Genomic DNA, 72089 nt, shown 5'->3' on the forward strand with positions numbered 1-72089 from the left:
TAGATCTAAAAAGATGATTGGACTTAGTCAAAGCACTTATATCAATAAGGTGCTTGATAGGTTCAAGATGGCGGACTCCAAGCGAGGCTACCTACCCATGTCTCATGGAATGACTCTAAGCAAGACTCAGTGCCCAAAAACACTTGATGAGCGTAGACGAATGAATGGGATTCCATATGCGTCATTGATTGGTTCAATAATGTATGCTATGATATGTACACGCCCGGATGTTGCGTACGCACTCAGTGCTACGAGCAGATACCAGTCAGACCCAGGAGAGGCGCATTGGACTGCTGCCAAGAATATTCTGAAGTACCTGAAAAGGCACAAAGATGACTTCCTGGTCTATGGTGGAGATGATGAATTAATTATTAAAGGCTATACAGACGCAAGTTTCCAAACCGACAAAGATGATTTTAGATCACAGTCTGGGTTTGTCTTCTGCCTCAACGGAGGAGCAGTAAGCTGGAAAAGTGCTAAGCAAAGCACCATTGCGGATTCTACAACTGAAGCGGAGTACATTGCTGCACATGAAGCAGCAAAGGAAGCTATATGGCTAAGGAAGTTCATAGGTGAACTCGGTGTAGTCCCCTCCATTAAAGGACCAATAGCCCTGTATTGTGATAATAACGGAGCTATTGCACAGGCAAAGGAGCCTAGACACCACCAGAGAGTCAAGCATGTACTTCGTAGATTTCACCTTCTACGAGAGTTCGTTGAAAGAAAAGAAGTCGAGATAAGCAAAATTGGAACTGATGACAACATATCAGATCCATTGACTAAACCTCTGCCGCAAGCGAAGCACAACTCGCACACTGCAGCTATGGGAATCAAGCATATTGGAGAATGGCTTTGATGTCTCTGTTTAATGTTTTAAAGTTTTAGAGTTTAAATCTTTGTAAAACATTATTGGTTAATCATTCACAATAAATGAAAAGAATTCATTTTTCCATTTAATTTGTGGTTTATTAAATGATGAGTCCCTTCAATTTGACGATATATTCAAGATAGACTGTCAGGACCAGTCCTGTGACTAAGAAATGTCTATCAAGTGAACTTGAATGTCAAAGGTTGAAAATGGTCCCTGGTCGGAGTTTTCTATAAAATTGGACGCATAGAAAACGTTAGACGATTAGAATGCAAGATGACTAGTAGTTCTGTTTCTTGAACTATGTGGACATGGCAATGTCATAATCATTTGCATAGATACTTACTTTGGGAAGACTAGTATCGGACAAGACCTATGAAACTTTACTGTAAGAGATGAAAATCTGTCATAAGTAAATTTCATTAAAATTATTAGACACTAAATCCTCAATACCTGAGTGATTTGAATTACTTGTTTGAGAACTGGTTGCTTTGACGTTGACCAACCGTCGCACCGTAAAAGGAGGCTATAAAGGCAACGCTCAGGTAATCACCTATCAAACGAAGTCTAATCTCAAGATCACAAGATTGGGATTGTCCTCCCATAAATCGGGATGAGATGCTTAAAAGTTGTACAAGGCCACTCGGAGAGCTAGAAACTGTGAAATGCATGGCCGTGCTCGGATGAATCATAGGCTATGATTATCTGTTTATTTGATCAGTTGAACTCTGAAACCGAGAAACACCTCTGGACATAATAAGGATGACAACTCTTACCTTATGTTCAAGAGCAAGCATCGAGCGACAAAGGAATTAGGAAATGCACACTTGTCCCTAAGGACAAGTGGGAGACTGAAGGAAATAATGCCCTTGGTCCAAGTATGCATTCTATGTTAAGTCTAATAAATGCGGTTCAGTATTAATTAACAAGTTAATAATTCAGTGAGATCAAGTGAGCTGAATGCCTAGCTAGAGGCCGCTTCAGTTCAAGAGGAATTAATGATATTAATCCACAGCTTACTCTTGACTGAACCCGTAGGGTCACAAAAATAGTACGTAAACGGATCAAGTATTTAATGGCATTAAATACTCCATCTATGGATATTCGGAATCGACGGATCTTGGTTTCAGTGGGAGCTGAGATCGTCACAGGCAAGAAATGAATACTCCGGAAACGATGATATTGCCGGAAACGGAAATATGGATCGTATCGGAAATATAAATAGTATCCAAGTCGTAGATGTTGCCGGAAACGGAAACATAGTACGTATCGGAAAATATTATCGGAAATGGAAATATTGCCAGAATCAGAAATATTGTCGGAAACGGAAATATTGTCAGAATCGGAAATATTATCGGAATCGGAAAATAATTCCGGAAACGGAAATATTAAATATTTGTTCGAAACGGAAATTGATTCCGGAATCGGAAGTATTAAATATTGTTCGTATCGGAAATGAATTCCGAAATCGGGAATTTAATCGGAAGCGTATCGTACGAATTAGCATCGGACGAGGCCCGCTAGACGAAGGCCCAGCACGAATCCAGGCCGTCGCCCAGCGAGCCAACGCGCACCAGCGCACGCCAAGCCTCGACCAGGCCCAGCGCAAGGCCAGGCCCAACCAAGGCCTTGGGCGCGCGCGCGCGGAAGCACATCAGTGGGCCGAGCGCTGTGCGCCTAGCGTGGGCCGCAAGGCTTGCGCGGGTGTACGGTGCTCGTGCAATGCTTGTGCGGGAATCCTGAAGCAATCGGGATTCGAAGTGTGATTAAATCCTAAAACTATTAGATAATGATTATTTAATTAGAGTCCTAGTAGGGTTATAATTAAATAAATTAGTATCCTAATAGGATTCCAAAACCCTTTCCATAACTCTATAAATAGGTGCCTAGGGTCACATATTTTCATAGATTTTCAAGTATTCAAAGTGAGTTTTTGAGAGAAAATTCAGACACATTTCTTGACTATAAGTGCCGAAAATCTTTAGTACCTTAAGGGCGATTCTAGTTGGTCAATCTTAAGGCGGATCCGGACGTGCTGTGGACTATCTACGGAGGGACGACACTTGGAGTCCTAAAGACTTGTTCTTGTTCGGTTCGGGCGCAGCTAGGGAGGGCACGCAACAAAGAGTATGCATCTAAACTATGCTATATGATTATGTGTAAATAATATGTATTCCTGGCTAAATGGTTTTTCCGCATGATTTATGAATTGTCATATGTATCATAACCTAACAATAATCTAGTGTTCCCAACCAACATGTTTGCATCAATCAACCATACTAACATGTTATAATTCTCATAACGAAATATATGTTCAACATGTTCATCCAATAATATTAAACATGTAAATTTCAACATAACCAAGTTCATCGACAATTCAACATGGTTTCAATAATAACACACATCTCCAAGCACACAGGTATGTACGTACCTTGTGTAAGCAAACTGATAGGCCACTTTAACACTTTCAAAAGTCGCCTAAAGAGAATTCTCCGCCTAAAACAACCAACAAATAATCCCAATGAATTTCTAATCATTCGCAACCACAATAAAGCATTCTAAATGCATCCTAAACATATTTAGAATTTCCCCCAATATCAAATCTTGAATATTTGATTTCCTAGCATCATAATTATTGAATTAGTGATTGAAATTCGTTGAAAACTCTTCGCAAATATCATACTTTAATTTCCAGCATTATAACTCGTTTAAAAACTTTGCCAAGACCAAATTAACATGCTTAGAATATTGAAACCATAAATTTAATAATCCCCAATCATCCTACCATGATTTCAAAACTATTAAAACCTTGAAAATTCATGTTTTAATAATTAAAATTCTTATTTCAATCAAATTATATAATCTGGAAATTAATAATTTAATTATGAAAAACATATAAATCTGAAATTCATAATTAAATCATAATAATCATAAATTTAATTCAAGAAACATAAATTAAATTAATAAAACATAATTAAAACATTAATTAGTTTAAGGGTTTGAGAATTAACCAAAGAGAGAAAGAAGGAAGGCTGGCCAGAGGTGGTGCAGCGGCGCGGCGGCAATGGGAGAGCAAGTCGACGGTGGCGGCGGCCGGCTGGTGGCGCGGCTGACTTGCGTTAGAAACAAGAAGCAGAGAAGAGGGGGGAAGGTCTTTGCGTGCGTGGAGGAGAAAGGAGGAAGGGCGACTGGCCAGGGCAACAACAATGGTGTAGGTGGTGCGGCGCGGGGTCGCGCGTGGTGGTGCTGGTTCAACGGCCAAGCAGAAACAAGGTGAGGAGGAGAGAAAACAAAGAAAGAAAAAATAAAAACGAAAAAGAAGAACGAAAGAGAGAAGGAAGGAGGAGTATTACCGGCGACTGGCGACAGACGAAGGTGGTCCGGCGTGATTGGCTGGACGCCGACGACAAGGAGAGGACAGGGTTTGTGCGTGTTCCCGTGGATGTTGAAGCAAGAAGAAGGAGGTGTTTGAAGCTGTTTTACGTGAAGTGAAGGAGAGGGTTGAGATGTGTTTCACTTTAAGTTGAAACAAGGGTAGGGAATTATGGGCTTACTTATTTTGGGCTTTATCAATTTGGGCTAGGATTAGGATTAAGGTTGTTTGAATCCAAAATGGTTAGGATTGTTTTCTAAATTCAATCGATCGTGTTTTCGTAATTTGAATTCTTTTCAACATAAAATTCTAAAATTATTTTGTTTTCGTAAATCGGTAAAAATATTCAAAATGTAATAAATAAATATACGTTAATTATATATTTATTTCTAAAATTCGTAAATTCTTATTTAAATATAATTAACTATACGTTAAAATATATAAATAATGTTTCTAAATTTACGGGGGATTACAGCCATACATCAACTCCCCCTTGACCGGCGTGCGCAAATCAGCAGCCACAAATCCCAACACCTTCAGTATCCTACCCTTGCGTGGAATAGTAGCCACACGACCACGCCCGCACAGATCCTCACATAGCAACTCGTGCGCGGAAGAGAAGCCACGAGTTGTCATCGAGAGATTTAGTCTGGCGAGTGATTTGTGTTGGCGAGCAATTTAACTTGGCTTTGTAGGTCTGAATTCTTATTTACGGATCACCAACCAACCGCCAAAAAATTACTACTAAGAATATGCCACCTAGGATTTTCACTCAAAAATGAAATCAAGCCATTGCAACTTGCATGCTCAAGAATTATACTCACCTATTTTATCAACCCCGAGAATATGGGGCCACCTTGGATTCCCACTCTCGAAGGAAAAGTTACATAAAACATCAGCCACATGGATTTATCTTCCATAATACTCGAATGTGTCACCCATTATGCGCACCTTGTCCATCTCACGTGCGTGCATTGGCATCCCAACAAGCAAGCTCCCATTCTGTGCGAATCTACATACTAGTATTAGAAGCCGAAGATCGTGACTTGATCAAAAAAAAGTTATGTACAAAATCCGAAGCCCAAGTCATTCCACCAAACTACCAAAATCACAATTTTGGCTTTGGGTTAATACCCCTCCTAGGGAAAATTACTCAAATACTCTCAAATGCAAACTCTCTGATGGGTTCAGATCAGAATCTCGGGGCCCAAATATCAGCCTCCAACAGGCCCATTATTTCATACCCCTACAATTTCTCATATTCACTAATAATGCCCTCCAACATTACTATAAATATGACCCACCTAATCATTAATCAGGTACACAACTATTCCTAAACTGGATCTCTCTCTACAAGAAATGATTTGAGCGTCGGAGAGGGTTTTCTCAGGACCCCCCGAGCCAGTTTATGCTTGTCCTTTGTAGGAAAAAAACAACAACCCGATTGAAGAAAATGGTTCGCCTGGTTGATGGAGCTTCCCCTATTTTATATTTAGCATGTTCTTCGCAGAAATATTTCATAATGTTCCGGTGTTGTAAAGATGGAAACAATGGGCTTCGAATGAAGGCCCTTTCGTATGTGTTGAAGATCTTGCTTGTTTGAATGAGTAGAGTCCGAATTCACCTGCACAAGAGCAAAGTCACTAGCCTCGGGGGTGTTTCCGAGGAAAGCCCCTCCGATGCCTAAGTAAGAACGATGCTCGGATTCTAGAGAGAAGTTCTCTAGAAGAGTAGTCTTAAGGCGATAAATTGGACGTACCTTGAGGTGTGAGCCTTGGCGGCCTATTTATAGTGTTTGCATAATAAATGCCCATAGGTCATTTATTGCTTTTGGGCCTTGGGCCTTGATGGATGGCTGACTAGCCATTGGTAGGTTTGATGCTGTTTGTTTAGAGCCATTGGGCTTTGGACTTAGTGGCCCAATTGAGAATCAATTGGGAGCCCAAACAACATGCCCCCCAGACCCGGTCCATTTAGAATTAAATGGGTGGGTTTCCAGCTGTCAGAAGTCCGAAAGTTCCCTCTCTTTTTTGAAAAGGGATGATTTGCATTGATGACAAGTGTTGGGAGTTGTATTGTGTCGTGGAGATCGTGGGTTGAGGAAGTTGATGCGCCCCCTTTCTTTTCTATAAATACTGGGTGCTTTGCTCCTTTCGAACTTTTTACTCTTTCTTTCAAACCCATTCTCTCTCTAAATTCCGGCGATCGTAGTTTTTAAGTTTCTTCAGATCTACGAAATTCGGTCAACTTTAGACTTCGGGAACTTGTGTTGTTCGTTTTATCGGCGAATTCCGCTTCGGAAAAAGGTAATTTGTTTCTGAATTCTCCTTTCTTCTTCGTTCTTCCTTCTACCCCTCAATCTAAACCCTAGACCGAGATTTCGCGACCATGGCAAAGAATAGGGGCAAAAGCAAGTTCGTCGTTGGCTCCTCTAGTGAGAGGGAGAACGTGCCTTCGGGGAGGTTACCGAAAACTTCGAGGGGTCGGCCTTCGGCGAGGCCGGTGGAGAAGCGTTCGATTGGTTGGGATGCTTCCGAAGATGATGTAATTGGTGGGTCTAGCGTGTCTGAACGCGCAACTTCTGGTGAGAGAGCTGGTTCTTTGGGTGCTCGTCGTCGTTACCCCGAGTTTCCAGTTCATTGGACGGAAGCTGATCCGAGAGGCAGGTATGCCTCAATTTTGCACGAGACCACCAAGATCGACGGTCCGTTGGAGAAATCGGTCAGTGGTGACTGGTTGGTGGAAGAGAAGTTGGGGAATTATCATCGGAAGGCCGAGGAGCTATACGGAATTCAGCATGCCTTGGGGTATTGGTGCGAGCTTCCTGAACAAGAGCGTCCTCGGGTGACTCATCCACCGAGGGGGTTCATTTCCGTGTACACTCATCATTTGGAGAATGGTCTCCGCTTTCCTTTGGATTCGTTCGTATCCGAGCTTTTGGTGTCGTACAACATTAGTTTGGCCCAGCTCACACCCAAATCTATGAGGCACATAATCGGATTTAGATGGGTGTGTGACTTTGTCAATTTCCCTTGCTCTGTCGCTATTTTTCGGGATCTTCAGGATCTGGTTCTCAACCATGCTTCCAAGGGTGATGGGTATGGTTGGTGGACCATCGTCAACAAAAAGTCCCGAAAGAGGGGGGAGCCGAACTACATTACGGCGTACCCTTACCTTAGCTCTGACCACAATTGGAAGACGGAGTGGTTGCTCGTTCGTGTGCCGACGGATCCGAAGCATCCCAATTTTTATCGTCCTCCGAAGTGGTTCGTGGCTCCTGATCCTGATATGAGGGGTGTGGCAGCTCCGGATCGGAATCATCGCCACTATGTGGACCTCCTCCAGTGGTTCTTGGCTCAAGAGGATAACTATCGACTGCCGTCTAGCTGGCTCCCGAACCTTAATTACATTTTGCGGGAGGACATTCTTGCTGTTGCCGGTCTCAGCAGGATTTTTGACAGGGGTAGGTGTCTTTCGGCTGAGACCGTTTTTTCAGTGAGTTTGTCCTTCTCTTTCCTGTTTCGTTTTGCTGACATATTTTGTGCTTTGTTTTTGCAGAGTACGGCTTTAGCTGCATTGATCCTAAGAAGTTGGGCATTTCTTTGGATTTGAAGACTATTCACGATCCGGCTCCCGAGTACAAGTTCGGAAAAGATAATCCTCGTAATCCTCGCCTGAAGGATTACGTGTTGTCTCCCTCGGGGGTTGCTCGGATATCCGAAGTTCGAGCTGATCCGTGGGATTCCGCCTCCTCTATTGAAGCTGTTCCTGTGAAGGTTGTGCTTCCTGTGTTGAAGACAACTTCGGATCCAGTGAGTGTTCGTTTATAGGCTCGGTTTTCTGTTTGTCTTTTTCTTTTCGGTTGGCCGTCGGCTAACGTCTTGGTCCTGGACCATGTTTTTAGGGTCCTGGGACTGACGCTGTGCCGCGTGCCATTCCTTCGGTTTCATCTCCGGCTCGGATAGATATCTCTTTATCTAGGAACTGGGTACTTCATGCTTTTTTCTTTATTTCTTCCTTTTTCTTCTTTTACATTTGTTGACCCTTAGTCTCTCCTTTTTAGGATCAACGCAAAAGGAAGGGTAGCACTCTTTTAAGGCCTTCCGCGCATCCGAAGAAAGCAAAGGCTTCTCAGTCCTCGGAAAAGGTATTTGTTCTGACTTGGAGCTTTTTGTAGTCCGTTCTCTCTTTTTCCGAAACTGACCTTTGAGCGTTTGCCCTGTAGGAAGCGGTTTCGGAAGTCATGCCTCCTCCTAAGAGCCTTCTTCACTTCATGCCCTTGCCAGGGCAGAAGTTAAAGAGTGTGGTGGTTGCTGAATCGCCGCCCGTGGACCAGCCGCTGATCGAGGAAGATGTTATCCCCTCTCCCTTGAAGCCATCCGCTGCTTTGGGGGTCGAAATCCAGGATATCACCGAGGTGGTGGAGGCGATTGAAGCCGATTTTGCTCCTGCCTCGGATGTCCCTGAGGTAGCTGAGGAGAAGAAGGAGTCTGCTGATCTTCCCTTCGAAAGAGAGAAGAGTCCAGACAAGGAGATGGTAGATCTCTCGGGCCCCGAAGCTGCGGTTCCCGAGGTTCAGAAAGAGGTTCCCTCTGCTGGAGAGGAGGAGCAGCCCGAGCAAGGTCTGACAAGGAAGAGGCGCCACTCGACTTTGGGTTCTACTTCCACCTCAGCCTTGGATAGGCTGATCCATGCTGATCCCTGTTCGGATGTTCCGCTGAAACGGATCCCCGAAGAAGTAAGGGAGGCGATGGCTCGGTATGCCAGGGCTCCGATTTTGGGAGAGGACCCCTTGGCTCACGTGGGATCCTTGGTGGGCCCCGAAGCTGCTCGGGAGAATCTGCTTCGTGCTAACCCGCAGTGGAGGGTTCCTGGGGCTGAAGAGAGGAATCCGGCTATGATGGCCCAGTACTATCTGAACGAGGTAATTGCTGGATTTTTCTCTTTGAGTTGTGTTTTTGTTTTATGCTTTTCCTATTTTTGCTCATCTTTCCCTCGTTCCCAGGCTGTTTTCTGGTCCTCGTTCGCTTCCGAGTGCAGCTCGGTTGAGGAGAAACAATTGAGGAAATATCGTGAGGCTTATGCTCGTGATATTCCCATTTTGGACCAGAAGGCTGGGCAACTCCTCTCCGAGCTTACGGAAGTCAAGCAGCTATACCTTCAGTATAGTCGCGAGGCTAGAGAGTCTGCTGAGAAGATCGGGGCCGAGGTTGGCCAGCTCATCTTCCGAGTTGAAGAGGATGCTGAGAAGATCGCTTCCTTTGCTGAGGAAAAGAAGGATATGGCCGCTAAGTTCGCTAGCGAACTTGAAGAAAAAGATAGACTCTTCCAGGAGATGAAGTCTAAATTTGAAGCGGCCGATAAGGAGGGTAAAGAGGCAGAGTTGAGGCTTTGCCATTTTGTCCAGCATCGGGAGCTGATCCAGCAGCAAGCTGATAAGGTGCCTGTTCTTCGGATGAAGCTCCGGGAAAAGGACGACTATATTCGGAAGTTGGAGCAAAAGCGAGTCGACCTCTACACTGCTGATCAGTGTAGAGAGCAGTACTGGAATGGCATCCTGGGTGCTCGGCGCATGTTTGCGAAGCACATGCCTCACTTCCCTTGGAACGAGAAAGTTCCCCTCTGGATGCAGGCCGAGGACCACTTGGTGGAATGCCAAGCTGATCGAGATGAAGCTGAAGCTGAACGCCAAGCTGCTCTTGCAGAGGCTCGGGCCCAGAAGGCGACTTCCGAGGGTGATACTACTGCTGGGGGTTCTTCGAAGGATGCTCCCCTAGGGGCTGCTCCTGAGACTCCCAAGAGTTAGGGATTCGGGCAGTCGTCTTCTTCAGAGTCGGTCGGTTCCAGATGAGGACTTCCGAATATGTGCTTGCTTTTCCCCCTTTTGCCTCGGCGCTGCGTTGTACTCATTTCTTTTTGCTTTCTTAGTACTTCGGTAGGCCGGTATTGTCTGTTGATGGCTGCCGATTTTAACTGTTTCATTTTGTTTTCAATTTTTGAGGTTTTCAATGTATTTGTACTTCCCCCAAATATTGAATGAAAAATGAATGTTTGTTACTTGGCTGCTTCTTTTTAATTTTGTACTTTCGCAATTTTAAGTCTTTGAATCCGTAGACTTTCGAGCTTTTCTTTCTGTAGACTTGCTGAAAACCTTTTGATCTTGCGAGCTCTTTAAATCCGTAGATCTGTTAAGAGACTTTTTATCTTTGCGAGTTCTTCAAATCCGTAGATCTGCTAAGAGACTCTTTAACTTTGCGAGTTCTTCAAATCCGTAGATCTGCTAAGAGACTCTTTAGTTTTGCGAGTTCTTCAAATCCGTAGATCTGCTAAGAGACTCTTTGGTTTTGCGAGTTCTTCAAATCCATAGATCTGCTAAGAGACTCTTTAGTTTTGCGAGTTCTTCAAATCCGTAGATCTGCTAAGAGACTCTTTAGTTTCCAGACTCTTCAAATCCGTCGATCTGCTCAGAGGTCTGGATTGTTCTTCCGATCTCTTGTGGTTCGGAAACCTGGGCAAGAGATCGCTAGTCTGCCTCTTAGTTATGTCTTTGGCGGTCCGTGGATCTGAGCCGAAGTTTTATAACTTGATTCGAGCGACTGTTTGTTGCGAACAAATTTTATCTAGGTATCGCGAATCCGAGGATTCTGGACGATTCCCTGTATGATTTGGTCATTTCTTGCATTTTATCAAGGAATGGGCAAAGTCAACCTGTTTTTAGTCTCGGATTGATCAGATCCGAGGCTGCATGTATATATAAAGGGACAATAAATATAGAGATAAGTTTAATGAAACTCATGGTGCCAATGGCTTTCCTCTTCTCATTAAACAACTTACTTGGTTTACAGACAGAGATCATACAAAATATTTCTTGAGAACATCGGTATTCCAATGGTTCTTCAAAATTGTTCCATCTAACTGTTTCAGCATAAACGTGCCTGGCCTTTTTTCGGAATGGATGATGTATGGTCCTTCCCAAGTGGCTGAGAGTTTGCCATGGATCCGTCCTTTCTGAACCGAGGCGGCGTTTCTGAGTACTAGATCACCGACTTTTAGGGGTCTGGCGTTGACTCTTTGCCCTGTCGTCGGGGTGCATGAACACTTGGTGGTAGCCTGAAAAGGCATCCATGAAGCTGAGCAGTGCATGGCCGCTGGTGGAGTCAACCAATTGATCTATCCTTGGCAGGGGATAGCAGTCTTTGGGGCAGGCTCGGTTCAGATCTGTGAAATCCACGCACATTCGCCATGAGCCGTTCGCTTTTTTGACCATCACCACGTTGGCCAGCCACTTCGGATACATGCATGGTTCGATGAATCCGGCCTCTTGCAACTTTTTCACCTCCTCGGCGATGGCTTTGTTTTTCTCCGAGGAGTAATTTCTCTTTTTTTGCTTGATTGGCCGAGCTTCAGCGTTGACGTCCAGCTTGTGACAAATCAGCTTCGGATTTATCCCTGGCATATCTGCTGCTGACCATGCAAAGATGTCTTTGTGATCCCTGAGTAGTCGGATCAAATCGATTCGGAGCCCCGAGCTTAGGCCCTTGCCTATTCGGACGCTCCTGTCTGAATCTTCTTCGAGGAAGATATCCTCCATTTCTTGATCTGGTTCGGGAGATAGGGTTTCGGGGCGGGCATCAACTTCTGCGGGAGATAAGCTGCTCGTGCTTGCTCTTCTCCTTTTTGCCTCGCTTTCCTCTCCCGTAGCTCCTTTTTCTTCCTCGGGGCCGTCCCCTAGTTTGGGCTTTCGGACAGCAGTGTGGCAGGTTCTTCTCGCCACTTCTTGATCACCTCTGATTCGTTCGGCGAATCCTGCATCCGAGACGTATATCATCAGCTGATGGTATGTGGAGGGGACTGCTTGCATCTTGTGAATCATGGTTCTTCCCATGATTACGTTGTATACAGAGTCGCAGTCCATCACCAGAAATTCGTCCCGAAGGGTTTTTGCTGCCTGGCCTTCACCCACTGTGACTGGCAGGGTGATCTTTCCTCGAGGGATAGATGCGGATCCGTTGAATCCGATCAGAGGATAACTGAATTTCGTCAGTGCTTCCTCTGATTCTTCGAGGATCAGCTGCTCGAAGCAGTTTCTGAAGATGATATTGACGGCACTTCCTCCGTCGACTAACACTCGATGTACGTTGTGGTTATTGAGGTCCATGGAAATGACTAGAGGATCGTCATGTTTGTACTGGACTCCGAAGCAATCATCAGCAGTGAAGGTCATGTTCGGGGGATGTGGCTGGTTGTCTCCCACCGTGCTGAAGTTGACCCGATGGGAGAGGGCTCTTAGGTGTTTCTTGCTGGCCTGGCCAGACTTCTGCCCCCCGAACACCACTAGGATGTCGTTTTTCTTGTGTCCTGTTGCTTCGTAGACCCTCTTCTGGGGTTGCTCATGTTGTTTGCCACTGGCGGCCTTTTCTTTTTCCTCTCTTCGGTCTAACAAGTATTGTTTCAGGTAACCTCGACGGACGAGGTCCTCGATGTTGTCTTTCAGCGAGTTACATTCTTCGGTGTGGTGACCGAAGTCGTCATGAAAGTCGCACCATTTGTTCTTGTTTCTCCGAGCTGGGTTGGACTTGAGCTTCCCCGGTAGTTTCCACTAGAGCTGGCAATGGGTTGGGTTGGGTCGAAATCAGGTTGACCCATTTATAAACGGGTTGAGATTTTCCCAACCCAACCCGACCTGTTTAATTAAACGGGTTGAGATTTTCAACCCAACCCAACCCAACTATAAACGGGTTGACCTGAAGTTGACCCGTTTAATTTTTTTTCCCACTTTTAATTATAAATTGATTTGATTATAGAATTGCGAGGTGATTTTGTTATGGCATATCTCATTGCAAAAAGTAATTTTTCAATATGTATTTGACATGAATCAAAACGTCAAATAATTATTCAATGTTGAAGGGAAAATGAGAAATAAAATCTTTCAAATCACATTATACATATATATATTACATACTTGTTTGCACTTAAACGGGTTAGACGGGTTGTTTTCGGGTTGAAAATTTCAACCTGACCCAACCCATTTAATTAAACGGGTTGGGTTGGGTTGACCCATTTAATTAAACGGGTTGAAAATCTTGACCCAACCCTTTATTATTGGGTTGGGTTCGGGTTGGGTTGGTGGGTTGGGTCAATTTTTGCCAGCTCTAGTTTCCACTTTTCATCATTTCTGTTGAGGCTAAAGATCTCTTTTCGGGGCAGAGCTAGTGGAGTGTAGTTAGTGTATTTGGGTTGAAGTTCACCCCTTCTCCCGTCTTTCTTCGGGCTCATTTCTCTAGCTCCTACTTTCTCCTTCCCTTTCCTTGAGCCGCCCTCGGGCTTGCTCTGGGTATTCTTTGTGTCTCTCGGATCCGACGATCCTTTCAATCTTGCAGCGGCCTTGTTGAACTCTTCGGTTCTGATGAACGCATCGGCCATTTGGAGCATGTCAGCTATTCTGGAGGGGTTCTTCATTGAGAGCTCGTCACGGAATTTCCCTTCCTGGAGCGCGTGCTTCAAGGCGAAGATGGCCACGTCTGGCTGCAAGTTTGGTATGTTTGTTGATTCCTTCATGAATCTGGCCATGAATTCTCTTAGACTTTCGTCTCTTTCTTGTTGGATTGAGGTCAGTTCTGCTGTGGTTCGCTCAGGGCGATTATTGCTCACGAACTGTGTGCAGAATCTCTTTTTCAGCTTTTTCCAGCTCTTGATCGATCCCTTCGGCAGCGACCTGAACCACTCTCCCGCCACTCCGGTTAGCGTGGTTGGGAAATATTTACACCAACATGCTTCGGAGTAGGGACTCAAGAACATTTGCTGCTCGTAGGAGATGACATGATCCCTCGGATCTGTGATCCCGCTATAGGTTAGGTGTGCTGGCAGTCTTACCTTCGGTATTTCTTCCATGATCAGCTCGTCCGAGAAAGGGGATGACGTGGGAGTCATGATTCTTTTCCCGAGTCTAGCCCTGATGCCTTCGTTTGCCGAGGTTCTGTGATTAGAACGTTCGGGCGTACGATGGGGGCTAGGGGTTCGATCATGCCTCCTGTCTCTTCTTCTTTCTCGGCTACTGACCTCGGGTCGTTCGCCAGATTTGCTTGGTTCGCCTACCCCGAGTCTCGTGTGGATCGAAGGTCTTAACCTTGAGTGGACCGAGGGCCTCAACCTGCTGAGCACCGAGCTTCGGATCCGAGTGTTACGAGTAGTCGATTCGCTTTGGAGAGCTGTTGGAGTAGGCGATGGTCTTGCAAACCAATCTGGTTGTTGTTGTGCCCTTTTTTGGGTGTCCCACGTGCTTTCCATCCATCTCGACGTCAGGTGTGTTCCTGTCAAGGGGAGGAGCTCTCTTTCGGGTCTGGACACTTCTACACTGGGCTGTTCGTTCAGCCTTCGCCTGGTCCTCCTCTCCTCTCTGCGGTCTTTAGCCAATCCTTGCTGCTTCTCATTGAAGAGGAAGTTTTGCATGATGGTCATGGCCGCAGTGAGCTCTTCCCTAGTTGGGATCGGAGGTCCTGCGTTTGTGGCGGTCGTAGCTCTGCTTGGCTGTGACCTCGCCATCGATTGAGGGTGCTCCTCTTGGTCGGATTCTGAATCTGACCGCACCATCATATCGTCATCATTGTTGTTAATAACCTCATTAACCATTTTCGCGGAAAGAGGTGATTGATGTCTTTCAAAGGCTTTGAAGTGTTCTTCCCCACAGACGGCGCCAGATTGTTCCGGTGTTGTAAAGATGGAAACAATGGGCTTCGAATGAAGGCCCTTTCGTATGTGTTGAAGATCTTGCTTGTTTGAATGAGTAGAGTCCGAATTCACCTGCACAAGAGCAAAGTCACTAGCCTCGGGGGTGTTTCCGAGGAAAGCCCCTCCGATGCCTAAGTAAGAACGATGCTCGGATTCTAGAGAGAAGTTCTCTAGAAGAGTAGTCTTAAGGCGATAAATTGGACGTACCTTGAGGTGTGAGCCTTGGCGGCCTATTTATAGTGTTTGCATAATAAATGCCCATAGGTCATTTATTGCTTTTGGGCCTTGGGCCTTGATGGATGGCTGACTAGCCATTGGTAGGTTTGATGCTGTTTGTTTAGAGCCATTGGGCTTTGGACTTAGTGGCCCAATTAATAATCAATTGGGAGCCCAAACACATAATATCATTTATAAAGGTCTAACATCTTAAACCCGAAATCACCTATCATTATAATATAAAATTCAGGGCATAGATAACAAGTAACAAAGGTGAAAATTGTTAATCCGAGTATGTTTTAATGTGAAAACCAATGTCTTTGTCTTCTATTATTATTAAGAAGAGAGCATGTTTTGATAATTAATGTATACACGCATTTAACTAATGCAAGATATGCGAAAAGGTAATTTTGTTTTAATGTTAGAAAACTAAGCTAGTAATTTGGAGACATTATAGCATTCTTATTTTGAATGATGATCATATTGAAATAAGTAATGGCCCTGTTGGGTTGCAACCGTTGTGAACACAAATTAGAGGATTGAGCAAAACTAGAGGGTTTCACCATACAAACCTCTAATCTAACTGTTTGGTTAATAGCGGATTCAACCCAAACTGTTAAATTTGGAAACGCTGCTAACACCAACTTTTTTCATTTAGAGGTTTCAAAGTTTACTGCAAATTACTTATGTGCCCACCATCAACAATCACAAAATCTCAATTGCAAATTGCAATTGCACTTAATTTTTTTCCGGAGAGAAATTACAATTGTAGTTGAATAAATATAAACCATAATTAATCTCATAAATAAAGCCAAGCTCTTCAACAAATCAGTAAAAACCCAAATTCATAATACTTGATAAAATGATAAAATTCAGTAAAAAAATATCATAATTATATTACATTGACAAAAATGATAAACTGTGGAAAAGGAAAGAAGCGTGAATTGCCAAATTGTTTCACCTACCTTAGACTTTTGTTGCATGTTCAATCCATTGATCCCAAAGAAGGAAATGTTGGTGATTAGCTATTAATTTATCAAGAGAGAAATTTTAATGGGAGAAAATGAGCAACAATGAACTTTTTTAAAGAAATGATAGGATGAGGAAGGAGAAGAGTAAAAAAAGGGAAACATTAAAAATAATGAGAAGTATTCAAATATGAAGGGGCTGGAGCCAAGAGGTTGTGGGTTTTCTTTTTATTTTGCATTAGTACTAAATTTATTAGTAATTATAGATTTTAGTTATATTTGGGTTTTTACTTTTTACTGATTTTCTGAAGAGCTACATTTTAAAATTTTAAAATATCTGCTATATTCGTGTAACCGTTGTTTCGATTAATTCCTAATAAAATCTTCATATAATAATAGCATTGATGTACTTTTTAGTCATTTTACACAATCAAACAGCTAAAAGCTATTGGTTGTTTACCAAACACTTTTATACTTCCAGCTAATGTAAAAAGCTAGTCAAATCAGCTAATCCAAACTGCTAGTCAAATCCGCTAAAACAAACCGCTACAACTAATAGCTAACCTCTAATTGCCAAACAAGATATTTCTAAAGGAATATATTTAAAGTCTAACCCTAACTTAAAACTCTATTATCTTGTCTAATACAATTGCATAAAAAAAAGAGGTGGATCATATAGGTGTAAAATAGTAATATTATTCCAAGGCAAGTGCAATTATATTTGAAAATTTACACATCATTGTCCAAAAAGAAAGACGACCTAATAACTAAGAAAATCCTTAATTATTCACATAATAAGTAAAAAGTTAAATTCTAAACCGTAAACATCACTCTAAAATTATTGGACACTTATAACATGTATTACTCTATTAAAAGGTGGATTTTGAATGAGTAAGTATAAACACTAACATATTTCGGTATTTTCCAAATACATTACATTGCAAAAATTTAGACATAATTGAACTGTCAAAAAAACAAATCGACCTATTAATTAATTAAGAAAATTCCTAATTATCCACATAACAAATACTCCGTAAATGTTTATAAAATGAAGCTTCAACACAGAGAAGAATAGGGTCGTTCATTTTTCCAAACACAGAAAGAGACATATATAGGGTTTGTCTCCCTCATCTCTTCCTGCAAACCAAAATTCACAAATCCAGAAAAATAATTCAATCGATCAACAATCTTCTCTCTCGCACTCTCTCACTTTCTCGCTTCGACTGCTCGGTAGAAGCGAACAACAATGGCAGCGGAAGCTTCTAGATCTGCTACTGGTTCCGCAGATTCATACCTCGGCAGTTTGATTAGCTTAACTTCCAAGTCTGAAATCCGGTACGAAGGCGTTCTATTCAATATCAACACCGATGAAGCTAGCATCGGTCTTCGCAATGGTATTGATTGATTCTTAATGTTATTTACTTTTTTTGCGTAATTGTTTCGATTTTTTAAGGCTTTTGGCGTTGATTCTTTTTCTTTTTTCTGTTGAATTGATTGATTGTTAGTTGGCTAGGGTTTATTTATCTGATGTTAGGATAAAGGATTAGCAAATTTGCAGAATTTTAGTTTGTGTTAATGTTGGATTAGTAAGTTGCGTGGTTGGATGTGATGAAATGTTATATGAACTGTAGATTTTGATGTTGTTACAGTGTTTTGGATTGACATTTCTTTCTTGAAGAGACTTAATTTGTGATGAGAAATCTTGTTCTGATTTTCTTGGATGCATGATTGTTTGGAGTAGTTGTTTGATGGATGATTATTTCAGAGTTTTTCCGCCTTGATGTTTGATATGGCATCCGCTTTACTAGTGGCTTAGGTGGAACCTTGACACAGCTTATTAGCTTGTTTGTTTTTTATGATGATAGAAAGGAAAGGACTTAGTAGAGACGAGAGTTGTTTTTATTGTGGTGGTTGGTCGGAATTGAAAGGAAACAAAGACAGAGAAAACTAAAGGGAAGTAGCGCTGCTGTTTGGTTTAATTGGTCGACATTAAATGGATTAGACGGAATGAAGGGAGTTTTAGTTATTAACATTGTTTCTATAAAAAATTCCAATTGGGGAGAATTTGATGCTTTGAAAAGAATTCTGGCCACTTCCTTTTCTTTTCAAAGAATTTTGCACAGCTGATGTAACCAACACCTAGAAAGTAATTTCCTTTTCCTGCCTTTCTTTTCCATCCATTTACTCACTACCAAACAAGTCTGAGAAGTCTGAGAATACAGTGAGCATTGACTATTGTTTAGAGACTACCCTTTTATTCACGATCTTTCAATTAATCACTTTCATTATATTCCATGTAAATGTTCTGATGATGTCTTGATCAATCTGGGATGGATCTTTCTGCAAATACTGTTTCTGCACTGTGGTTAATTTGAATCATGAGTTGTCAGTGAAATTTCGATGGATAATTATTTGACAACAGAAATGTGAATGGAGTTTTTCACTGCTTTCCTGCGTTTTCAGGTGTCTCGGCTGTTTGTATCTTTGATTTGATAGAGTAGTTAGTTACATCTGTATCATTTAACGGTCCAAATTGCTAGCTCCCGTTCATAAATTTTCTGAATTTATATTCCGTTGCCTTTCTGTCTTCTCATTTTCTTTATTTCCATTTAAACCACCTACTGGTCCTGTGGGAAATTTACCTTGTACAGTCGTACAGACCTATTGTTGGTTAAACTTTGCAATAGATTGTAGTTTATGTGGAAGCTTTTTAGGTACTTTATGACTAAGTTTTTTTTTCCCTTTGTCGTTGAATTGAAAAGTTAAACCTGAAGTTCTCCACTTAGCATGCTTCCAAGTTTTTACCAAAAGGCAATGTCTAGTGATTTTAGATTCGAGTGATTTATTTAAGCGGATGCCTTTTGGAATTAGTAGATGCAAGAAAGTTGCTCTGCAAAAGATGTCAAGCAAAAGAGTGATGTGAGTCTGTGACTGTCTATTTACTTGTTGGTCCTGTATCTTTTTCTTGGGGATTTTGAAAAACTAGTGTCATGTTGTCGAAGAAAATGCATGCTTCACTATGATTTTTTTGGCTACAGAGTGAAAAATAACGCAATAAAATAGGCTGAAGAAAGAGTGGGATCTTTTAGTTACAAATATCTTTGGCGACTTGTTGATAAAATTACCCCAAAATTTTGTCAATTTACTTTGTATTTAGTCATGGCTGTAGTCCTGTACGTTGCAACATGGTAAAATGAGAAAAGCTTCTTGATGATATATCTGAGATAGCTTCGATATATATAAGAAGATTTCTGAACAAAATGAGCGGGATCCTGGTATGATATCCTCATAATTTGGTATGATATCTTTACAAAAAATTGAAGTTGGACTTCAATATTGAACAACACAATAGGCTTGCATTGAATAGTATTTATTTCTTGTTCTTCTCTCAGCTGTGACGAGTAGTTCTTAGTTTTAAACTATAGCTTGAAAGCTTAGGATTCTAATGATGATTCGTTTTGCAGTTCGATCTTTTGGAACAGAAGGTCGTAGAAAGGATGGTCAACAAATTCCTGCAAATGACAAAGTTTACGAATATATAGTATTTAGAGGAAGTGATATCAAGGTAAACCTAATTGACCTTCGATACTGTACGCATTTTCTAGAAGAATTAATTATTGGCACTTAATTTTCCCTTTAGTTATATCATTTATATATCTTGCACTGGCCTTTCTAATATTGGTTAGAATACTGGATAAGTGATGTAGATATTATTGTAAAGATGAGCACATTTTCAATGTTTTTCGTTTATACAGGATTTGCAAGTCAAATCTTCCCCGCCCGTGCAGACAGCTCCGCCTGTCCCCAATGATCCAGCTATCATACAGGTAATTGTTCAGTTTAACCTAGTAGAAATTCTTGCGCAAACAATTTAAGTTGGTCAATTTTTGATAAAGGAGAAACCATGCTAGTATCCCTTGTATAAGCTTCAGTTGAGGACTGTGTTTAAGAATAAGAGTAGGAGTGTATTGGGTTAGTGATCCATTTGTTTGAGAATTTTCTTGTCCCCTTGTACCTAGTGAATGTGCTACTTTTTTTATCTCAATTTTTTCCAAGTATATATTGCTCCTATGTAAATATTTGTATTATTCGACAATGTTGTGTGTTTCCTGTGGGCAATGTCTCCTTAAGAGATTTGATTAAAGGTCTTCCTTGGCATCAAAGTTTTTTTTGGATGTTCTTGATATCTGTTCATCACTTCATCATCTATCAGTTATCTCAATTGAGTTGTTTGTGATGTTGAGAGATTCATGTTAATATGAGAACAAAACATTTGAAGGACCTAGCAATTTGCATCATGTATTACTGTTTTCCAAATTTTCTTGGCTATTAAGTGATGGTCCTACGTTACCGGACCTGGACATTGACCTAAAACAAATTGATAGGATATAATTAATTAATGTGATTCAATTGAAAATTAGATATTGATTTATTTTCCTTATATTGAGCTTTGAGCATACCACATGCGTTTAAATGTCACTCACTACCCATAATACTTTCATAATTTTCTTCCTTGGGGTCAGTCTCACTATGCCGCTCCAACTGCGTCTTCAACTGTGCCTACTGCTTCTGTTCCCGCTGCTGCTGGATTGTTGTCAGATTTTAATAACCAAATGTCACAGCCTGGTGTTCCTATAACTACTTATCAGAACAGCGTCCCCATGTATCAACCTGGAGGGAATTTGTCTCCATGGAATCCTTCAACTCCACCCACATCAAATGTCAGTGGTGTTTCTGTACCGACGTATTGGCAAGGATACTATGGCCCTTCAGGTTCCCAACAGATGCAGCAACAGTCATTGCTTCGACCTGTTCAAGGTTTGTCAATGCCACCTTCAGTGCAGCCTCCATCAGCTCAACAACCACTTCAGTATCCAACCATGAATTCATCTCTACCCACTGGAGCTTCCAACATCTCAGCTTCACAATCCATGGAGTTCCCCCCTCCGTTGCTTCAGCCCATTGTTAGCAGCACTTTGTCTATGCAATACAACGTGCATCCTGATCAGTCTCCTGTGCTATCTGCGGAATCCTCAACTAATAGGATGCCTTCTATGGTTCCTGCTCAAGTTGCACCAGTTGTACCCCAGAGTACTAAGTCGCCCTTGTTGCCACCTGTGTTATCTAATGTATTGGATAAAAGCACTGTTGGACCTTTGATCCCTAACCAGGCGAAACCGATTTCTACTACTTCTATGCCCTTCAACAGCTTTTCTGAATCCCTGTCTGCTGCTGGGAGAAAGTCCACTTCACCTGCACTGGTGACTCCAGGTCAATTTTTACAGCCTGGACCCACCGTTTCCCAAACTGCACAAACAGAGCAGAAAGACGTTGAAGTGGTTCAGGTTTCTCCATTAGTGTCCCCGCCGCAACCATCGACAACTTCAGCAACAACTGCAGCGATTGTTCCAGGATCAGCAGAAGCGCAGGCACCGCTTTTGCCGCTTCCCTCACCTTCAAATTCGAAGGTATTATACTTCCTATTTCTTGTCGTATTTTTTAATATTTAGTCCATGTTAGCTTCATAATTTTCTTTTGCTTGCTTTGTTCATATCACTAGTTCAGAGTAGTCTGTAAATCGCTTTAAGAGGGCATATGGTTTGTATGTGAACTTGCTAATTCTTTAGCTTCTCCATGTCTCTTTCTCTATAGATAAACGAGTTTCCTTCTCAAACTCGTTATGTCAATGTCAATCGGGGTGGCCGTGGAGGAAGAAGAGGAGGAAATGAGGTACTGCTTAGTTCCTGATTGCAGTTTGTTTTTGAATCAACTAAGCAAATTAGCCTGGGAATAGGGATTCTTAAGTTTTTTTAACTTGACTGACTTTCTATGCCTGCTCTTGCAGTTTTCTCGTCCTGTGGCCAACTTCACCGAAGACTTTGATTTTGAGGCAATGAATGAGAAATTCAAGAAAGATGAGGTATGGGGGCATCTGGGTAAGAATAAAGCCAAGGCTGACGATGGGTTAGAATATCAAGATGAATATGATGATGATGTGTCAGAAATTGATTCTAAGGTAAATGCTCTAATTTCTGACATTGTTTTGATGTTTTGTTTTTGTCCATGACTTCTATCCAATTCTGATGCCTTGAGTGATTTTTGTTATGTAGCCTGTTTATAAAAAGGACGATTTCTTTGATACCTTGTCTTGCAATGCACTTGACCGTGAATCTCGCAATGGAAGAACTCGGTTTTCTGAACAAATGAGGCTAGATACAGAGGTATTGAACATTTTCCTCTTTATTTCTAGTTGAATAATGATTTTAATGCAGAACCATTAATCTAAACTTCCTTTAAACCTTGCTTTTGGCAAGATTCATAGTTGGGCAGTAGTTATCGGATGCTCACTTCACAGCTTAGTAGATTGCATGAGGTTAATTCATAGTTTGTGTTATTCCGCCGGATGATTTAGTTTTCTTGTTTTCCGTTGGACGATTTAGCTTCCTTGTTTTCCTTCCTTCCTTGAAGTGTTCTACTTCTGACTACAATCTTTTTGTTAATTAATGCAGACATTTGGCAATTTCCCAAGAAACAGGGGATTTCGAGGTGGTAGAGGACCTGGGGGTGGACGGTCACGAGGTGGTTATTACGGGAGGGGTTATGGCTATGGCTATGTTGGAAGGGGGCGGGGGCATAATAACGTGTACCGTGCCATATAGTTGGCACACTGGCAATACCCTAGCAATATAAAGCTAGGTTTGCTGGCCTCCTTTCTAGCCTTGGTGGTTTGGCTTGTTTATAGAGAAGACCCCAAGACCAAGATTTAGAGGTCTGGCGGTAGGTAGTAACTAGGTAAAGCCTTAATATCCTTTTCTGGCAGATTGGAGAGTCTTGCCCAGATCAGTTTGCTGTGAGCTTGACATTCCCCTCACATTGGAAGCACAACATCATTATCTCTTGCATCTTTAGTGTAATGAGCTGAGTAATTAGTGGGTACATATCGCTCACACCCTTCTGTATTCGCTTAGGTTGAGGTAAGATTCTGTTTAGCTACTGGCATATGTTGGCGGTGGCTTCAGCAGCAGATGATATTAGTATCTGCAACATTAGAATAAAGCTAAGTTTTATGGGTTTATGCTGGCAATGAATTATGTTCCTTTGCAATTATTAGTCGTCTTTGACATGTACTTGGGAGTAAATGTGTTTATTGAACTAGATCTGGAGGACGATAGTCCAGGAGCAATTTGACGACCATTGCTTTGGTATTATTTTTACTGTGTTTTGTTTTATTTGGCATTCTAGTGTTTTTGTACGGAGTATGAGGTTCCATTCTATCAGTTTTGAGGGTGGTCAGTTAAGTGAATTGACCAATCCAAGAGACTTTTTTAACAATTTCAAACTAAATGGTTGGTTTGGCAAATAGAGGTTGATGAGCTTTTAGTGTTTTTCAAGCCAATAATTGGTTTGGTAAAATGGATGTTTTTTTTGACGAGGTTAACATCAAATATCCATTAAGAATTTACGTATTCCATGTGTGTAAAGTCGTTTGGTTTTTGGGTGAGTTTTCCTCCCAGTCCGTGTGTGTAAAATAGACAACTTGTTTTTTCCCTGTTTTTGATTAGTTCTCCTTACGTTTATACATTAATTTTCAAACTTGTGTATGAGAAATTGTGAAAAGCAAAACTACTGCAAAAGTCGATGCAATGCAAAATAGAGGACGTAGAAGTTGGAGTTCAAGAGGATCATGAAAGATGCAATTTTTCTTTAATAGTTTTACAACGTGGACATGTTTACGCAACTTTTTAGCACATCGAGCCATAAGAATGACTAGTTAAGTTCAACTTAAATATAATATTGACCTCCCTCCACACAACTGAAAAGATATTGTACGAAGTATAATATTGACACTGAATTAAGTGCCACACAATCGAAATTTGGTACAAATTGATTGCAATGAGTGATAAGAGTATGAAAATTAAAAATTGTGTTATTTTATCTTACCTTACTATCTCCATTTCATAAAGATGATCAAAATAGAAAAATTGGTAGAATATAATAAAATATGAATAAAGTAAGAGAAATGTGTAAAAATGTAAGTGAGTATAAGAAAAAAAAAATGAATAAAGTAAGAGAAAATGAGTCAAAACTTGTAAATATTGTAGGGTAAGAAAGGTAAGATAGTAAATTTTCACATCCAAAAATATAATAAAGCAAAGTGTAAAGAATATTATGTAACAGATTAAAACGGAAAGTGTAAAAATCATTTTGAAACGGAGGTAGTATGAGATAACTTGTTCAAAAGGTCTATACAGAAGACATCATCTCTGTCAAATACAGTACATCTAAAATTCTAAATAGATACTTATGGGCTTATGGCTTTACATAAATTTTACGGATTAGTAACAAAGTAAAGAAATCAAACACAATATTTTTTGCTTGTTTATTTTGATCACAATTAACCACAAGCACTCAATCGCTCAATTGATTTGCAGCATGTAATTGATATTATATGAATGTTCTTGATTAAATTTTTCAATCCGTTAAAGGCATTATCATGTTTTGAAACTTTTTTTCCAAAACTCGAGTGCGTCCATTACGTGTATCCGGCAAATTGTAGTTTTGCGTATTTAGATTTCTTTTTTATTAATCATTTTCTGGAAATAGTTCACTGAGATGATTTTTTTGACGGTACTAACTTTAATTGAGAGATTGTATAATAAAGATTATTGAGAGATTGCATAATACTTCGTATTTAGAGAGATTGTTGATCATCATGTGATCGCTTCTCAAAATTGTTGTAAAAATAATTGTTTGACTTTTTTGTCACCAATTATTTATTGTTTGACTAATTAATCAAAATTAGTTTTTTTTCTTTTGTTATTTAATGCTACTTGATTAATTCAATTGTTATTGAGGCTATTATACATCTACTTTGTAGGGGCTTTAAAAAGTTATTAATGTTAATAACCTCGAAAGTTCCCTTATAAAAGAGGGAGGATTATAGAGAAAAGTAGAGAGATAGTTGATTCATAATGTGATCGCTTCTCAATGTAGCTGCAAGTGAAAAACATTTTGACTTTTATGTCAGCAATGGTTTATTGAATTTTTGTTATTACTTTATTGCTTTAATGTTATTTGATTAATCATCCCAAATTTGTTTTCCTTATTTTATTTAATGCTATTTGACTTATTCATTTTTCAATGAGGGTTTTATAGTCTATTCTACTACTCCCTCCATTTCTTTTTTATGTATCCATTTGGAATCTGGTGTGGTATTTAAGAAAATTGGAATATAGATTTGTATGGGTATAAGTGTAATGATTGGGGGTAAGAGAAATGATTGGGTGTAAGAGATTATAATAAATAAAGGAGTGAGAAAATAATAAAGAAATAAGGTAAGAGAGAGGAGTGATAATGATGGGTGATAAAGGAGGTGAGAGAGTGGGTATATGGGGAAGGGAAAAGAATTAAATATTATGGGTGGGGAAAATTAGGTGGGAATATGGGTAGAATCTTTAGGTATTTTGGTAATTAGATAGAAATATAAGGGTATTTTAGGATAAAATGTATGTCCAAAAATAGAATAGATTCTAAATGGATACAACAATATGAAACGCTTAAAATAGAAACGGATACAACAAAAAGAAATGGAGGGAGTAGTATTCTATACACGCAATGCGTGTAGATATTTTTAAAAATCTGATTTGATAGATATGCAATTATGTTCTAACGTTTTATAAATTTTTTAACAATTTTTATAAGTGTATTATCGATATCTTATGTGGACGCATAAGTGCTAATTTATTAAACTAAAGTTTGATCATAATGAACTAAAATTATTGACTTTCTTCTCTAATTTGTTAATTAGGGTATAATTAAGAGTAAGACTAGCTAAGTTTGATTTTGTAATAAAAAAAAAGAGTAAGATTGAAGGGATGAATTTCAATTTTTTTAATTGCCTCAATAATTGCTTTCATGTTTGTTATAGGAATTAAATTAAATTGTTGCTGACTTTTGGTTGTCACGTGCATTGAAATTTCATTTTTTACAATATAAAATACAATTATCCGTTTTTAAAATTATTATAATTAAATTAAATTAAAACTTATTAAGGTATAATAGTTTATCCATACGAAGACACCAAAAGGTCATTTACTAAAATGACCTCATGAATTCCCTTATAAAATAGAGATATATATCTTATATGCACGGATGCATGCGAAATTATTAAAAACTTAAAATTGTATTTTTACTTAATATTGATGTATGGGCGTAAGCAAAGATCTTGTACATACTACGTGCAACTATACTCTTATGGTCTTTTCTACATAACATATTTTACCATTCTTATGGAAAATAAATGCCAAAATAGTTTCCTAATTTTATAGAAAGTCAAAGATCTCCAAATATTAGACCATTAAATTTTACACTTATGGGAATAGCCCATAATGCTGGCACCAAAAACTTTCATAATTTGTTATTGATTTTCAGTTAAATCAATAAATAATCAGATTTTTAAATCAATAAATAATTAGCTTTTTAATTGAATTTAATTGCGAAAATTTAGAGGGTAATTTAGTATTATCCTAGGGGGGCACCAAAAATAGTGTTACCGAAATACCCCTTTTCACTTATATAATAGAGATATAATGTTGAAGAAAGCCTTCCCAAAGAACACATGTGAGTGTCCCACATTGAGAAGAGATGAGAGAGTTAATCACTTAATAAGGATAAGGGGCTACTCCCCTTATTGCCATATGGTTTTAAGGTGGAACCTCCTACGGTCTTGTTAAGTGGACTCTCTCTCTTGGTGACGGGTGCGGCCCAGACCCGTATTTAACATATAATGATCTCAGAAGTTTCCTTATAGAATAGACATAATTTGATGCAGAAAGTGGTAATGAAAGTTGTAATAGTCTGTTGGATCCTCACGATTCTATAACAATATTTGAGATTCAATTTCTAGACATAGGAACCATTTTTTAACATTTAAAAATGACTCATTGTTTAGTTCAGAACTCGATCAGTCAATCTACTTTTGGGTGGATTACTAAAATACCCTCCACACTAATAGAATAGAGAATACAATGACAACCTACCCAATAGGGAAAGCCCAAAGAAGCATTTTAATCAATCTAGCCCTTTAAATAAATTCTTATCATTTTAATCAATTTATTTATATGCGTTCGACTCTATCTAACTTATATGTTTCTTATATTTGCACGCTATCGCATTTATATTATATTTTTTTACATGTTATTTCAGGTTTAAATGTAATAACACAAATCCGTTTCTTATATTTGCACGCATCGCGTGCATATAAGACTAGTATCTATTTTTTTCACTCCATCATTTGATTTTTTTTTTCCATACTTCCTCAGTTATTTTTAGTTGACGTAGTTTGACTTTTGACACTATTTATATAATCTAATTTGAATATTAATTGTAATTTTTACTTACAAAAAAATATAGACATGTATCATGTAGGTTCAATGGTGATTGAGGCTGAACTTGGTAAGGCGGACCGTGTGTTCGATCCCCCGCAAAAATAATTGGGAGATGACTGAAATTTATCCAACCATAACTTACCCCGAATCCAAATTAGTTCTAAAGGTGAACCGGGTGATAAAACAAAAAATAATAATATAAACATGAGTATCCCATTAATAATTAAAATATTAACCTAATAACTAAGGCATAATTTCACTAGCACAAAAGTTGGCATTCATCGTCCCTCTTTTCTCTCTCTTTTTAGGGTTTACAAAAATTAGGGTTTTCTATGGCGGAAATAACCAATTCGACAACTTTTGTGTAAGACCGCCTTACCGGAAAGACCACTTTGGTTGCTTAACTAATTGATTTAATTTCTTAGCTAATTGGTTACATTACTTAAATAATTGATTCAATTACTTAACTAATTAATTTCTTTGCTTAACTAATTGGTTTCAGTGCTTAACTAATTAGTTCAAGTGCTTAACTAATTGGTTTCATTGCTTAACTTATATGATACCAATGTGTTCTTTTGTGTAAGACCGCCTTATAGAAAAGTTTGTATAACCAATTTTCTTCGGAAATTTGGTTATTTTCGCCCATTTTCTTCAATTCTGTCTTGTTTTTTTGCGTTAGATCTCAATAAAACTAAATAGTTTCAGTTTCAGTGTAGTAAGTACCCATATGGTGGGTTTGATTCTAGTTAAGTTTTGTGTGTTTAGTTTAGTTCAGGTTGTTTCTTTGGTAAAGATTTATGCGAGATCGAAGAGGAGGTCAATCTTTCGACTACAATCAGACGAATCAAACGAAAATCATATTTGTCACGGCTACAACAAATCTATAGATCCCCTTGTCGATGAAAGCTGTAATTCACAGCGATATAAAAGAGGGTATACAGAATGTTTGATATACTACGATCGTAGCTATGGTGAAAGGAAGTTTTTATTTGATTCAATGGTTATGTATTTGTTAAATTTAAATCTTTATGTAGATGTCGTATGAATTTTTATCGTGAATTAATTTGATTATATAAAAAAAATTAAAATATTATATTTTTTTGTTTTATTTTTATTACAAAAATGCCACCCCATGGTTTTTTTTTTTGGCTAATCGGTTCGGGGGAAGAGCCGAAGAGTTATACTTCCCCTGTTCCCCACACCTCCCTCTTTGACCAATCTGTGTTCAGTGCACTCTCTCAAAATCTCCCTCCTCTAAGAAATAATGGCGAGGAAATGGATGGCATAAACCCAGAAACTTGCACTTTCAAATACCTGCATCTTTTCATTTCTGTAAACTCTCGTATTATTCCCTCAGATCGAATCTCACTCTTTTAATTACTTCAACTCAAATCAATAATAACCCTTTACACCCAAGTTTGAATCTTTCTTCTCTAATTGATTCCTCAAAATACTCTTGTTTGTTCTTTAGTTTCTCTTGAAACTGATTCTGGGTTTCTGGGGTGAAGCTTTTAGGATTAAAAAAATGGCGGTTCCAGTTGTAACATTTCCAATTTACACGGTGATTAGATTGATTGGAATCACAGTGGCTGCACTTGTTTTCATTTGGACTCTTCATTATAGAGGTGGCCTTGCTCTCATCTCTGAAAATAAAGCTCTCATCTTTAATGTAATCTCTCCCTTTTTATCTCTCAATTATATATAATATGCATTTTAATTTCAATTGGAGCTTGATGTTATTGCATTATGTTGGATTTCTAATTAACTTGTTTGAAATGTCAAATTTGATTGTGGTCAACCTTGAAGTTCGGGAATGATTGATAGAATGATGAGTAAAAGTATTTCTGGGTATATTTCACATGATATTGGTTTAGAATTTGTAGGTTTTAATGGAACGAATTGTTAATATTGCAGCTCGGCATTGTAAAGTTCCTGGTGCTACAAGATTTTGTCTTTTGGGTAAATTTCGAGTTTTATGTTTTGAGAAGAATCTCCGTACTTAAGCTAATATGAAAGTTAGTTCCCTGGTTTAGGTCTTATTAAGGTATAATCTGTTTCTAGATTTCTACATTATACAGTGTGATTATACTGTCAATAGAGGAATGCCGAGGAATTGATATCGTACATCGTTTATGTTATGATGATGTTAGAGCAACTATCTCATATTCTCATGTCCATCAGTTAGTTTAATTGATTCCTATTGATAACCCTGTTCTCTCTTTAAGGTTCCGTTTGGTAGGGCGTAAAATGTTTTCATTGTAAAATGATTTTCCATGGAAAACATTTTTCAATGAAAACACAATTCCAAACTAGTTTTCCTTTGTTTGGTACCTTAAAGGAAAATGGGAGAAGATGGTGAAGATTGAGGGGAAGAAATGAGAAGGAGGTAAGGAGGGAAGAAGGAAAAGTGGTTTCCCTCCCTTTCAAATAGAAAAGGGCTTTCCACCTTTGAGGGAGTCATGAAAAATTGTTTTTAATCCCTTACCCAACCAAACAACGTAAAATGATTGAAAAGGAGAAAATCGTTTTCCATGATAACTTTTTACGCCCTACCAAACGGAGCCAAAGTGACTCGAGTCTTAGGATTTTTGTAGATATAGTACCGGGACAGGCTTACAAAGATTGGCTAGTTTCATAGTTTGTTCATGATATAATTACTTCGTAGAGGGAACTTGAGCAACCTTCTGATAATATTTCTATCTCATGAAGTTCAATTCATAATACCCTGTGCTATGTATCATGTCATGCTTGTTCAGACGTGAGTGGGTATGATGCTCTTAATACGTCTAAGGAAGTCACTTGAGCAGTTGAGTGGACTGTCTTGGTCTTGTGAAAAATGAATACAATGTTTTGAAGATGAAAGAACTAACCATGGCGACCTATATATTTTCTTGAAAGTTGATTCCTTGGAATTTTTCAGGGTGAATATTTTTGTCTGACGGTATAAATGTATGATTCAGTCATTGTGAAGGATTAGAAGAAGGATTAGAAGAAGGATCTGAGGAGTTTGTTATGCAAGGCTACTGGACAAATAAGATGCTTTTCTGCTTGTGCAAACAATCATAATTTTTGAAAAGTGTTGACAATTGGTATTCAAACTAGGCACTTGATAGCTGATACATTCAGCCTTAAAGAAAATCCTGTCATATGTCAATATTAGCCTGGTTCATTATAGCTGATCATATATTTTCTTTCAAGTAGAGATATGGAAACAATCATTTAAGTGGAACTTCTTCTGTGGATAATTGTTTTTTTTCTTCTATCTTGCAGGTTCATCCTGTTTTGATGGTCATTAGCCTTGTATTGCTAAATGGAGAAGGTAATAGTGCTTAGTTCCTTGTTTATGTAATAACCAACAATAATATACTACGCAACATACTAAGTTTCACTTGATTCGCACCAGAACGCTTGGCCAGTTAACCTTAATTATGTTCTAATTTCAACTACAATTCTATACACCCGTCCGAGTTGTAGCCTTTTCCTGCCTAAAAATTGAGTTCATACTGTTGGGTGTTTCAGAGCTATAGTGAAAAGTATATGCTCACATTCCGGGCGAATGTCACAATGTGCAGATTTATTGTTTTTGCTACTTCACATTAAACTTGTTTTTCATAGCTGTTTTTTGTTTATACCTTCACACAATTCGTTCTTTGTCATTTCCTCTGGAAGCAATGTCATTGATTTTGACCTCTGACAGAGTGTCTCTGAAGAGGGACTAAATGTTTTTATTTTTATTTTTGGTAAGCCTGTCCCTGTACAATCTCTACAAAAATCCATTCTGCGTACGCCATGAACTGCAGGACGAGATGGACCAGCTTTGTAAGAGCATGAAGGGTTACCTTTTTTCTAAGCTTCATAAGAAACTAACCGTGTGTGTAGTTTTTATTTCTTATTGGATGGTACTTCCTAATTTGGATACCAGAAATAGACTACTTTTGCAGTTTGCTTGTGTATAGTTTAGGACTTTCGGATTCAGAACAACATAATGCTTGAACTGTTGTACTCCATGTCATATCTGTGTGGCCTTATTTGGAAACCATTTGCTTCTTAGCCTGCTTTATGTTAAAGATGCAATAAAAAGGTATTCAAAAAACACCTCGCGTTTAATTTATGTGCTGTGAGAAGTTATCCGAAATGATATTTGCTTTAATTATATATTCTCTATTACTATCAATCTAGTATGAGTACAGAATTCAATTCACTTGCTGACATTTGAACTGTGATTCATTAATGTAGCCATGCTGGCATACAAAACGGTTCCAGGAACAAAAGCCTTCAAAAAGCTGGTCCATCTCGTCTTGCAGTTCCTCGCTTTCCTCTTAGCTATTATTGGTGTTTGGGCTGCTTGGAAGTTCCACATTGATAAGGGCATTGACAACTTCTACAGTCTCCATTCATGGCTTGGTCTTCTCTGTCTTTTCCTGTTTACTCTCCAGGTACCTGCTAAAACTTCAATACCTCCTTTTGCTTTTGTCTTGTGACTAGAGGTAGAAAACGGGTTGTCCGAATTGATTTCAGTTAGGGGTTCTATTCGAGTACTGAATCATTTGATTTGATTTTGAAGCGTCCAATCGGGTCATATCTGGGTCTAATTTCAATTATTTTATCATGATATACAAAGTATAATTTATCAATAGTTGTCCAAATTATTTACAAGTTCGGTTGGGGGTCAATATCGAGTTTGGGTTGGTTAACCGGGTATACGTCAGTTTTGTCAGGTTTAATAATCAAGGCTCCTTTTTTTTTCTTTTCCCAGTGGGCTGCTGGATTTACAACATTCTGGTACCCTGGTGGCTCAAGGAACAGCAGAGCTTTCGTGCTTCCGTGGCATGCTTTCCTCGGCGTCTATATCTACGCGCTTGCAATAGTTACAACTGTGACTGGTATCTTAGAGAAAGCTACGTTCCTGCAAACTAGCCATATTATATCTCGATATTCCACTGAAGCTTTGCTGGTTAACTCTTTGGGTATCTTGATAGTGATCCTCGGAGGTTTCGTTATTCTGGCTCTTATTGCACCCTTGAATGGCAAAGGTGAAATTCCCCGAACTGCAGAGTGACTTTAACATTTGCAAACTAGGGCTGCATCTTCTGATCACTTCAACATATAACATTTACATATTCATGGGAATTTCATTTGAACATTGTTAACCCTTGATTTGAATATGAGATAAATGATTATAATTCTTGAGAATTTATAGTAACCAATTCAGTTATAGAATTTGAGCTGATTGCTAGACATTGATACAATAATTGTATGTTGTTGCTGCTCTAATAGGTTTTTTGACAAAAATCCGTAAACTAGAACAAGGCCTGACTTGAACATGTAATTCGACTTGGCAAATTAGGGCAACTTCAACAATGTCCTCAGTAAATAAAAGCCTCATTATGATCAATAAGGAAATTTTGTTCACGAAATAACCAAGAATGGTTTCTTGGCAAATCTCGACATTGAACTAATATTTATGAAAGAGGAATAGAAAAACCCATTTCTCAGGGTGAGGCAAATGATGCCCTGTTATAGAGATTAAAAGTCTTGCAATAAAGAAACTTCAGTAACCCATTACATGGTATAGTAGAATATAGATAAAGCCTGAACAACATGAAAATATACATAATCGATTACTTTGAAAATTCAGCTAAGATCTCTCCGCTTCTAACTAACTCCCAAGTACATTTTGAACCCCATAAGGGGAGAGGGGAAAAATGGATTCACTACAAACATGGGCCAGTAATTTCATCACTATAACTGCCCGGAGAGGCGACAATTCGCACTCTACACAGAGTCAGGTTGAGACCAAAAAAAATATCTAAACATGGGTAAAATTGGATACAAAAAAACATTATTCCAAAATTAAGAACATGGTGTGAAGAGACTAGAATATTCAAGCTTTATTGCCATGTTTCTTTCATTTGACAACCACAATCTTCACCGGTTGAGACAAAATTGTGATGTGGTTATTACTGTCCTCTTGCCTAGCTCCACAAGTGTTCTCTCCGAAATTCCCGCACAATGACTGGCACGCTTGTCGGTGGAATCTGCAATGTAAAGAACAAACTCATAAATTCATCATATGCCCAATAATTTAAGACATCTTGAGAAGGGCAAGCAAGTGTGTGTTTATGTGCATGGAGCCCTGCATGTTTCAAGCAATCATTGCATCAGACTTGGCGTAGTCTGATGCAATAGTTACATACAGCTTCGGGGGCTAGCAGATTGCACCAACGTTAAGAATAGTTGCACGTAGAAATTTCAAGAGAATATAAAAGGCTACCAGTATTTTTATATTTACAAAAACTAACTCAACAGAATTCCATTAACTGAACGTTGAAAAGAAATGTATTTAGAAACACGGAGGACATGAAAAGAATCATAAACAGATCAGATCTATCATGAGTATCATCTAGACAACTAAGGCGTCTTAGAGACGAAAAAAGAAGTTTCCTTTCCCTAGCAAGAACAAAAGGTATACAAGAATCTACATGTTCTATCAACTATGTAAAAAAAAAAAGCATAATTCACAATTTCAACTATCTAGCCAAAATGAATATTTTTTTATATATTGAGGTCTATTTTAACTAGCAGCATGACTTCCCTAATTTATCACGTAAACATCAAGTTCACTATCAACATTCAAAAGAAATCCCCTATTTTATTTATTAACTTGACAAAGGTGGTGATTACCGATTTAAAATATGGGAGTTTGTTAAAACTAATACTTCCAACATCTCCTTCCTTTTTTCTTCCCACTTCAAGCCTCAAGGCCAAACCAAGATAAAAAATAAATTCCCTTATTTTTGCTTGGTCTACTGAGAATTATAGCTTCATCCAAGGGTATTCTAATTTTCTAATCTAAGATTTACATGTTCACCTAAAATTCAAATTAAAAAAACAGCAGTGAAACTATCATTGCAAGTTATGATTGTTAGACAGTTGAGATTCTTGAGAAATAACCAATTCTCCGTACTACAGAAGTAAAGATCATAGGGTTCAAGTGATTTGTAGTGAAAATAAAGGATGACCTTATTTCTAACCAGTTTCTGGCTAACCAACTATATGGCATAAGAAAAAAGATTTATATTTCATATGATGAACAGATGTCCACTTTACTTGTGAAAGCAAAGTATCCTTAGACGCAACCGGCGCTGATTCTGGGCAGAAAACTAGAGATACCCTAAAAAACCAAGTAGTATAATACAGCAATGTAAATCAGAAAGTAATCAGGTCCTTCTAGAAACCAAGATTGTAACAGTTTTAGGATCAATTGTCCAATAGGTCCACTACAACTGGAAGAAAACTCACCATGCCATAGTCTGTAATAATCATAGAAATATAATCTGAAGGAGTTGTATCGTACCTGTTGAAAGACGAGAAGAGTTTTGAGAGTTATGACATCAACCAAAAAAAATTTATACGGAAGCATATTTATTGAACAATCAGTCTAGAAACTCACATCAAATTCAAAAGTTGCAGATTCTCACTATTTGTCCAATCATTCAAGTAATTGATTTCCCTTCTACCAGGAACTTTTAAAATTGCATCAGGGTCACCTGGAGGAAAAGTAAAGGCATAATAACTCAAGCATGTAGAGATTGATATATAGATTAACAGAAACATATTAAGATAATATTCAGTGGGCAAACTTTGTACCAAGTTCATTGAAACATATTGAATCGAGTTGAACCCTTTCATGAAACTTATATGCCTCACAACAAACCAATACCGGAACATGGAAGGCATGAGCCACCATAGCTACACAAGCAGTCCCAACCCTTGAGTAAACAGTTCCATTAGACAAAACTGAAGCAGCCCCCAAGAAAACTCGAGTGACTTCATGCATAGTATACGATACAGCATTTATATGTGTGTATGTACAGTTCAGACCCCTAGCTACCAATCTGCGAAGCAAAAGTTGACCCTCGAGCTTTGGACGGGAATCCACTATGACTACGCGAAATTGTTTCCCCATCTCATGCGCATGTAGCAGTATCAATTCCACAGCGGAGGATGATCCATAAGTGAGGAGGACATCCCCATCTCTAATTTTGGTAACAGCATGTTTGACTATCACTTTGTCAGCAATCAGTATCTTCTCACTAATAAATTGATTAATATCTGATTGCAGAGAGGCTTTTGCTTCGGACTCCGACAAATTCAAAGGCAACTTGGCGATTCGGTTCTTTAAGAATCTAATAGCATTTCCCATACTTATTGAAAGAGGCCTGCACTCTATCAGAAATGAAACATAACTACCAATTCTTGCAGTAAGGTCTCTAATCAGAGCTTTCTCAAGTGGCGTCTTGTAGTCATTTATTGCCTCTTGAAATGCTTGAAGCATTGCAATGCAACGGGCATTTCCACCAGAAACATCTCCTGTTAAATATCGCAGTCCAACCTGAAATTCAACCATTACAATGAACCTTCTGATTGAAATCAGCAGAATGTGATACTTAAACAATCCAAAAAGAATAGCTTAGGCAACAGAATACATATTAACACATACAAGTACGCATACTGGTTAAAAAGTTTGTGTAAAACCTAGCTAAAAACAGCAAACAAAACATTCCCACTATTTAACTATATACCATTGTCACAATAATGTCGATGAAGTAGTTCAGGGGTATATAGTAGAGGAAACAGATGGAGGTGTGTGGACACTGGACATACAGAGAAAAGCAGGGAGAGGTGGAGAAAAGAAGCAACAAGAGATCAAGGAGATAGGTAATGAGCAACGCCAAGAGAACTATATACTTCTATCACCAAATATTAGCACATAGAAAGAGAAAAGCCCATAAATTTAAGTCCTACTAAGGAAACCATCCAGAAAACTGAAATTGTGAGCAACATAAATATGAATCTTAATCCATTTCCAACACTGAAAAACCTACAATTCCACAGAAACAAAATAAACAGAAGGGATATTGAAGTCTTAAGTCTGCAGTATTGAACTCATAAATAAACGGCCTCTCTACTTTAAGCAAAACATTCACATAATACCTTGTAAACGGCTGGATGCATTGGTTCTAGTTGGAAAAACTTCGACTCCAGATCAGGAAGCTGTGTTCCATGCTCATATTGAGGCAGGTGCCTAAAAAGTTCTACCCTGTTTTTGGCTTCAATTTGCGTCACAACTGCTCGCTTTTTCGCTTTCTCCACCCGTGTCTTATCATCAAACTGCATGCGCGGATGAGGGACATCTTTCTTTCTCTCCTTCTCTAACTGACGGTCACCACCTTTCTTCTCAGATGCCGCAACAGAAGCATTGTCTTTATTCTGAACAGACCCCTTAACAGCTTTCACCTGCTTAGAACTCCCAGAAGTCCCTGCTCCAGAAGCTGCACAATGTAGACAGTCAATACAAAATGTAGAATGAGATGCCGGTCTGGACAACTATTAATAAAATAAAAAGTACAAATATATTAGGTTCGTATGCTACTCATTAGAACTATTCACAACAAAAGAGAGGCAAAATAAACAAAAACATCAGTTGCAAATAGAGGTTCCAAACAACATCAGACGCATGGTTAGGTCGGCATTATGGATTTATGGAGAAATAAATAATCTTAAACATTGTAATTAATGACTATACTTCTTCCATATTAACAATCAACATAACCGGTTCAGAGTTGCAGGAGCATGATCAAAGACACAGATTGGGAGGTTTATTTCTTTCATGTGTATCGGGAAGGGAACAAAGCAGCTGATTGGTTAGCAAAAATTGGAGTCACACAAGCAACGAAGATACAAATAATTCAAGTTCCACCGTTGGAGCTTGGGAAGATACTTCATGACGATCTAGTTGGAGTGGCTTGGCCACGTTTAATTTCTAGTACTTAGTTTTTTGTTTTGTTGGGGCCTGCCCCTCATTTGCATCAAAAAAAAAAAAAACATAACCGGTTCCATATTTCAACTTTTCAAGCAAGAATAATTTAGGTAACGTACATATTTAAAAGAACATCAGCAAAGAACCTAGAAAATTTTCATAGGCATATGCATCAACTTTATGAAAAATGAAGACAGATAAACAATGAGGCAATACATACCTTTCGCAGCAGCTTTTGCAGCCCTTTGAGCTTCTTGAAGTGCACGTCTTTCTGCTTTTGACATTTTTTCCTTTGATGTCTTCAAATTTCCATGTTCACTTTGAGCATCTGCTGATGCATCTCCAACTTTTTCTATGGAAAATCTTCATTTTTTAATTATGCTACAACACCTCAGATAATATAATTTGAAGCATAAAACAAAGAAAATCAACATGGATGTGCACTTGTGCTAAAAAAAACTCAAATCTAGAAAGGAGGGGGAAAGAGAGAGGGGGGGGGGGGGGGGGTCATTTCCTCTCTATAAAGCAACTTCCTAACTTTACAACTTCATATTATTATTTCACTAAACATGCACAATCCTACTCCTATTGCTTACCACATGTGTACAAGAGTTACTTTGATAAATACAAGGTTATGCCAACTACATCTTCATACCAAGGAAATCATATAAACCATACTACTGGTTGAAGCTGTAAGAAGGATATTCTCACAATATTCTCAAATTAAAAATTTATTCCGCGTTGAACAGCTCAGTAGGGGAAAAGGGTTATTTTGCAATGTAACCAAGGTATCCCCTCATCAACTTCAACCCATTTTCTACTATATACAATATACTTCAAAAAGATTTGGGTGGGAAGGTATTTACTAACAGGCGATACCGAATGAGTAAACAATAGAGTATTTGGGACTTGCACGAACATAGAGATCTGACAAAGTATACATCAAGTTTAGGCAAAACATCATGAGACATAAATACTCGTTGCTTGCAAATGCACTTAATTCACATAGATAAAATCACAAGAAAAATAAGGCTTTAAAAATAAAAACCAAGTAAAAAACAAATGAAACCAATGCAAATCTTAAAATTCAAATCAAACCGAACAAGAGATTCACAATTAATTCCTATCAAATGAATTTGTACTCAGTAATAGACTAGAAAATCAGAAAATAAGATCAAGAAGAAAATTAAGGAAGAACAGTAGTCAATTGCATTCGCTTCGAAGCAGAAATTTGTGCAGGAGTTTATATTGTAGGTAATAGATTGGTGGCTTTCAACTTGAGACAAAGTGGTGAATTTTCTTAGATTTTCCATGAAAACGGACATCACAAACATTTAATCATCAATGCTCAATTAAACCCAACCAGCTAAAGGACCAAACTAGAATGTAGCTTGATTTGACCACCTAAGATCCTAGCTACTAAATCAACAGGCCAACATATACACTTTCTTCTTGACACCCCTAGTCCACTAAGAAATTTTTGCAAGGACCGACAACAATGCTCTCACCTCTTACAACATTTGGTAGCTACTTAACCGAATCAAACTAGAAACCAGTAAGTTGTGAGAGGTGGGAAAATGGATCCAAAACCATGCAATAATTTTTCCTGAACAACTCCCACAAAGAATAACGTCTTCTCTCACTTTCAAGAAAGACTTCAACAAGAAAAACTTCAACAACCCAACTATATAAGCAATGAGAACACATACTAAAAAGACACAATAGCACCATATGGGAGTTTGCTCAAATAAGGATGAAGAATTATCCAGAGGGGGCTCTATGTTTGGGAAAAAAGAAAACTATTTCCTGCTCAAATGCAGAGCTCGGCGATAATTTTAAGTGGGAAGGACTGTATGAGAAATTGAATTCAAGTAACTGCAAGAGAAAGTCAATGGACTACAAATGAAGTAAATTCAATTCCTACAGTAAGTAGGAAAATGAGCATTAACAATTCCACGGTCATAGTCAGGTCTCTTTCCGGTTAACTTGTAGGCAGTGGATTTAGTTTTCTTAACCGGTCTAATTCACAACAAACGCAACAATTATTCGATTCAGAAGTTTTAAACAAATAATACTTCAAGCTTGTCCCTAGCTAAGGTTTTCAGCAGGTTTGTTAGTGAAAATTGTGATTCTAGTTACTAATTGTCATCATAAGTATACAGTTGTCCTTCCAATTCCCAACCTACTACTCTCCAAGTCAAAGTAACTATTACATACTTCACACCCTCTCACATAACCTTATCAAAAAAATAAATGTCTCAACCTCACAAGAAACACGGTGCTATTTTACCAATTTTAAACCTTAACCTCACAACCTGTTCGAAGTTGAGGAGCTTGGTCTGATTTTTGTAAATTTCGGGATCTTACCTATTCTGAATGAAACAAAGATCAATACTTCCCATTTCCACCCTCCTCTCCCACTCGGGGAAAATATTCAAATACTTAAATCTCTCGACTCAAAACTGATCAAAACCTTAATTCCACACAGCTTAAAATACCAACTATACACAGACGAAAGCAAAAGTAGCTCCTAAAACCACACTATAAGGATGTGTTCTCTTCACCTAGCCTGGTCCGATTTTTCTAATTTCTGGTATGGTCTGAATATTCTGTGAGTGCTTTTTGCTATTTCAAGTCTGGTCTTTCTGGTTTTATCTAATACTTCGTAAGTAACGGGAATAAGGTGAAGAGAATAAAGCCTTGTCATGAAATCACTCATGCATTTCAAACTTGAGAAACTAGTCATACTATACAATATCAAAATGCCAGCTTAATTCAGTTACTCTTTGAAAATAGGAGTTTTCACAAGAATCACAACAAAGTCCAGACATAGTTCATCAATATGCTTGAATCAAATCAACATAAGACAGAAAAATCGCATCAACAGTAGCTACAAAGCCCTATCTCCTAATACAAAACACTAATCAGTCTTAAATTCTCAGTGCATTACACACATGCAAGTTAGGCAAACATACAATGGTTTCTAACATCAAATTCAAAACACAATAAAACTATTAAAAACCGAAAATTCACAACAAAAGCCAACAAAAAATCAACAATGTACCTGAATGCGCAGATACCAAATTAACCACTGCCGCTGATATCAAGCTACCACTATTCACTCCAACTCCCCCATTTCTCCCCACCTTACCAGCCATCAAATCAAACCCACCACCACCGCCACTCGGCATCGAAGAAGCAAACTTACTGCCACTCTTCCTGCCCTTACCGCCACCCGACGGAGAAACCATCACATCTTCCGAATTCTCCGACTCCGAAGGAAAAACATCCGATGGATTATAACTCCCAACAACAAGATGAGAAGTACCAACCTCAGTGGAAGGACGACGAAGCGGCGAAGACGGCACCGGAGGATAATGGGGCCCCACAGGACGAGAAGAAGAGAGAAGAATATGCGTGTCGGAAGAATGTCGAGGTGGCGGAATCATCACAGGAGAGAGAGAGTTGCCAGCAGGTGAAATTTCTCCGACCGGAGAAGAAGACGACGAAGAAGAGAACGAATCCGACCGGCTTCTGTCGGGTGCGAAGAACCCGACTTGCCGGACTTTTGGGTCGATCACAGCGCGGGCGCCGCGGCGTGGGGGAGGAGGATCCATGGATTATAATGGGAGGATAGAGAGAAAAAATTAGGGTTAGGGTTAGGTCTACTATGAATTGCGGGGTTTGGGGGAAGAAGATGAAGGACGAAGAAGATAAGATTGTTGAAAGAAAATTATTGATAAAAATGGCATTTCGATATTATTATTGGGTAAATTTAGTGTGATTTTTGGAGGTTTATTTTCATTTTAATGGAGGAACTTTTGGGGGGTTTTTAATTTTTTTTATTTAATTTTTACAGGGAATATTTGGGGGTAGGCCAGGGTTTAAGAAGGAAGGAAAAGGGGAGGTTACGGCATCAAACTCATCGATCATATTTTTTTACACCAAAAAAAAAAAATCAAACTCATCGATCATGTTACAGATCTTGATCGAGGGTAATAATGTAGTTTCTTATTTGATTTTTGTAAATTATTCGATGATTTGATGTATCACACGTGGGACCCATGTACTCAAAATTTTAATACTGTACATGGTTGGTCATTAGAAAACAAATTAAAAAAAAATTATTTAAATAATCTAATATTTCGACTATTTTGCATTAAGATCATCAGCACTGAAATAAGGTAAGAATCTGCTAATAATTAGGGAAATTTGCTAATTACTACCTAGGTCATTGGTGACTTTGCACATTACTACCTAGATTGTTAAAAGTTGCTAATTACTACTGATGAATCATATTTGTATAGGGTATTTTGGTGCATTTAGGTTGCATTTCTAGGCATTCGTCTCATTTTAGTTGCATCTAGAGTCGCATTTGCATAAGTTGTCGTCATTGTACTCTATTACGCCATGTTCGTGTTTTCTTTAATATTTTAGGTGATTTTACGGTCATTTGGATGCTTTCGGAGTGTGCAAAGTTGATTTGGATGATGAACGATGAGATGTTGACTCGAGGATCGTTATATGTCTCTCGGGATAACTTTTGAGTCAACAACGAAGCTAAAGCGTTCACTCTTTTGATGATATCTCAAGTTCTACAGTTCGGAATGAGACGATTTTGATTGGGCTAGAAAGTAGGCTTAAAGAGCTTTCCAACGATAGGTCACACGTCCCTAGGGGCATTGTAGAACAAGAGTTATGACATTAACAAAGGTGACTCGACTATCCGATGCATCGCCCACCATGCTTCGTCGTGCAACAATCCCAGCGCGGGATCACTCGCCTCCAGCGAGGGATCTCACGCTGCCCTTCATCGCGCACCAGCAGCATCCCAGCGAGGGATCACTCGCGGCCAGCGAGGGATCTCGCGCTAACCATGATGTTTGTCGCGCAATAGTCTAACGAGGGAGCGCTCAATGCTAGCGAGCGATTCCTCGCTATGCACCAAGCCTCGCAATGCAAGCAAGCCTGCAACAATTTTGTCGACCTCGGCCAGCGAGCGATCACTCACCGCCAACGAGGGATGCCTCGGCCAACGAGCGATCACTCGTGGCCCAACGAGGGATCTCGTGTTCAGCCCTGCTATACTTCTCACACATACGCCCTTGTACGTTGTTCGGGTGACTTGGTCATTCTCGGGTTTCATTGCCACGTCATCGTCTATCGACCAATCGTTGACAACTTATACTTTTATTTTCTTATTTAGTTTATTTTAGAAAATATAAACTATAAATACTTCAAGGGAATATTAATTTATTTCCCACATGCTTTTTATTCCAAATTTCTTTTTTCGTTCTTTTTCTCTTTTCTCCTTTCATGAACTCTAGTTTTTCTCCATATTCCATTAATGTAACTCCTTGAGGTATTATTAGTTTCTCTTTTATTTATCGATTTTACTTATGTTTTCATTCTTAAACTTATTTTTCATTGTTTATTTCATGGTTGAGTAGATTGTTTCTAGGGTTTGGGAATCCATGTTTATATTATGAATCTTTATTATTATTGTTGATGATTTCATTATTCATTGATATTTCTAGTTGATTAGGTTTATATCTTTAATCTTTGCAATCTGATCAATTGTTTGATTAATTCTTGCTAATAGGCTTTAGAATAGAAAGATCTACTTTTAGAGGCTTACCTACGACTAGCAATTCTGATTATGTTAGCGACCGTACTGCATATGTTGAATCGAGAGTGTTAAGACCCGACCATAGGATTAACTCGTGCTCTAGATACTTTGAATACTTAAATTGTTGATGATGTTTTAATTGATTTTGAACTATGAACATGGTGAACCATTGCTCTAGATCTTTTAGTTTGTTTCCTATTTATTTTAGTTTAAACATTCAATTCTACAATTCGTGACATTGTTAGTTCCGCCATACCTTGAAAGCTAGATTTAAATAGCCATCTCTTTGTGGATTCGACCCTACTTACCCTGCTACATTATTAGGAGGTTTCGTCAGTATTTTATTTTTGACGGGTGTACGACATCCTATCAACTACCTAGATCTTTAGTTATTGTTGTCAATTACTACTTTAGTCAAAATTCCGACCAATTAATCACTAATCATATCCTAATCGACCATTAATCATATTTTAATTAATTAATAAATCTAAAAAAATTAAAAACTAATTTGGTTGATTAAAAAAACGAAAATACCAAAAGAAAATCAAAACGTAAATAATTAAAACTCCTCAATATCGTTCCTCTCCCTGCGATTGTTTCTACTGCCATTGTTATCGTTTTTCTATTGTTCTTCATCCCAAAAACACGAAATTTGCTAATTTACATATTGATTTGTTGTTGCTCGTCTCTCTCACTCCTCTCTTTGCTGGTTTCTCTGCTCATCTCTCCCCTCTTCTCTTTGATTTTCGCGGCCTTACATTACAGTTCTTGCTACTTCTTCTTCTCTTACGAGCAAAATTATATTCTTGCTCTTTCTACCAAGGTTCGTTTTCTTGCAAACCATATTTTGTGTATGGAAATTTCATTAAGGTAAGGCCAATTTTCAGGTAGTGTTTAATTTCGTAAATTAGGGTTCTTATTTCAATTAAATTGGGGGTTTGTTGGAAATTTTGGGGCTTTTTTGTTTTTTGACCGATTAAGGATATAATTAAACACTTTGAGTGTAGAACTTACTCAATTATTCTCCATTTGAACAATTATTTCATGGATGGATTATTGTGGCTTGTTGGACAGTTTGGATTAAAGGTGTTGGAACTATATTAATTAACTCATGTTAAATATCATTATCAGTATTTCGTTTTTTTAATCAACCAAATTAGTTTTGATTTTTTTTTTTAGATTTATTAATTAATTAAAATATGATTAACGGTCGATTAGGATATGATTAGTGATTAATTGGCCGGAATTTTGACTAAGGTAGTAATTGACAACAATAACTAAAGATCTAGATAGTAATTAGCAACTTTTAACAATCTGTAGTAAAGTGCAAAGTCACCAAAGACCTAGGTAGTAATTAGCAAATTTGCCTAACAATTATGAGTAAAGTCCTATAGCTACAAGGTTTACCACTGCTGGAAGTTAAGGGTTGTAGCTCTCCTCAAACTTGTTGCTCTGTGGAAATTTCGTTGATTTTATTTAATACCCCCTTCGTCTCTTTTTGTTCTTTACGTTTTCCTTTTTGGGTATTTCAAAATGTTCTTTACATTTCCTTTTATATTAACACATAAATGATTTAATATTTTATCAAAATTTGTGTCCAATTATTGTTTTAACCAATTAAATTCGTTTGGTCATTTAATATCTCACACTTTTCCATTGGGACATTAAATTTTTCTCATTTTCCAATATCAAAATTTTGATAAAAGTGAAAACATTATAAATAAACGTAATTTATCTTGTTTAAATAAAAAATTTGAGGAATCTCGATGTATATTAATTAATCGTTAAAACGAGTGAAAAATACCAAACGTAAAAAACAAAAAGAGACGGAGGGAGTAATATATTTCATTGTTCCTTAAATATTGCACCATGGTTGACTTTAGGCTAGCGCTTACCAACAAATTATTTAACTCTTAATCTCGAATTGTGTATAAGTAAAATTATAAAAGTTGATATTTAGAAAATGTATATCGATATGAATCTCTGAAGATGTCATATGATCGACTACAATTTCTCTTAGTTGTGAATCACAAAATATGACCAATGATCTAGTGTGAATATTGTAAAAAAATGATGGTACGATATTTATGGAACGGAGAAAATATTGATTTCTAAAAGAGAGAAATTTAGTGGTGTTACAAAAATAACGGGTTGGGCACAAAAATCGCCCGGAAGTTAGGCCGACCGGTCTGACATGATCGACTAGCTAATATTTTTTGTCGTGGCTCGACCCAAACCCGATCCGAGTTTATCCACTTTTTGATCAGGTCTAATATAATCACACAATAATCCTCGTCACCAAGAAAAGAATTATTGTGATCGAATTAATATAATACCCAAAAATCATTTCCTTCTCCTCCCCCAATTCCTCTGCCAAATTTAAGCCCAAAAGCTCGTCGAAAACCGTTAACAACAGATAATTTAACACTTAATCTCGTATTGTGTATAAATAAAAAAATTATAAAGTTGATATTTAGAAAAAATATATACATATATCGATATGAATCTAACAGGATGTCATATGATTACAATTGTTCTTAGCTTTGAATAACAAAATATGACCAAAGATCTAGTGTGAATATTGTATTCACAAAATATGGCTAAATATCTAGTGTGAATATTGTCAAAAACAAGATGGTGCGATATTTATGGAACGGAGAAAATATTGATTTCTAAATTAAGTGAGAAATTTATTGGTGTTACAAAAATAACGGGCTGGGCACAAAAATCGCCCCGAAGTTTTGGCCGACCGGTCTAACATAACTAGCTGATATATTTTTTGTCGTGGCTCGACCTGAACCCGATCCGAGTTGATCCAGTTTTTTATCAGGCCTAACATAATCACATAATCATCCTCATCACCAAGAAAAGAATTATTGTGACCGAATTAATACCCAAAAATCATTTCCTTCTCCTCCCCCAATCTATCTATATATTATACTAAAAGAGAGGAAATCAATGTGGTGATGACAAATGTCAGTCATTGATTGGCCTCTCTTATAGATATTACATTTTTTATAAAATAGAGTAATTGATTCTATAATTATTTTGTTAACTCTTACCTCGAAAGTAATATTTGATGCTCTTTTCCTCAAAATAAAAAAAAGATTTCATTCTATACATAATGAATATTTTTAAAATTATATATCTTTTCTATATTTGGCAACAAATATAACCAATATAAAATTATATTTTTATATTAAAAAAAAGCAATCCATTATACGAATTACGTAGTAAGATTTTTATAAAAAATTAAGAGTAGTCTACTGATTTGTATTTCGTATTTACATAATTCGAATACAAATAAATTAGAAAATCAATCAAGTGTGAATAAGAGTGTATACAAAATTTCAATAGTAATCTATAATATTTTAACAATAAATGCGATAATTATAACCGTCATTGATTGTACTTTTTTATACGTAGTATATTTAGCAACTAAATTCGACAATTATCACCGTCATTGATAGTAATATTTTAATACTTAAATAAAATAAAATTATGTAACTTATTAAACATGAGAAAAACTTGTGTAATCTAATCAATCTACTACTTTACTACGTAAGTCCTAAATTTTTTAGATGCAAGTATTTGATTTTAACACTAGCTATTATATTCACACATATCTCTACTTTTTCCGTTTTTTTGTGTGATTATTAATACTTTATGATGAACATAGTCATGTACTCCGTAACATTTTGTTGTATTTTAGTAAATACTTACATAATACTACCATTTTTTTTAAGATTTTTTACTAATCTATAATTTAAGATATTCATAATTGAAGTTATTTACTAATAACCGTGAAAATAAAACTGATTTATCCAACAAAAATGGAAGAAGTTGTAAAAAACAAAAATGATGCGCGACTACGTAGTCCTTTCTACTTAAAAAAGCCCCTCTAAATATTTTAGGCTAATCAATTGACTTACTCTGCATATTTTAGCCGATTTTTAACAAACATCTGTATACAGAGTACTATACTAAAAGAGAAGAAAATTAATGGGGAGCTGACAAATGCCACTTTGATTTGCCTTGTAATATTGGTAAATAACCTATGATAAAATAATTAATATACTTTAAATATATTTTACCTAAAATCTTCTAATTACTTATTTACTCATGTTAATAAATTTCTTAATTTAATTCTATATATATACTCCGTACTATACTAAAAGAGAGGCAAATCGATGTAGAGATGACAAAATTCTCTCTCTGATTTGCCTCTCTTATAACATAAATAATGACTAATTTTAAGTACTATCAAGTTTCATTTAGAAATTGTGTCATATTCTGGGTGCAGATATGTTCGAACGTTCATTTGATCGGTTATTATTTGTAATCAAACAAAAAAAATCTTTGCATACAATTTATGATAACCGATATAGAAAATCTTATAATAGTTTAACTTGGACTATCAATTATATTATTATAATACTATCAACTTTTCAAGGATTTGTGTCATATAATGAATACGAATTGCACAACAAAAGTTAACTATTGATTTAATGTATTTAACAAGGTCGTCTCAAACATTGTATAGGCCCTTTGTTAACTAACAAAAAGAGCCACCTCGCCATATAATTTCTTTTGTACGAAACATAGACTTAATCTTAAATATCAAAAATAACTTTTCCACATTCTTATTATCGCAATAACGGGTAATAATTTATTGCCTCATATTATTGAAGTCTTAAGAGCATGTTGATTGAAATTTTCATTAATACCATAATCAACTATATCCAAAGCCATAAGATATTCTAGATGATTAAGTTTCCTTATTATTAATATGTTTGCAATGAAAAAACATTTTTTATATATTAATGTAAATGATTGAAATATCACTTTAAGTGAAAAATAAAATTTATAAATGTAAATGGTGAATTACACTTGATGATGGGGTGAGTTTGAATTTTAGATTGGTCTGAGGACAAAGTTAACGTAGAGGATTGACTAATGTTAACTAAAAAAAGAGATTTTTGGTGGATGGGTATAAGGATAACATGTAATCACCTTGGTGATGGGGCGAGTTTGAATTGATCGGATTTGAGAACACTCACGCAATCCTTATTATGTATGTCACTTTTAATATTTTTTCCAATATTATAGCTAATGCAGTCAGTTATGATACTTCACAATAAGCTTATATCAATATATTTAGTTGAAAGAAAAATTGGATTATTTAGTGAATATAGTGATGTCAGACTGTCAGTGGGGCGAGTTTTTTGGGAGATCCCCCTATGCATCCGCCCCAAGTGGGCGGCAATGGAGGAAAGTTTATTGGGTGATGGTGTTAAAAAATGTAATCGTCGCTGGTAAAGGGGTGATTATGGATTGTAGATTGGACCCGCCCGAGTCGCTAATCCTTCATCTGATTGATTATGAATATATATATAAAAAAGTACTATTAACTTACATATTATAATTTTTTGTTTATTTACTCAATAACTCTAATCACAAAAACGAATTTTCAGATACTCTATAATAGAGTTTTAAAATTCAAAACTCTCTTACCACAAAAAAAAGTCGAGTCTAGGGGTAGGTGTGGATACACAGGAATTGAGGTTATGAATTAAAGAGTGGAGAAATTTTATTTTGTACCTCTCGCGACAGGGGTTGTGAGGAGTGGGTATCATTCCTATCGTGGACGGAGGGGATGAAGATGAGAATTATAGGCGGGTGCGGGTGCGGGTGTGGAGGCCCGACTCCATCTCAAAGTCATCTCTAACTCAATAAAGGAAATGGCGTGGATAGGTGTTAAGTGACCGGGTAATGAGGTTGAAGGGACGATTGTGAGAGTTTAAGTGGGTATTATATACTATCGAAATGAAGGGCGGGTGAGATAACTTTATGTTTGACACAAGTGATTGAATGAGAATGAAAATAGTTTTATCTATGTACGTACCCTTATTTGTTTTAATTATTCTAATAAGTAAAACACGGAATGAGCAATAACAAATTTATCCATCATTAATTAATTTTTATTTGGAGAATATCTACTCTCTCTGTCCTAAAATATAGTGTCCGTTTGACTAAAAACACGGAATTAAGGAAAAAGATAGCATTGATAATAAAACAATAACTATTTGTACTTTCAAGATAACGTACATGTTAGGTGAGTTTTATGGAGAGAAAAATTAGGTATTAAAGGCGTGTACATAATAAACGAGCCTCAAAAAGACAAAAATCAAGCACATGGGTTGAATACAAGTCAGAAAGTACAATTTCAAAGTAAAATTTCTGACTTTTTTAGGACAATGTTGTTATTACAATTAGTGCATGTGGGTATGATGTGTAAAAATTAATGAATTAAAATAGAAATAGACATATCATTTAGGGACACCATTTTAGGAAAACATACACTATATTTTGGGACAAAGGAGTATAAACTTATTTTGATGATAATTGTTTAACAGATTTCATATAAATTTATATTTAGATCATAAATCGTGCATCGCACGGGTATTATACTAGTTCCTCTGCTAAATTTAAGCCCCAAAGTTCGTTGAAAACTAAGAAATCTTGTTTACAATTTCAATTTATTAAACAAGAAACTCCAACGAATCAAACCCAAACAAAACCAATTAAAAACCTAGATCTTCGCCTTGTTGTTGCTCGCACCACCTCCTTCTTTTAAATACATATCACAAAATTTGAGAGGTAGTGAAATTTTGAAAACAGGAGGGTATCTGATGCATTTTATAAAACCTCAAGGATATCGTACAAAACAGTAATTTATATCGTTAAATGTAACGGAATAAAAAATAATGTCAAGTTAAGTTGTGAATTTCTTAAAATCTTAGGGGTATGTAGTGAACTTTTTGAATAACAAGGATATCCGGTAAATTTTGTAAAAACCTCAGGGGTATTGGGTGGAAGAAAAAATACAAAAGAAAAAAAAAAATTCAAAAGGTCTTGCGCGCACTAGGTGCACAATAAATTTATTGTACACCAAAATAACTTTTACCCATTTTTTTGTAACTTTAACATAGTTTGGATTAACTTTTATATTCATAAGAAAACACGTTGATAGATAAACATTTTAAATAGTTAAATGATTAATTTTATACATTATTAATGATTTTGAAGAAATAAGTTTTATTAAAATGAAAAAACTTATCACTAAAAAATGGATAACTTTTACATATATAAGCTTAACTTTTAAACATTTTGAGTTAACTTTTACTCTGGTGTACAATATTTATTGTACAACCCTTGAAGAAATAAGTTTTACTAAAATGAAAAAATTTATCACTTAAAAGTAGATAACTTTTACATATATAAGCTTAACTTTTAGGCATTTTGAGTTAACTTTTACTCCGGTGTACAATATTTATTGTACACCCATTGTAAATAAGAATTTGTGAATAGCAAAAGGTCTTGCGCGCACAAGGTGCACAATAAATTTATTGTACACCAAGATAACTTTTACCCCTTTTCTCGTAACTTTAACCTAGTTTTGATTAACTTTTATATTAGTAAAAAAAAAGTTGATAGAAATGATTAAATGATTAATTTTATACATTATAAGTGATTTTGAAGAAATAAGTTTTACTAAAATGAAAAAATTAATCACTTAAAAATAGACAACTTTTACATATATATGCTTAACTTTTAAGCATTTTGAGTTAACTTTTACTTCGGTGTACAATATTTATTGTACACCCATTGTAAATAAGAATTTGTGCACAAAAGGTCTTGTGCGCACAAGGTGTATAATAAATTTATTGTACACCAAGATAACTTTAACTTTTTTTTTGTAACTTTAACCTAGTTTTGATTAACTTTTATGTTAGTAAAAAAAAAATTGATAGATAAATATTTTAAAGAGTTAAATGATTAATTTTATACATTATTAGTTATTTTGAAGAAATAAGTTTTACTAAAATGAAAAAATTTATCAGTGAAAAATAGATAACTTTTACATATATATGCTTAACTTTTAAGCATTTTGAGTTAACTTTTACTCCGGTGTACAATATTTATTGTACACTCATTGTAAATAAGAATTTGTGAAAGCAAATAGGTAGACGTACGTAATCAGTAATCAGGTATTATCTGAATTTGAATTCACTATTCAAAATTGGACTACCATAGTAGATTTTCGTTACCATGTATTATTTATATTTATTTTAACAATAATAAAACAAATATGAGCCGTTTGTTCAGAAATTGAAATTAAAAATTAGATATTCACTAGATTTTGCCTCTTTTGTTATACAATCTCACCATACCCCTAGGCCCTAGTTCAATTCCGTCTACTATCTGTCTAGATTTTTTTGAAAATTTTATTCCTTTCTAAACCCCTCTCAAATTTTCGATCTCTAAGTGTGAAATTTCACACCAAAAAAAAATGGCAAGTGTTTTTTCTCTCTAAAATGACTAGCCTATCAGTTTAGTCACCGAAGATGGCGAGGAAGAAACACGAATAACACTTCGTACTTTACTCCGTATAAAGGTATGTATGTATGTATGTATGTAATATAGAACTATAGAAGTATATTGTATCATACTCGATCCATGCATTTAATTAAAACATCGTATTTTATATTTATAATTATTTATTTTACTGTTAATTTACAAGTTATAATTAATGTAAGAGTAAAAGTATTCCTAATCTCGCTGAAGATATGTTAGCAACTATAACAATGCGGTTCATGCCAATGACTCATTTTTTTTCCGTCTTTTAAAGCTAGGGTGAGGGTGGGTGTATTTCTGTTTTGCTATTAATAGTAATATCTAAGCTTTGAATTGCTTTTCCTGATAGTCATTTACCATAATTAACTTCTTGTTTCTAAAGGTTTGGTCACATTTCACGTAGTTTGTAAATACATGTATTTTCTCTGTAAAGCTATGTTCTTAAAGTTCTCCCTCCGTCGGAATACTAATTCGACCATTACGGAGTATTTGTTCTTCGTACTATATAAATCAAACACTCTTAATTAATTATGAACATAGTATATAATGTGGTCAATAAAGAATTTGTTTTCACTAAATAATTTTTTTCGAAAATTAAAGGGTAGTTTTTTTTTCCAAGTTTAACCATAAACACAAATTAAGTAGGGGAAACAAAAATTAAATAAAATATAAAAATTGATTATAAGTGTTAGTTTAATTAATTGATTGCATAAGTGTATAATCGGTTTGGTAGGTTAAAATTTAACTGATTTATTTTTAATCTGCAGTTGTTTGATATCATTGACAGTTGGTAATTCTTAGTTTTATAGCTTTAGAAATTTAAAGTCGCGTGAGACGAACTAAAACTTCCACTGCATATGTAGTCGCCTTTCAAAGAATTTGCTCATTTGAAGATTAGAAATGAGTAAAATCAAGCAAATAAGTTTTCACATTTCTAGATACATCCAAGGCACATACTACATCTGTTTCATAAAGATCTTTACAGTTACTATTTGCACGAATATTAAGATAAAAATAGAAAAGTTTGTTCAATATAATAAAATATGGATAAAGTAAGATAAATATGTAAAAATGTGGATGAGTGTAAGAAAAAAATAATAAAATAACAGAAAGTGAGTGAAAAGTTGTAAATATTATGGGGTGAGAAGAGTAATATACTAAATTTTCATATCAAAAAATAAAATAAGCATAAAAATGTAAAGAACATTATGAAATAAACTATAATGAAAAGTGTTTTTTTTAGAACGGACGTAGTACTATGAACTTTTACCAATATGCACGAAGAGGGACACACATTTTACACAAATAAATTAAATAAATAATTGATCACTCACCAAAAAAAAAAAAAAAAAACTACAAGTGTCCAGTAATAAAACTCTTTGCTGCCCTGTCAAATAAATCTTTGCTCAAAGTCAATACCAATATCTTTTACATCCGTTGGACAAATCTTTACAAAGATATTAGTCTGACTTTAATTTATAACTTCTAAAACAACATCATATATGCTTCATCTGTTTGGTTAAAGTGTTAAAGGTGGTATCGAAGACCTAGGATTGAGCTTCGTGAGTACATCATTTATTCATTCTCCCTTTAATGCTCGCTCTACACTAGAAAATATATACGTATATATATATACTCCATCGATCTGTTGTTTAATACTCCCTTCGTCCCGGAATACTCGACCCGGTTTGACCGGCACAGAGTTTAAGGAACTTGAATTGACTTATTTAATTTAATAGGTAGTAGTTGATAGTGGGGTATTATTTTAATGTAGTTAGTGGTAGGTGGGTTAAGAGGTGGGGTTGGGGGAGAGTAGGGATTGAATTTTTAATTATTTTTTGTATGGAGTAGGAGGTAGGTGGGTTAATAGGGGTGGAGTGAGAAATAATATAATATTGTTAGAATATTTCCATTTTTAGAAACAGGTCAAGTATTAAGGGACGGCCCGATAAGGAAAACAAGTCAAGTATTCCGGGACGGAGGGAGTAGTTGAGTGATTGACTAGCTTAGCGCGCTTATTGTAATATCTTGTTTACAGAAAAGTACCAAAAGGTTTACTATTTTGGTCTTGAATAACTGATATAAAGAAAAAATACAATCTTTTATATAAGGCGGTCTTACATAAAAGATCACCTTAATGTCATATAAGTTATGCAATGGAACCAATTAGTTAAGCACTGAAACTAATTAGTTAAACACTTTAACTATTTGGTTCCCTAATTAGTTAAGCAATGAAACTAATTATTTTAAGCACTTTAACTAATTGATTCCCTAATTAGTTAAGCACTAAAATTAATTAGTTAAACACTTTAACTAATTGGTTCCCTAATTAGTTAAGTAATGAAACTAATTAGTTAAGCACTTTAACTAATTGGTTCTCTAATTAGTTAAGAAATGAAACTAATTAGTTAAGCATTGGAACTAATTAATTAAGCAATGCAATCAATTAGTTAAGCAATCAAAGCGGTCTTTTCGATAAGGCGATCTCACACAAAAGTTACCGAACGAAAAATAGATCTTGGAGTGGAATAAATGTTTTACTATTTTAAACTTTCCACATTTCTGTGTGTCTTTCATCAGAACCAGTAGGTAAAGCTACACAAGTCCTTATAAAGCTTGACTTCTTTCAAGATTTTGAAAATCACTTCTGTTCAAGGGAATTCATCCTACAGAAATCAGCCAATAATTCAATAAATCATACTATAAGGCACTTTCCACTAACTCGATCAACAGTTTACGTCCTATGTGAAATGATAGTGATAGTGGCAACAAAAACAGAAACAAAGTAAATGGTACTCCCTTGTTTACCACAAATAGGTGTTGTTCATAAATGTTGAAACTTAAAAGATAGTGGTTGACAAAAATAAAAACCTCTAACTAGTCAAAACATCATTAACAAGTCAACTCCAAAAGATATAGTTTCTTAAGTAACTATAGAATTATTCCTAATAGGGTAATGATAAAGGTCGCAAGTTGCGACAATATTTAATTGTCGCAATCTTACGTGTCGTAGTTTAATTGTTGCATATAAGCGCCACGTAGGTTATGCGTCATCGGAGTATTTTTACTATCAATGCAATATTTTTACTATGAAAATATGTAAATAAGGTAATTGATATAAAGAAGGAAACAAATTAGAATTTTAAGATTCTCCTATCTTTTTTTGAAAGGTGTACAATAAGTTATATAAGTTAAATATTTTAATTTCTAATTTAAATCATGACACATGAGCATGTCATGTCATCGTTGTGACACGGCTTATCATTTCCGTTCCTAATATATTAACCTTTGAGGTTTAGAATTTGAAAGTTTTTTATTTAGGTGTAAGAAAATTTTGAATAACAAGCACAATATATAATGATTGATATGCATGAGTAAAATGTGTCAACTTATGCCGAAAAGTACTCCTAAAATTATACTCTGTGCAAAGTATATGTGACTATTAATTCAGGACGTACATATGGTTCGCCTTTAATACATTACTAAAATAATTATATTCGGAACTAGTGTTTGAATTTATGAATGTTGATTCCAGTTTCCAGGTACATGTCATGGCCTTAACATGTGATCCATATATTCCTCAATAATTAATCAGCTAGCTAGATTCTGAGGTTGATGACCAGATACATACGATTTTTCTCTTTCAACTTACGGTTTAGCTTATTTTTTTCATTTTTCTACACCTCACATGTTGTTCAAAAGCAGAAATGGCAACTCCATCCCCAGCCGGACTTAAGGCAATATAATGCACCGGAAGCTGATTTTATGCACGGTTGTTTAACAAGTCGCACTGAACTGCAACATAACATCAACTGCAAAGTATATGAGCTGAGCCAGAGGTATGTACTTATGAACTAAATCACTAATGATCTGAATTATAGTGCATTAATTAGCATGTTTAATTAACAACGTAACTGTTCAAGTTTGCCTTAATTAGGGTTTTTTGCTTTGAGTTTTAATCTTTCCTAGTCTGGTACTGGTACTGGTACTGGTAGTCTGGTACTGGTACTGGTACTGGTTGTCTCAAGGCAGTTGCTGTTGTTGGTAGTTAAGAGTCCAAGGGTTTGGTTTTTCCCGGATCAATTTCTTCCTTTCCGAAAGGAAGGGAGGTCGATCACTAGGTCAGAGACGCGCCACCCCACCTTAGGGCATAGGGCTTAATTTCTTGCAAAAACCATTCTGCCAAGTTCTTGTGCTTTTATTTGTTTTCTTAATAAAATCTTTCTTCATCTATACCTAGTCTATACCTAGTATTTAAAAAGGAAAACCACATTTGATTAGATGACACGTGTCACAACATTTGATTAGATGACACGTGTCATCCATTCTTTTCTCCATCCATTTGGTTTTTTATTCTACTTTTTCTTTGTTGTTTGATATATTATACAATTCCAACCGCTTCTTTCACTTCATCTTCCTCTTACAACATCAATTTACCAATCTATTCATTCACCATCTTCCACTCCATCTTCCCGATTAACACTCAATATTAATACACTATTTAACTTTCAAAATTTACCTCTATTTAAATCATATATTCTCTTTAAAGTCACAAACTCAATAAAATTAGAACTTAAAAAAGATAGACTATATAACCACTATATAACCACTATAAAAAGCTACATCTTAGCCTTAATAATTTTTTCGTGTAAATTTCAGAGTACTAATTTGGTAATGCAAGGAAATGCATTATCAGGGTGATGGGATTAGGTGCTTCAAACTTACATTCACATCAGAATATTCAGAAGCAGTAGCGTGCCTATGTTCGATCTAACTCCTTAAGTTATGTAAAGGATACTAAGCACGCCTTACTTTCTTTCTCCAATCAATCCCCGGCCCTAAGAATGACATAATCTATGCACCTATATATATTGATGAATATGATGATCACCAGGACGAAAAGAAAAGGCACACTTCAATTATATATGAAGTATAAGTTTTTATTCTAGATCTTAAGATTCATCCAAGTCCTCTACACCTCAACTACTCACCATCTTCACCAAGAAATCCGCCTCCTTGGCTTGTCCGACCCACCTGTGTATAGCTTTTGAAGGTGTATGCTCGTTCACAGAAAGTTGAGATGCTTATAGTATTCGTCTCAGTTCGTTTCTAATAATGCATGTCAAAGGACCAACTCAACAAAAAGCTTAAGCTGATGGTTGAAGCCCCAAGATTAGTTTTATACTCTATCACGCCCCCTCACATGAAAGCCTTTTGGGCTTGAAGTGTGGATGCAACATAGGCCTCCTCATACCCAGCGCGAAATATTCCACTTAGAAAGGAGGGGAGGATGAGATTTGAACCCGTGACCCTTGCGTCATGCTGGCTCTGATACCATGTCAAATGACCAACTCAACCAAAAGTTTAAGCTGATGGTTGAAGCCCCAAGATTAGTTTTATACTCTATTAATGCATAATTATGTAGTGTGTATTCTTGGCTGCTAGATGTTGTGTTACTCATTGTCGTAGCTAGGAGGCCATTTTTCTTAGAAAATGCCAAAAACATTTTAGTCAATTGCTTAGAAAAAATGTGATCATGCAGAAATTTTGACTTATCTAGCATCCTTACATGTATAACTTCTCAATTATGGAAAAATCGAACATTCTACAACATGCACTTCGTGTATTGTGTCAACCAAACAATTCAAAAGCTGAAAATGTAATTTTTGATATACTTTTTGTCAACTAATGCTTATTCAATATACATGAAAACATGGAACATATTATGAAACCAAAAATAAATAGGTGAGGTTCAACATCTTTTTAGTGTTAAAGTCAATGAAAATACCAAAGTTGACCTTTTCTTAGCATGTTTTAGTGCAATATGGCTTTTCACTTCACCAATGCGTATTCGTAATTGGAGAAGGTAGCTTCAAGGCCGGTTGTCAATCCAATATCAATAACTAGAAACAGAAATATATTCAGAAAATTTTACACTTCAACATGCTATAATTAACATGCTATACTTCTAGTTGTATAAGCCTTAATTAATTAATGGAAGGAGTTAATCCTTAAACAGTCTATGGTGAAAAAATGACCACAAACCAATATATGTATACATTATAATATATACTACGTACATCCATTTCAAAATGATTTTTACACTTTCCACTTTAGTTTGTTTCATAATGCTCTTTAAATTGTGCTTTATACTAATTTTTGACATGAAATTTTATTATCTTACCTTTTTTACCCCACAACTTTTACAACTTCCAACTCAACTTCTTTAATTTACTTTATTTTTTTTTTCTTACACCTACCCAACTTTTTACACATTTCTCTTACTTTATCCATTTTTTTTTTTATTATATTCATCCATCTTTTTACCCACTTTTCTCTTTTGTCTTAATATTTGTGCAAATAGTAATTGTAAAGATTAAATCAATTCGAGATTGACTCTAATCAACTTCATTTTGGATGTGAGCTTGAATACCCTAAATAATGGAAGAAGTAAAGGTATAAAAACTAATTTATCATGCAGAATATGCTATCTCCATTTCTGAAAGTTCTTTACGCTTTGGAATATGGGTTCAAATTATGAAAATATTGACCGTAAATTCTCACTATTATATACATCAAAACATTACATGTTAGATCTTGTTAGATTGTTCTAAGTATATATTTTCAGAATATCAACTTTTTATACTTTTTTCACATATGAAAATGGATTTAATAGTACGAAGTTAAATATTGCATTGGAGTCTATGCAAATAGTAACTGTAAAGAATTTTCCGAAACGGAGGTAATATGCATTAATCAGGCCTGGAGAACTTAGTAGGTGAAGGCAAAAAAATAGAGTTAAAAAATGACAAAATATCAATAATACTCATTCGATTAAGTTGAAAAAACCCCAATTACATAAAACATCAATAAAATCGATGTTGTAATGTCAATACTATTACAAGGTAGGTACATGAAAATACAATGTGAGAGAAAGATCAATGCTAATTAATCTGCTATTAATTCAAGATTAACAAAACAAAAAAAAACCAAGCAAATTACTGAAAATAATTCAAATTAAGACCTAGAAAACAAGCATATATATTTCAAGCAAAGATTTAACAACAAGGCAGTATGTACAGAAGTTCTTACACACGAAAATAACACCAACATTTTAAGCCATGACATACCTAGTGCAGGATTTGATTGTTGTAGGTCTCCCAAGGTCTTGAATTTATCTGAACTTCTGTAAAACAAATTATTAAGAATCATTTAATCACATTAGTTAAACTAATTATTTCTCGAAAATCAACTAATTTAAATTGTCAATAATTTGGACAAATTAAGCTAATTAACAAATTAATAACCTGTTGACAGATTGATGATGTTCAAATCTGGGAATCCAGGCGGCTGATTGACATAATCATTATAGTAACCACAACTCTCTTGATCATACTTTGAGTTTATCATCTCATAATTGTAATAATTATAAGATGATTGAGGATGATTAACATGATTAATATGATGATTATTAACAATCTTCTTGTTCCGTGTTCTTTCCCTTGCTCGCTCCCTAGCTTCTTCCCTCCTCTTCGACTCCTTTGCAACATTTCGACCATTTTTAAGGTAATTAGTTTCTCTCTTCTTGGTCTCTTCAATTGATGTTTCAATGAACTTAAAATTTGAAGTACTAGCTACCTCATCAATGTCGGCCTTACACTTAGCCAAGAGCCATCCAAGGGTTTTACTAGCCTTATCAAATCCTAACATGTCTTGAAGGTTGAAGAACTCGCGCGCTATGTTCATTGACAATCTTACCCTCCTATCTCTTACCCCTTGAGCAGTAGTTATCTTGGTATGCCTATCTTTCTTGCCGGCTGGCCTATTAGAACTCGACACTCGATTCATCGTTACGTTATTAGTAGGGCATAATATGGTTTCTTGTTGGTTAATTGAAGGTTGAGATGATAAATTGACTATGGAATTATCCGAAATTGGAGGATAATTGGTTGACAATAATTTCTCATGATGAAAGTGTTGAAAGAAAATGTTGTTGCTTTCAGGGTTATCATTACTAGTAAAAGACGGAGACTGGTTATAATACAAAGGTAATGAACTATTATCTGATGAAAACATCTTTGAAAAAAATTAAAGAAAATTCAAGTTGATTGTGATTTTTTCAACTTTTTTTTTTTTTTGAGGAAATTAAATAAGCTACATTTCTTATCAGAAAAGGTTGAGAAATAGAAAGGAAGAAAATGATAAAAGTGGGAAAGAAATGTGTCAAATTTTGTGTGGATGAACAAACATTAATTAGGAAAAAGAACAAGAAGATATATAGGAAACATTATAGGATTTTGATGTTTATTTTTGAGCTAGATGTGAAGACTCATCTATTAATCGAGCCCACAGGAGTACAACTAAAAGAAAATCCCCAGATCTAGGAAGAGTTGATGGGTAGCTGATTCAAAGCCACTCACTTGTTCTTGTTGTTGTTCTAGCTAGAAAGAGAAAGTGAGAGGATGAAGAAGAAGAAGAAGAAGAAAAGGGGTTTTGATTACATGATTTTTACCCTATTTGTGGAAATACTGTTTTTTGGTACTGGTTTAATTTTGGATGTTTAATTATTTATGGACAAGATCATGTGACTGAATATGAAAGCAAATATACTATCCTAGATTTGAAGTTATAAATAAAACCTTTAGATTTTTGTTTTCTGTTTTTTTTTTCCTGTAGTTTTTATATGACTGCTACATTATTGTTTGCAGAAAACAGGGAAGTAGTTGGTTTGATAAATAAAAGAAAGGCTAAAAGCTTCATAAGCATTTAATGTCTTTTTCATTTCAGAATTAGGGTTTTCTTTTTGATTCACGACTCACGAGTGCTTTACACTTTTAGTTACCTTTAGTCATTAGGTCAAAGCGTGCAGATTCAAGACAAAACTTTTTTTTGTTTTTTGTTTTTCAAGGATGGAGTCCTACCTGCGGGCAGGATTTTCATCCAACAATCGGTTATACTTTGCAAGATACAAAGTATTTTTGGAGGTATAGCCCTTTTAATCATAAGTGTATCGTGTAAATATGAACGTCGTGTTGCTTGGCTTTAAAAAGTGTTCAAGTTAATTGTTAGGAGAAATTCCTGAGTGTTTTTATTTTATACTCCATAATGATCCTTCTACTTAATTTTAGCACCCTCCCTATCACAGTCGGAGCAACACCGGCCACTGCCTAGCCGAATAAACTCCCCTAAATATAGTTCCGGGATAGCTCGATATTCTCACTACACAAGCCATTAAAGATGGACTCAAATACCGTCCCCTTTGCGAATAATTCTACCACAGGGCCGGGTATTCAGATCCATCATAACCTAGTAAAAAAAATCTAACAAATCAAATAATCAACAGGGTAAGTAATCAATTATGACTGTCCCTTTCACAAAGGGTAGTTCCGTCGAGGCTGTTTTTTCGCATATCAGATATGTGTGGAAACACACATATCAGCTAAAAGACAAGTAGCTAAAAGACAAAATAGGAAGTACCATTCTGTAAAAAAAAGTACCATTCTGTAAAAAAAAGTACAATTCTGTTAAAAAAAGTACCATTTTTATTTTAAAAAGTACCATTTAATTTCTTTTTTGTCCGTTTTCCTATTTTGTCTTTTGCTATGATATGTATTTGCAAGCACATATCTGATATCCGAAAATACTTCCTCAGTTCCGTCGTAGTTGTTCTTTATTTTTTCACTACATGAAATTTCGGTCGAGTACGGAGTTTAGACTTTCATCGAAATTGTGGTTTCTTATCATCAGTTGTGAATCTAGGCAGTACGTACTCTTTCTTGAATTGGAAATGTATCTCTGTTATTATTTCATCAGTGTATCAGTATTATACCCCCTTTAAATGTGTCATTCTTTTGTTAGTCTAACCAATGACAATTATATGTACGGTTGTTTTCGCCACTTGGCTTCATATGAATGGCTGAAGCCTAGTTGCTTAGAATCTTAGATAGGTCATATAATTTCTGCAATTGCTAGGGCTATTATTATTATTTTATTTTACGGATGTGATTCTCTTACCATCTCTTTCATCCTCAAGGTCCCTAAGTTATTTTACGGAAGCACCTTCAACAGTAAGAATCCACCGAAGCCCGATTTTATAACTTATGTTAAGATCTGACCCATGAAACATCACGTGTGAGAGTCCCACATTGATAAAAGAAAAGGGAGTTAATCACTTAATAAGTCTTAGACCATAGTTATCAAACACCTTGGTTTGGTGTTTAGAAGAGATAAATGGATAAAAAATAATAAAAGAGGTAGAGAGATGAGTGAGAAAGTTAGAGAGATAATGAAACCAAACAAAAATTGGTGTTCATGAACACCAAATGGAAAACCAAAATCTTGCTTGGAGATATTGACATGTGTCCTATGGGGACCAAAATTATTGGTTATCTATTTTTTTTTTTAAAATTGCAATGTGATTTATGACATAGATTTGTTGTGTTAAAAATACATACCTATTGCAAATTTACAATGTCCATAAAATAAAAATATTACAACTCAAAAAAAAAAAAATGTCTTTATTTTTGTATGCTCTACAAATAGACACTAATATTGATCCACTTTAGATTACAAAAAAAATCTTTATTTTTTCCTCTCTCGTTTAATTTTTTTTTGTTGTTAACAAAAACTTAAACAATGGCTAACAACTCATTTTTTGTTGTTTAACAAATATGCACTCTAGTACTCTACTATGATCCAACACAATATGAAGAACAACAACCAGAACCTTCAACTAGTACAAGGCTAAGGTAAAATAGCACGAACACCGATGAACCTTTTGAATATTCCTCAAACAGCGCATTGCAAGTTTATAAATATATATGGCCAATAGAGCTCGATTGTGTGATCATGAAGTACACAAATCTCTCAAGGAAGACCTTATTGAAAATGTATGGCAAAAATGTAGACAAACTAGTGATTCATTAGTTATATGTTAGTAGTATGCAATACCACTTATTTAAGTGTTGTCATGATCGAGTTTTTAGGTAACAAGTTAAGTTTATTATTAATATAAATTATATACCTTAACAAGTGAAGTTTAACTTAGTTTAATTTTTAAGTATTTTTAATTAAATATTTATTAGCCGATTATAAAATTTAATTAATAAACAATTAATATGTCACTAACTTAATTAATAACGATTAGTTATGCCACTAATAATTTGATTATATATACTTATCCATAACAATATCATGAGATATAAATGTAGGTGGGGTATGGGTGATGTAGGAGAGATATGAATATTTGGTGTTTGATAAATGTTGTTAAATGTTGTTGGTGTTGAGTTTGGTGTTGGGAAGAGAGAAATGGAAAAATATTATATTTTAGGCAAATTTGTCAAAAACTACCTTATAAAATATGATTTTTGCGAAAAACTACCTTATAAAAAAAATGTTGTAATAAACTACCTTATAAAAAATTTATGTTGTAAGATACTACCTTTTCCCGAATTATGAACGTTTGATCGAAATTTCGGGATTGACTTTACCATATATATGTCACGTGCCATTTAATTACGTCTTTCCCGTTAGATGTCGCGTAATATGCACCTAGTAAAGTCAACGTCGTAATTTTAAATTAATGCTCATAATATGGCCAAAGGTAGTATCTTACAACATAAAAATTTTATAAGGTAGTTTATTACAACATTTTTTTTATAAGGTAGTTTTTCGCAAAAATCATATTTTATAAGGTAGTTTTTGACAAATTTGCCAATATTTTATTAGGTTGAAGACCAAAACCAAGGTGTTTGATAACTATGCTCTTATTGACATATGGTTTTAAGGTGGAACCTCCTACGATTCAGCCCAAAGTATTAGAGTCCACTTAACAAGACCGTATGAGGTTCAATATTATGGTCAAAATTAGTATTAAATAGTTTACTCCGTATAAATTCAATATTATGCTTCTATTGTGAAACAGAGAAAGTACCTGTTATAACTGCCTTATAAACTAGTTAAACTTATTTTATGAAAAAGCATTTTAAAGCAAAAGTATAAAACATTTCCATTTGTCTAACCAATTACATACTTGTATTCTTTGGCTCTTTGCATAATTTAACTAAAAACAACTTTTAAAAAGAGAATTAGGCTGGAAATTTAACCAATGTGGGTTAATAAGTTTTAACCATGTAGAAATGTAGTTCTAGGGTTGAGTGATAGAAATGGCGCTTAAAAGGCCGAAAGGTCATTAGTTGTGGTTTAGGTTAGTTCCGTACATGCATTCATTCTCTCTCTTTCTTTCCTTTCTAAAAGTTTCTTAATTTCTTGTTTTGACAAAACAGTTATAAAACGACAACACCTACTTACAACCCTTAGGGAGTATCTCTCACTTTTACCGATTTTAGCTTACCTAGTTGCCTCTCTCAAATTTAATTCAAACCCTAATTTTTTCAAGTGGTAGACAAAAAAACAAAAGAAAAAAAAAAGTTTGCATTTTGCTTGTTACTCCCTTCGTCCCGGAATACTTAAACAGGTTTGACCGGCACAAAGTTTAATACAAAGTAATTGACTTATTATTTAATGGCCATTTAGCCAAATTGGTAAATAAAGTGGACGTTAAGCGACAAATTGGTTAAAAAAAAAGTGTCTCGTGCGACAATTTGGTAAATTTAAATCACAACAGCGACGAATAAGTCACATAACCGGTCGGAATTTAGAAAACCTAATCGCGTGACTCACACGCTCCTAATATTGTTTTTTCGATTTTTTTTTGGGTTTTTTGTGATTTACCACCTATAAAAAATCCGAATTTGTGTTTTACCACCTAAAAATCTCAAACTTTTATATTACCACCTAAAAAAAGTTAAAAATATTCGTTTTACCACCTTTAAATAGTAAAGTTAACGAAATCGTTATTGAACCCACTTCAACGGTTAGTATAGCATATCCCTTATAAAGTTCCACAATGTTTTAAGCATGTTGTATAATATAAGTTTGTAATTCGATTCATTTGGAGATTTGAAGTGCAAAAATGGGTGGTGAGAATTTAAGAACAGTAAATAAGAAGGTGAAAATTTGAATGAGAAAGAGTAAAAAAGATAATCACATAATTTGGGTAAAGAGAAGCTTAATTTGTGGGCTTCACGAACGTTGTCGTTAACTTTGCCGTTAACTTACCGTTAAAATGTGGTAAAATGAATTTTTATTTATATTTTTAGGTGGTAATCTAAAAGTTTGAGAATTTTAGGTGGTAAAACACAAATTCGGATTTTTTTTTAAGTGGTAATACACAAAATTTCCTTTTTTTTCTTCATTTTCCTCCAATTTAATTTTAAAAACGGTTGTTGAGCTTAAGCAAAACTCTCATAGGAACACGATGCATTGCAATGGTGATGTGTTAATGGTATCAGAGCAAACGTTCGAATAAGCTCAACTCACTGTTATTAGCCGTATTTAGATTATAAAGTTCATGTATTTCCTGGTAATATAATCTGCTAGCATCTATACTAATATATTAAAAGGCGTTTATGAAAACGTATATGTGTCACGTATTTCCCCTCCTTATTACGCCACGTCACCACTAATAGGTATCATGACATGTTATTGACAACCAAAAAAATCATGTAAGTAAGGATCGAACATCAAACCTCATGGATTATAAGTTTCACTTCCTACCATCTCAAAAAGTATCCACCCGTAACCACCATGGTTGTGGAGATAAACGAGTTTATCACTGCACTCAATCCAAATCAAGAAGAAGAAAAATTATTCCAGTTCCTGAATGGGTTGGATGAGGTTTATGGACCTAAAATGAGTCAAATTCTCATGATGAGCCCTCTACCTAATAATCCAAGCAGAAGTCATGATAAGTTGAGTGCTAGAGGAACACCCTGTGTCTTTATAGGTTACACCCGAACACAAAAAAGGCTAAAAATTAAACAATCTCACAAACAATGTCACATTTTTCAGTAGAGATGTCAAATTCTACGAAATTGTATTTCCATATAGAGTATTCAACTGTAATTCCCCCATAGCGGTAATTGATTAAAATGTCAGAAAAAACACTCATCCTCTGGAAACTGGGTAGATATAGAAACAGACCTTGTGAGTTGTGAATAGGGAGGAACTTGAAATTGAGGGAAATAGTCCAAGCAATGTTGGAAGTCCTAGTAACAGTCCCATAAACATAAGACACATCTCTCCTCCAAGACACTCTACTCCTGCTCAACCAGTTGGAATTTTCTTTTCATTGGACATGATCATAGAGTCATCGTAGTCCATTCTACAGAGTATTTGTTACATACTTGCAGGGATTAAATTAACCTTACATATTATTGACCAATAGAATGGATGGCGACGCCGGCAATGATATGTGTCCTTATACTAATGTTTTTCCGGGAGCAAGAGAGTCACAGATGATAAATGACAAATGACGTAGACGGATTTCGAGCAGAAGTCATGGGTACCACCACCTTCTAAGACTTAATCAACTAATTAAGCTAAGCTAGTAACATCCACATTAAACTCTAATGTACAAGTAGCACTCCATATGTACTACGGAGTACAACTAATGTTAGTTCTTTTAAACTTTTAACTTTTCGCTATCTTAAGAGTTTTAACCACAATGTCTACGAAGCGTGTGATAACCTGAATCACAAATATTGGTTCCCCACGCAGCTATTCTTGTTTCCTTGAAAGTGAAATTTTATAGCTTCCACGACAGAAATAATGGAAAATAATATCATCACTTCAGTAATGCTCTAAAAGATGAATAGTGACTTCTCTCTCTGTCTCTTGTCATCAGCATTATCTAAACTTTGTAAATGCTCAACTAAATCTAACTGTTCAAGATTTACGCCTTCCCCGCCTAATAATGACATGATTAACGCGATAAGAGTATACACAATTTAACTCTATGAAAGTCGGTAACAATCTGAATATACTAGGTACACGAAACACTTCTGTGTACGGTGTACCTGATATGTTTCAGCCATATCAATATGCAATGCTTGGAGTTTCTGAGTATGATTATGAGTAAGCCATACTACAGTAAATTGAGCCGAACATATGAAATACATCATCCTAATACACATCTTGTTGCAATTTGTAACTAGGATCCCCGTATTATGAACCTCAAGTCACAACGAAGCAGCAATTGCGGAAGCTTACCTTCCCAATCTCGCCATTCTAAGCAGAGCAAATTACAACAGGCCATGTGCCGTCTAGTCATCTACTGCTCAATTTCAGAGAGGCTGATTTTTAAAAAAAAAAAACTCCACTAAATTGCATTCAAAAACTGAACAATAAAAACACAAGTGCATAACCATAACATATACTAGCTTCGCGTGCAGCTGTTTGCCGGTTGCTGTTGGGAGGCACTGAGGAAAGGTTATGCCCATAAACATTCTAGACCTAAAGAGCATGTGTTCATGCCATATTTTTCTGTTAAGGGCTTAACCTTTCTTCAGTGGCATCCCAACAGCAAGAGCATTTTGAGTTGTGAATCTGAAGTAATGAACATAGCTAAGAGCATTGTTTTTCTCTAAAATAATTTATCCGTACCACAAAAGACACAAGTGGCTTAATAAAAGCACAACTCTGAGATATTGAGATCAGCAACTAAAAAATAACTTCTACAAGATTTACTATGTTCATGAACCACACAACCACAAGTACATCTGAAATCAAATATAACAAATCTACATAAATCCAGGCACGCTGTTATCCTGAGCTAGACCTCCATAAAAAATAAAAATTACAAGGACATATATATCTAAAGCTTGACTTACCGAACTTTACAAAGCAATTAATGATTGTAAACCTTGAAGGGCATACTTGTGCAAATTGACTATTGATGCCATCCTGATAGTAAGAACAAGCCTTGAAATTAAGGAATCAGTGACAAGACTTCCAAGACGAACATGCAGAAATTTAAAAGTCCAAACTTCATAGTTCATACTGCCTTCTTGTCCTCCTTGTCTGTTACTGTGTCCTTGTCCTCCTCCACTAAGTAAAAATACAACAATATACCTCCACCATGAAAAGAATAAAAGAACAAGGACACTGCAGAAAAAAGGAAGACGACGTGACTGCAGAAACTACTCAACAAATGCTAAACCCCTTTGTCAGAATCCTCTTAACAACTAAATCCAAATATGTAGCCTCAATAACCTATCTCACATCCCACCCTCATATAGGTAGTGTGATAGTGTCACATCCACACCTAAAAAGTGTTATTTACCCCCACATCATCATGGGCTCATGGCCCAAACACCCTCCTTGTGCTTGCAGCCTTGCACACAACACAACAGGAAGGCCAATAACTTCAATCTGACCAAGATGTTTTTGCCCAAATACTCCTAGCCCTAGCCCTAGCCCCTCTGATTTGAACCCAAAGGAGTGATACAATAAAATGCACCATCATAAGAACAAGGGACCATGGGAACTGTACACCAAAGACGAGTTGTAAAAAAAAGGATAAATAAATGCTAGTTCCCTTGGGTCAGACGGTCCCTAGATGATATAGTCAATGAGATTATATGATACAGAAAAACTTACATGCCTTGACATGTAGACTGTACAACAAAATCAACCCCTTACTTTATCTATTTTCTATGTGACCCAAAACAAGCATAACCACGTACCGAGAAATACAAAGGAAGGACAAGTTGGTCAAAGGAAAGGTGCCGAAATGAGAAGATACATATTAACATGGTAAAGAGCCTGTCGTGACATATTCAACTTCAGCTTCCGCTTCACTAAACGTAGTAGACCCAATTGCATTAAGCAGAGCTTGTTTCGCATCTTCATTATTCTGGTGGCACAACACACACAGAATCAAGCTAAATTCCCACTCCACTCCACCCACCCACCCCCACCCCCCCACCCCCTAACCCCCCAACCCAACATCGCCTCTCTCTTTTCACCTCTTAAGTCCACTCCTAGAAAATGTTATTCACCCATATAAAACAATACCCTAGACCACCTTTCTTCCACATGCTTGCACAATGGATTATAGAATTTAGTAATATAAGTACTTCAACAACAACGAAAAAGGCTCCCTTCACGAATTCAACCTCTTGAATGTCTTCTTAAAAGATGGAAAAAGAAAATATTAAACCTGTCTACTTGTGGTTCTTATAATAAGAAGAAAAAAAAATTGAGGAGTGGGCATCAATTCACCAACAACAACAACAACAAAGTCTTATTTCCAAAATGATTTGGGGTCAGCTAACATAATCGTCGTAGAAGATCGTCATTGTCACCCATCAAATCAAACCAGAAAGGAGTAGGAAATAAAAAAGAAAAAACAAAACCAGAGAGGAGGAGGAAGTAAAAAAGAAAAAACAAGAGAAAATGGAATTAATGAAAGTAAGATAAGAGAAAAATGTATATATATATATATATATATTATAGAAGAAATATGGTAAGAGATAATAAAAAATAAGTTTATAATAAATGAAAAAGTAAAATAAGTACATTTCAAAATAGCATGTAAAATTAAAAAAAATTAAAAAGAACTTTAAAAATAAAAATAAAAAATAAAAATTAAAAATAGAATGAAACAGAAACATGGAAGCTGTATAAGTCAAATGAAGTAATCAATGTATATTCTCTCCCTCCACTTTGTCCTATCCAACGCCCTATTTTCCTCAATCCCAAGAAAGTTCATATCGTGCTCAATCACCTTCCTCCAAGTTTTCTTAGATCTTCCCCTACCCTTTGCAATTTTATCACTTTGTCACCCTTCTATTCTCCTAACCGGAGCATCACTTGATCTTCTGCTTACATGTCCAAACCATCTTAAACGATTTTCCATCATCTTAAACTCAATCGGTGCAACCCCCACTTTCTTCCTAATAATCTCATTCCTCAAACGATCCTTTCTTGTATGCCCACCAGTGTATAAAAAGGCGCGCCTAGGCTCTAAGGCGCAAGGCGATTGGAGCCAGCGCCTTTTATTGTCTAGGCGAGGCGATTTCAATGAGGCGCACCTAAGGCGCAAAAAGGCGCACTTTGAGGCGCAAAAAGGCGCACCTACCAAGGCACACACCATTTTTTCACTTTTTTTTTAACTTTTTATTAGGGCGCCTCACTTCAATGAGGCGCACCGAGGCGCGCCTAAGGCGCTGGGAACTCCAAATCGCCTTGTTGCGCCTTGAGCCTTTTTATACATTGATGCCCACACATCCAACGTAACATGCGCATCTCCGCCACATTCATCTTGTGCACGTGACAATGTTTCACTGCCCAGCATTCCGTGCGTATAACAAAGCCGGTCGAATTGCCGTGCGTTAAAATTTTCCATTCAATCTTTGGGGCATGCTGAATCACATAGGAACCCAGTGGCACCTTTCCACTTCAACCAACCTGCTTTGATTCTATGGGCCACATCACCATCCAATTCTCCATTTTGGATAATAGATACTAAATAACGGAACATTTCAGAGCCTTGAACAATTTTCCCATCTAAGGTAATCGCCCCTGTCTCTCTATCTTGGACTCCACTAAACTTACACTCCATATATTCCGTCTTGTTTCTACTCAGCCTAAAACCCCGAGATTCCAAAGTTTATCTCCATAACTCTAACTTACTTTCCACTCCTTTTGTTTCATCAATTAACACAATATCATCTGCAAACATCATGCACCATGGTATACCATCTTGGATTGACCTCGTCAATTCGTCCATGACTATAGCAAAAAGAAACGGGCTAAATGCGGAACCTTGATGCACTCCAAATCTCCAATCGTAATGGGGAATTCTTCGGTTTTACCAACACTAGTTGTCTAGTTCTCGCACTCGTGCTAACTCCTTCATACATGTCCTTGATGATATCAAAATACTTCCTCGGATAATGGGCATCAATTCACAAAGATAATAAAATATTTCAGGTAATGTTTAGGAAAAATAAGTGAATGGGTCATTAGCAGGTAGTGCAAGGGCATAGATGGATTTAAAATGACTGTTGATTCACAAAACTATATGATTCAAATCTTTTAGCCACCAATAAAACTAAACCATAATCAATGAGAAAAACAGAGTTTCTCCACCAAAAAAACGAAAACTAATGACTGCATATAGTAGCACAACTTCAAGGACTGGGTGACAGAAAGTTATTGGTCCAAACACCCTAAAATTAGCATACCTTTAACATATGAAGAAAAAGAAAGAGATTTATCCACACTCCCTCTTAGACTAACAAACAGATCTAATTAGCCATACAAACAGGAATACATCTAAAGATATACCCAAACCTTTTCCCTTAATAGGAGAGAAACACAAATCATAAAGTCACCATCAATTTGTCACAAAATCATCATTATAAATGAAGTCACCTCTCTTGCCATTGTATCCAAGGAAACCTGAATTTTAAGTGGGGGATTGATAATATGGGCCCAGGAGATTTTAGTCTCAATTTATTGCAACAAGCCAACAAGTGATCAAGAATTGTATTGAAAGACAGCAAAGGGGTGTCGGTGTGTAACCTATAAACAAAAGAAAACTAGTGAAAGATGGATCATGTCCTCATGTTGTATAGGAAATTTATCTACAAAGTCAAAAGTCAAGTAACGCTTATAAACAAAAGCTCAACTACAACTATACAGAAGTCTAATAGATTAGAACCTAAAACTTTGGCGAGTGGAAGCTAAGCCCACACAAAATCCATGGTTTCTCCATTTCCAACTTCCAGGTGCATTAAAAAATGCCAACGGAATCATCTTACACACTTCGGCAAGCCAACCTTTTGCATCCTTCTTTTACGGGCAACAAGAATATCTTAAGAAAAACAGGGGTAAACCCAACTCAACCCAGACAAAGCGAAAAATAAGTGCCAAAGAGAAAGAATCCAGGAACAAAAGAGGAGAAGATGATTAAAGTTTCTTCCTCCATTTGGCACAAACTGCAATTGACAAATAATGATTAAGTTTATTTTCATAAAAAATATCATCGGATAGAATTTTAGTGCAATTCGTCTCTCCCCTGTAGCAGCTCACCTCTTTTTCTACCCCGAAAAAGATAGAACATTCCATAAATATACCATCAATTTGATTAATGCATTACTTTCTTCCAATTAACCATGCTACCGACTACTAGACTATTGAGAATTCTGGTGTTTTAATGACCCTATTACTTGATTGCATACTTTTCTCAGTTAACCAATCTCCTCTCATATTATTCCACCTAAAAGAACATTAATCTTTGAGAAAGCCTGCTTTGATTGTATATTGAAATGTGACCACGTACTGATTTCCCAAAATTACCATCTCTTTGACAATACAAATCCTGAATACCTAAACATGTACTCCTCAATATATGATTGCCTATACATTGTTCATGATTAGAATCTCGACTTCCATGCCACTAGATAATATCTTCATACATAATACATTTAGCCTTCATCCTCCAAATCAAACTTGGATATATCCTAGAATCTTATGAAATAAACTTGACCCTAAATGCACTAAATCATGGTTACCCTCCATGTAGCCAAATTTCAACCAAACTACGCCATAGTTCCATAGTTCCATACATTAATTGACCATTAATCAAATTCCATAACGCCCCAGGAAAAAAAAATCAAGAAAGCTTAATTATCGCCATCCACAATAAGTAATATACCACATGATCATTTATCTCCTAGAAACAATTGAACTCCTACACTTAAGTCCACAATCAACACTAGAATGAGAGAAGCAGTAGTCACGTAACCATGTGCTCTCATGTTACCTTCT

The 72089-nt window shown here is 36.2% G+C and overlaps 4 protein-coding genes and 1 long non-coding RNA gene across 6 annotated transcripts; 3 read left to right on the forward strand and 2 right to left on the reverse strand.

Moving 5' to 3' along the window:
* Nucleotides 1-17214: 17214 nt before the first annotated feature.
* On the forward strand, nt 17215-23361 carry LOC110786860 (protein decapping 5). Its single transcript, XM_021991438.2, has 8 exons — nt 17215-17547; nt 19618-19718; nt 19909-19980; nt 20677-21621; nt 21806-21883; nt 21999-22169; nt 22264-22374; nt 22663-23361. The coding sequence occupies exons 1-8, from the start codon at nt 17400-17402 to the stop codon at nt 22810-22812; spliced, it is 1776 nt and encodes a 591-aa protein (XP_021847130.1). The 5' UTR covers nt 17215-17399; the 3' UTR covers nt 22813-23361.
* Nucleotides 23362-28715: 5354 nt separating this feature from the next.
* Nucleotides 28716-32760, forward strand: LOC110786861 (transmembrane ascorbate ferrireductase 2). The gene is made up of 4 exons (XM_021991439.2): nt 28716-29209; nt 30811-30859; nt 31777-31976; nt 32297-32760. The coding sequence occupies exons 1-4, from the start codon at nt 29066-29068 to the stop codon at nt 32597-32599; spliced, it is 696 nt and encodes a 231-aa protein (XP_021847131.1). The 5' UTR covers nt 28716-29065; the 3' UTR covers nt 32600-32760.
* A 373-nt stretch (nt 32761-33133) lies between these two features.
* LOC110786863 (uncharacterized) lies at nt 33134-41268 on the reverse strand. 2 transcript variants are annotated; one of them, XM_021991440.2, is made up of 7 exons: nt 40428-41268; nt 37584-37715; nt 36538-36875; nt 35191-35935; nt 34994-35090; nt 34843-34897; nt 33134-33578 (listed from the first exon to the last, which is right to left on the reverse strand). In XM_021991440.2, exons 1-7 carry the CDS (start codon nt 40978-40980, stop codon nt 33516-33518), a joined length of 1983 nt encoding a protein of 660 aa, XP_021847132.1. In that variant the 5' UTR covers nt 40981-41268; the 3' UTR covers nt 33134-33515. The 2 variants fall into 2 exon arrangements, with proteins under 2 accessions (XP_021847132.1, XP_021847133.1); XM_021991441.2 differs by having other exon boundaries at nt 37584-37726; nt 40428-40567.
* Nucleotides 41269-51311: 10043 nt separating this feature from the next.
* On the forward strand, nt 51312-61048 carry LOC130466140 (uncharacterized). Its single transcript, XR_008926161.1, has 3 exons — nt 51312-51450; nt 55116-55249; nt 59852-61048. It is a non-coding gene; the product is annotated as an uncharacterized lncRNA (long non-coding RNA).
* Nucleotides 58045-59856, reverse strand: LOC110786827 (transcription factor CYCLOIDEA-like). The gene is made up of 2 exons (XM_021991403.2): nt 58718-59856; nt 58045-58596 (listed from the first exon to the last, which is right to left on the reverse strand). Exons 1-2 carry the CDS (start codon nt 59484-59486, stop codon nt 58541-58543), a joined length of 825 nt encoding a protein of 274 aa, XP_021847095.1. The 5' UTR covers nt 59487-59856; the 3' UTR covers nt 58045-58540.
* Nucleotides 61049-72089: the final 11041 nt, after the last annotated feature.

Source organism: Spinacia oleracea, chromosome 1 (assembly GCF_020520425.1).
Source record: "Spinacia oleracea cultivar Varoflay chromosome 1, BTI_SOV_V1, whole genome shotgun sequence".
Taxonomy (NCBI): domain Eukaryota; kingdom Viridiplantae; phylum Streptophyta; class Magnoliopsida; order Caryophyllales; family Amaranthaceae; genus Spinacia; species Spinacia oleracea.

Coding starts and splice junctions, on each gene's coding strand:
- LOC110786860 (XM_021991438.2), top strand. CDS start 17,400: ATGGCAGCGGAAGCTTCTAGATCTGCTACTGGTTCCGCAGATTCATAC. Junction 19,719..19,908: donor TTAGAGGAAGTGATATCAAG/GTAAACCTAATT, acceptor TCGTTTATACAG/GATTTGCAAGTCAAATCTTC. Junction 22,375..22,662: donor AAATGAGGCTAGATACAGAG/GTATTGAACATT, acceptor TAATTAATGCAG/ACATTTGGCAATTTCCCAAG.
- LOC110786861 (XM_021991439.2), top strand. CDS start 29,066: ATGGCGGTTCCAGTTGTAACATTTCCAATTTACACGGTGATTAGATTG. Junction 29,210..30,810: donor ATAAAGCTCTCATCTTTAAT/GTAATCTCTCCC, acceptor TCTATCTTGCAG/GTTCATCCTGTTTTGATGGT. Junction 31,977..32,296: donor TTTTCCTGTTTACTCTCCAG/GTACCTGCTAAA, acceptor TTCTTTTCCCAG/TGGGCTGCTGGATTTACAAC.
- LOC110786863 (XM_021991440.2), bottom strand. CDS start 40,980: ATGGATCCTCCTCCCCCACGCCGCGGCGCCCGCGCTGTGATCGACCCA. Junction 37,716..40,427: donor TTTGGTATCTGCGCATTCAG/GTACATTGTTGA, acceptor GATTTTCCATAG/AAAAAGTTGGAGATGCATCA. Junction 36,876..37,583: donor TGCAAAAGCTGCTGCGAAAG/GTATGTATTGCC, acceptor TACATTGTGCAG/CTTCTGGAGCAGGGACTTCT.
- LOC110786827 (XM_021991403.2), bottom strand. CDS start 59,486: ATGTTTTCATCAGATAATAGTTCATTACCTTTGTATTATAACCAGTCT. Junction 58,597..58,717: donor CATCATCAATCTGTCAACAG/GTTATTAATTTG, acceptor TTTGTTTTACAG/AAGTTCAGATAAATTCAAGA.